The 72,089-nt window shown below is 43.2% G+C and overlaps 1 protein-coding gene across 1 annotated transcript; it reads left to right on the forward strand.

Annotated features, from left to right (window-relative positions):
- The first annotated feature begins 8,231 nt into the window (after positions 1 to 8,231).
- On the forward strand, positions 8,232 to 16,697 carry LOC123120095 (WD repeat-containing protein 48). The gene is made up of 18 exons (XM_044540108.1): positions 8,232 to 8,609; positions 9,427 to 9,559; positions 9,670 to 9,828; positions 10,422 to 10,484; positions 10,673 to 10,762; positions 10,848 to 11,141; positions 11,238 to 11,335; positions 12,053 to 12,088; positions 12,326 to 12,446; positions 12,524 to 12,760; positions 13,591 to 13,686; positions 13,770 to 13,835; positions 14,014 to 14,052; positions 14,132 to 14,266; positions 14,511 to 14,863; positions 15,465 to 15,558; positions 16,028 to 16,204; positions 16,288 to 16,697. Exons 2-18 carry the CDS (start codon positions 9,461 to 9,463, stop codon positions 16,384 to 16,386), a joined length of 2,256 nt encoding a protein of 751 aa, XP_044396043.1. The 5' UTR covers positions 8,232 to 8,609; positions 9,427 to 9,460; the 3' UTR covers positions 16,387 to 16,697.
- The last annotated feature ends 55,392 nt before the right edge of the window (positions 16,698 to 72,089 follow it).

The following is a 72,089-nucleotide window of genomic DNA, read 5'->3' on the forward strand; positions in this document are numbered from 1 at the left end:
AGATATATGTTTGTTTCATGCTGCTATCCTGTCCACTTTACTACTGAACTCATTTACCAAAATGAGTTTCATATACAACATGGTAAACATGTGATGTGTCTGCTTGTTTCTCTTTTAGAATGCGGACAAAATATTGGAGAACAGTACCGCGTTATCCAATGGTAAAGGAAGTAATGCAAATAAGGTTCAAGATAGTGAGACATCCCTGTTGGTCTCCAAGAAAGCTGATAAAAACTATCTTGACGACAGTGAGGGAACCCAAAAGTCCTGTCTTGATGTAGTGTTCGAGTTACTGGCCACTACTGCTGGCACAAGCTCTTTGAACTCGCTGCCTGAATCAGTTCGTCTTCTTGAGTCTCAACTTCAAGTTGAAAGACATCGATCAGATGTGCTGCGACAGGAAGCTAAAGGACTGAGGAAGTCCCTGCAGAATTCAGATGCATATTTTCTGGTGCAACAGCAAGCGCTGGAGGATTTAAGCGCCAAACAAGAGAAAGTTAATAAGCTTGCTAAGCATCTTGCCGGCATTATGGGTACCCAGGATATTGTTTCTTGAGATCTTCTGAAGTGGTTTCAGTTCTGGATTTGTTTTGTTGCGGCGTTTATTTGCGCTGGTCGCCAACTTTGACAACCAGTGTATATGATATGCTGCTTTGTTCCCTATATTTGCACTGGTGGCGAACTTTGATGCCTAGTGGATGTAATATGTGTAACAGCCGTGATAGCCTAGCGTTAGTTGCTTGCTTATTTATTTCCTTGTTGTCTTGTTTATTTGTTTGCTTGTAGTCATTGCAGTTCTTTTTCCGCGGTTAGCTAGTGGCTGATAACCTATTTTTTAAAACTAGGCCACAATAACCATGGGCTAATATTTACTGTAGTGACACTGGGCCTCCTACTGGCCGTAGAAACAGTGGGCCTTCTACGGGTCGTAGAAACAATGGGCCTTCTACGGGCCATAGAAACAATGGGCCTTCTGCGGGCCGTATCATCAATGGGCCTTATACGGGCTGTATGATCGATTGGCCAAACATGGGCCAAACATACCGCATTATGGCCGTAAACGGGCTAGAGTTGGAATCGTCCGTTCATGGGCCGACCATAACAGGCCATCGTTAATAGGCCGTATTTAATGACGCTATGAAAACTGCCCAACGTATTAACAGACCACAAACGGGCCGACTGTAACCACGGGCTGAATTTGGCCCACAAGCAAAAAATGACAGTAACGGGCCGTAAGTAAACGAATGCTGGAAATGAGCCCAAGAATAAATGGGCTCTGAGAAGGCCGAAAGATAACATGGGCTGGAAACGGCCCAACGGAATAACGGGCCATTAATGGGTATAAAGTGATACACTGTTCATTACGGGCCAGTTTCACCACGCGCCGTTAATGGGTGTAAAGTGATACACTGTTCATTACGGGCCAGTTTCACCACGGGCCGTTAATAGGCCAAGAGTTACATAGGGCCTCATATGGGCCGAAAGACGTCATGGGCCATACATGCGCCAGAAGTGAAAACGGGCTGGAATCATATTGGATGGCCCAGATGATGCTACTGGGCCTAATTCGGATAGGGCGTAACGGGCCTTGGGTTAGCGGGCTGTAAATGGGCTATATGCGAACAGGCCGTTAACAGGCTTTCCATGGGCCGGCCCGCCACCTTTTGACCAAGTCAAACGGGCCGGCCTTTTCACAGGAATGGGCCTCTGTTGGGCCGTGCCACGTGTCGACGTATCATAGGTGCCTTCCGTCCAATGAGTGAATGACATCTGTCCCAACGATGAGCCGGCACGTGTTTCCTCCAGCCAATGATGATTTTACACGTGGAAAATCCCAATTGGTCGGGGCTGTTAACGGGTTATCGGATCCAAAACCCGACCCGATAGCTTAACGGCGTTCCGTTACGGTGGATGCCACATGTCGGTCACCCTTGACGAAAGCACTTTTGTGACGCGCGATTTATCGTCATGGAAGTGGACACTTCCGTGATGATAATTTTGGCAATGTCATGGAACACTTCTACGCAGCACAGGTATGACTATCTTGATTCTGTCATAAATTTGTCATGGATGTACATGCATGACAGAAAACGCGACCTACTGTGACAAACACGTATCATCACGGAAGTGTATTTTTTTTGTAGTGTATCGTGTAGAGATTTCAAGATTTTATCACGTTCTGACTTTCCAGAAGAATTCAGACAATGATAGAAAACTTCTTTTTTTAGACAGCAACATGTCGACTTGCAAAATAAGCATGGTAAAGGCTATACTTGACATTTTTATTGAAGTAAAAGATGCAAAAACATTACTCTAAATAGAAGCAAGCAAATACAAATAAAAGAAAATGACTCTCTAAGCAAAACTCATATCATGTGACGAATGAAAATATAGCTCCATGTGAGGTTACCGATAATGTTAGAGACGAAAGAGGGGATGCCTTCCGGAGCATCCCCAAGCTTAGTTGCTTGGATCTTCCTTGAATATTACCTTGGGATGCCTTGGGCATCCCCAAGCTTAGGGTCTTGCCACTCCTTATTCTCCTCATATCGATATCTCACCCAAAACTTGAAAACTTCAATCACACAAAACTTAACGAAACTTCGTGAGATGGGTTAGTATGATAAAGAGCAAACCATTCACTTTTGGTACTGTCAAAGACAAGATTCATAATTTTTATCACACAATGCCTACTAGTACCGTATAATTTCCACAATTTATATTGAGTAATATAAGCCATAGAAACTAGGAAACAAGCAAACTATGTATTGAAAACAGAATCTGTTAAAAACAGAACAGTCTGTAATGATCTCGACAACTACCATACTTATGCTACTCCAAAAATTCTGAAAAATTAGGATAACTTGGGAAAATTGTATGTCAATCATCTGTAAAAAATTCAAGAATTTATCACGTTCCAGCAGAGCAAATCAATTATGTTACTGGGTGCAAAAGTTTCTGTTTTTGCATAGAATCAAACCAACTATCATCCACACTATCCCAAAGGCTTTACTTGGCACTTTATTAAAACAAAAGCTATAAAACATGATGAAAGGATTGATATAGTTGACTAGAGGGGGGTGAATAGGCAACTAACAATTTTTAGCTTTTCTTTACCAATTTAAACTTTGCATCAAAGTAGGTTGTCTAGAAATGCAACTAGGTGAGCAACCTATATGATGCAACAACAACAAGCACACAAGCAAGCAAGGTATATAACACAAATAAGCTTGCACAAGTAAAGGCACGAGATAACCAAGAGTGGAGCCAGTGAAGACGAGGATGTGTTACCGGGGTTCCTTCCTTTTGAGGGGAAGTACGTCTCCGTTGGAGCGGTGTGGAGGCACAATGCTCCCCAAGAAGCCACTAGGGCCACCGTATTCTCCTCACGCCCTCACACAATGCGAGATGCCATGATTCCACTATTGGTGCCCTTGAAGGCGGCAACCGGACCTTTACAAACAAGGTTGGGGCTCTCTCCACAACTGAATTGGAGGCTCCCAACGAAACCACGGAGCTTCACCACAATGGAATGTGGCTCTGAGGTGACCTCGACCGTCTAGGGTGCTCAAACACCCAAGAGTAACAAAATCCACACAAGAAAGTAGGGGGAATCAAATTTCCTTTGGTGGGTGTGTAGATCTAGGTCTCCTCCTTCAATCCCTAGCAAATCAACAAGTTTGAGTGGCTAGAGAGAGATCGGGCAAGAGAGCTTGAGTGGCATTAATGGTGGAGTGAGAGAGGTAAGAGGTAAATGTGGTAGGTGGAAGAACCACCCTTGTATAGCAACCCTAAATATCCAACCGTTACTGCGTTTTCTGTACTGCAGCGGTACAACCGCTCCTTGTCCCGGTACAACCGGGACTCACGGATTACCTGCAGAACCCTACCAGGCGGTACAACCGGGTGACCAGGCGGTACTACCGGTTCATGTGAACAACCGGACCAACCGCCCAGCCATCACTCAACCACCGCATTGAAACAGCAGGGAGTCACCCCTGAGTGCGGTAGTTGAGCGGTACAGGACCGGTGCAACCGCTTGGCCTTGGGCGCTTGGGAGGCTAAGTCCTGAGCGGCAGGGCATCGGTGGTACCGGTAAGCGGGGAACGACCGGACCAACCGGGCCACCACCGCCCGAGTACCGCATCAAAACAGAAGTTTGACCGGTAGTTGGGCGGTACTTGGCCGGAACAACCGCCGCAGTCTTTGTTGAGCATGGTGGCGGTACCACCGCCCGGGAGCAGCGGTACAACCGCTCGATCAAGACTGGGTAAGCGCCAAGAGCCAGCGGTACAACCGCTGGGAAACCACAGCAAGCAGCAAGATAAGAAGGGAAGCACTCTCTCTCAAAACTAAGGAAGGCAAGAGAGGGGTGAGGCAAGTGTACTTGAAAAGATTCCCCAACTCCTTCCAATGTGGATTCCCTCTTGATAGTACGGGTTTCCGACGACCAAAAGGATAAAAGCGTAGAAACCTCGTCTTCAGATCTTTTCCTTCCGAAGAGAAAGACTAACCGTTGTAAACCTAATCACGGAGAACCTGAAGTACTTAGCACATGGTTAGACTAACAAAGGGTTGTCATCATCATCCAAAACACAAAGTAGGGAAATGCCCTTACACATGATTAATACAGTAGCTTAATTATGTGAACACACACAAACATTAGGTAAATGTGTTGGGTTGTCTCCCAACAAGCGCTTTTCTTTAATGCCTTTTTAGCTAGGCATGATGATTTCAATGATGCTCACATAAAAGTAAAGATTTGAAACACAAAGATAGCATCATGAATCGCATGGCAAGCACATTTAAGCCTAACATACTTCCTATGCATAGGGATTTTGTGAGCAACTAATTTATGGGAACAAGAATCAACTAGCACAGGAAAGCAAAACTTTGAGATTTTCAACACATAGAGAGGAAACTTAATATTATTGTGATATGTAAATGCATATGTTCCTCTCTCATAATAATTTTCAGTAGCATCATCAATGAATTCAACAATATAGCTATCACATAAAGCATTCTTTTCATGATCCACATGCATAAAAAAATTGTTACTCTCCACATAAGCAAATTTATTCTCATGAATGGTAGTGGGAGCAAACTCAACAAAATAACTATCATGTGAGGCATAATCCAATTGAAAATCAAAAACATTATGACAAGTTTCATTTTTATCATTACTCTTTATAGCATACATGTCATCACCTTATTCATCATAGATATCATCTTTTTATCATAGCCAATTGAAACCTCTTTCGGAATAATGGAATCATTACTAAATAAAGTCATGACCTCTCCAAATACACTTTTAACATTATAATATGATTCAACACCCTCCAAAATAGTTGGATCATTAGTACCTAGAGTTGACACTCTTCCAAACCCACTTTCATCAATCTAATCATCATAAAATAGGAGGCATGCTATCATCATAATAAATATTCTCATCAAAACTTGGGGGACTAAAAATACCATCTTCATCAAACATAGCATCCCCAAGCTTATGGCTTTGCATATCACTAGCATCATGAATATTCAAAGAATTCATACTAACAACATTGCAATCATGCTCATCATTCAAAGATTCTATGCCAAACATTTTATTGAATTCTTCTTTTATCAATTGAGCACAATTTTCCGATCCATCATTTTCACGAAAGACATTATAAAGATGAATAATATGATGCAACCTCAATTCCATTTTTTTTGTAGTTTTCTTTTTATAAACCAAAATAGTGATAAAACAAGAAACTAAAATATTCAATTGCAAGTAAAGATATACCTTCAAGCACTCACCTACCCGGCAACGGCGCCAAAAAAGAGCTTGATGTCTACTACACAACTTGTTCTTCTAGACTCGTGTTGGGCCTCCAAGCGCAGAGTTTTGTAGGACAATAACAATTTTCCCTCAAGTGGATGACCTAAGGTTTATCAATCCGTGGGAGGCATAGGATGAAGATGGTCTCTCTCAAATAACCCTGCAACCAAATAATAAAAAGTCTCTTGTGTTCCCAACACACCAAATACAATGGTAAATTGTATAGGTGCACTAGTTCGGCGAAGAGATTTGATGATACAAGTGTAGTAATGATAGTAGATATTGTTTTTTGTAACAGTAATAATAAAAAACAGCAAGGTAGCAAGTAACAAAATTGAGCACAAACGGTATTGCAATGCTTGGAAATGAGCCCTAGGGTCCGTACTTTCTCTAGTGCAATCTCTCAACAATGCTAATATAATTGGATCATGTAACCATCCCTCAACGTGCAATGAAGAATCACTCAAAAGTTCCTATCTAGCGGAGAACATAAGGCGAAATTGTTGGTAGGGTATGAAACCACCTCGAAGCTATTCTTTTCGATCGATCTATCCAAGAGTTCGTACTAAAATAACACCAAGTTATCCTTTCCGATCGATCTATCAAGAGTTCGTACTAAAATAACACCAAGTTATCCTTTCCGATCGATCTATCAAGAGTTCGTACTAAGATAACACCAAATAATTTCAGATTCTTAATACTCAATGCAACACAAAGAACCTCAAAGAGTGCCCCAAGATTTCTACCGGGGAAACAAAGACAATTACGTGTATCAACCCCTATGCATATATTACCCCAATGTCACCTCGGGAATCCGCGACTTGAGTGCCAAAACATATATCATGTGAATCAATATGATACCCCATTATCACCACGGGTATTCATAGCAAGACATACATAAAGTGTTATCAAACCCATAAAAGTGTTCAATCCGATAAGAGCAAAATCTCAAAGGAAAACCTCAATTCACAACAAGATAGAGAGGGGAAAACACCATATGATCCAAGTATATTAACAAAGCCCGCGATACATCAAGATCATGACATCTCAAGAACACGAGAGAGAGAGAGAGATTAAACACATAGCTACTGGTAAAAACCCTCAACCCCGAGGGTGGACTATTCCCTCCTCATCATGGTGGCCGTCGGGATGATGAAGATGGCCTCCGGTGATGATTTCCCCCTTCGGCAGGGTGCCGGAACAGGGTCCAGATTGGTTTTCCGTGGCTACAGAGGCTTGCGGCGGCGGAACTTCTGATGTAGGGTTATTTATGGGGGTTTCTGTATTTATAGGATTTTTTGGCATCGATTTCACGCGAAGATGGGCCTCGAGGTGAGCACGATACACCAGGGCGCGCTTGGGGGGCCTGGCGCGCCCTGATGGGTTGTGTCCACCTCGTGGCTCTTCTGGCCCTCCCATGAAGCTTCTAGTGCCTCTTTTGTTCCAAAGAAAAACCGTCAAAAAGTTTCAGCTCATTGGGAGAACTTTGATTTATGCACAAAGCTCCATGTTGAAACCCAGAGCCGACGCGAGCTCCTCCTCCGACTGCTCCGCCTCGTCCTACTCCGGATCTGCCACCTTCATCAGAGCCGACTGCTGCTCCTATTCCTCCTGCTCCTCCGTCTCCCGCGAGTCCGGAGGCAGGGCGTCAGCGATGCGGGCGGCGCGCCTTCCCCGGATTTCATGCTCAATCTGGAACCTGCGCTCCGGCGTGAGCATAGCATAGTCGGTCAGTCTTCTTTTGCCGAACCATTGCGATGCCGGAGGGCGTGGGAAGAACGGCGGAGCGAGAGAGTGGTGGATGGGCTCGGGTTGGTGGCGCAGGGAGGAGGTAGATGTGGCTAGGGTTGGGGGACGCCGGTTAGTTTAAATAGCCAGATTTGGCCTCGGGCGGCGAGCCGGAGCAGCGCCACGCGGCGTTCACACCCCGTATCGGAGGAGACGTCCGTCTGACCGCTGGTTTTCCGAGCGATTTAATGTGGGACCCCATCCCAAGTCTGACGTCGCGAACGGGCACGCGCACACCATATATGCTCCAGATTTGGGCTGGATATGAAGGGTGGCGATCAGCTTGGATGTTTGAGGCCCGTTTGAGAAGCCCGTCTTGGTCACCCGGCCGAACCGTCCACCTGGACGTTTGAGATGCGTTTGGGGCGCCGAGCCGTCTTATCACGCGCAGTGAACATTCCCGTCCGTTTCCGGCCTGCTAAATCTATCCAGAACTATTCAACCTACAGACTAGGGGCTGTTTGGTTTGCTTCACGAGAAAGCTGCCTGACACATGCAGGATTTCTCAAGCATGAGGCTGAGATTGCTGCCTGTATGGCCTCCAACGAAACAGGCCCTGGGACCGCCCTGCCCAGCCCGGATCGGCCCGGCCTTTTGCAAGCGGAAGCACACGACACCTCTATTGACCCACCTGCCTCCTCGTCCTCGCCCTCCTCCTCCTCCTCGCTCCGCCCCCCCGTCGCGCCCTCACCTCGCCGCGACAACCGCTACCGCCGCCGCGCAAAACCCCGTCCCACTCCCCAGCGCCCCAACCCCTATCCACCCCAACCAGATCGATCGGCGGCACCTTCTGCTCCCAATCCCGCGGCATCGCCCCTGAGTCTCCCACCGCTGAAGCCCACACCGAGTTCCTCCTCCTCCTCCTCGTCTGCCGCTGCCGTCGCCTCCCGCCGAAGGACGCATGCTACGAGGCTCGGTTCTCGCGTACTTTCTCCGCTGATCCCGTCTGCTGCTCCTGGACTGGCGCGGTCATCCGGAAGGGACGCGATCCCTTTTGCTGGTAAGGAAGCCCTAGCTTGCTCAGATTATCGCGTGTTTTGCTCTTCGCGCAGCGAGCAATTGAATCCAGCCAGATCCCTTTCTTCAAGATCGGTCTCAGTTGACCCTATTCTCATCGCTAGGACTGTCAAGGCCCCATCGCCCATGTATTTCGGCCCCTGAACTAATACTACTTTGAGATCCTGAACAACACCACTAGCACCAGTTTATTCTCCCCATGCCCCTGTGCCGGGGTGGGTGTGGGTTGGGGGATCGTTTATCAGTGTTCGAAGAGGCGGATGCCTAGGCGTGGGCAACACCCTCCTGCCTAGGTACCTAGTGCTGGTGTGTCTTCTGACTAGCGCCATGGTGAACCATGGTACTTTGCCAGCTTGTTTTGCTACATGTGGGATCATTAATACTTCAGTTCAAAACTTAATAGGAACTATTTACTTTTGATGGGGAAAAGTAGGGGTCAGAGTGACTCACCATTGTTTGGTCAAGTGAGTTTTCGGTAATATGTGAAATGGTGCTTCCTGTTTTGGCGTTTTTCCTTTGAACCAGTAATCAGAAGGAACTCTATATGTCTGTGATTTTTATAGCAGTACATTCAGCGAATTGATTTGTGTAACTTCGAGATTTTGCATCTCAATTCTAACTGTTGCTAGATGCTGCACTTTCTTTTGCTCCAAAATTTCCCAATGTTATGTCAACCCGCCCTGTCAGGAAGCTTTATTAGCATACTGGAGATTATGCAATCTCAAATTCTTTATAAAATATCCAGCATCGATTCATCCACGGTTAAATTGAAACAATTTATCGCTGGTTTTGTATGTTAGGCTACTGCAGTTTTTGATACATATCCACCTTTCAATGCATCGTGTCGGGAGTGCCGGAAACACGGCCGGTTCAAGTCGACCGAGAAAGGAGAAGCGCTTCACATATGTGCTCAATGATGCTGATAATAAAAAGGTCAGCCCTGCTTCAGTATTAACTAGTTGTTCTTAGGTATTGCAGTTAGCTTGAAACAGTTCTTGCTACACCCAAAAGTCCTCATGCATTTCCTTCTGCTTGTTTTTCAGCATTGTGCTGGAATCAACTGCTTGTCGTACCTGAATGCTTCTGCTTCTGGTACAAGTGAGTATCTTTTTACTGGGAGTCGCGATGGTACCTTGAAGAGATGGGAATACCAAAATGGGGATGCAAACTTTTCAGCAACCTTTGAGTCACATGTTGATTGGGTATGTTTTTCTATGTACTCCTCCAGCTGATTTTACATTTTGAAACTGCGGTATTGTTTCTATTTGAATTGCCATTGGATCATTTTCTTTTGTAATTTATTAGCTCAAGAGTATCAAACTAGTTTTCAACATCAAATAGTGGGTGTTGTCATTACATTTTGTTAACATATTTATAGTTCGGTACAATCAATTCATTTCGGTTGTTCTTCCATCTTTGCCTTTTTTGCATATATTTTTTATTGTGCTGTTCGAGTCTGAAATTCTGTGTATCCTTTGTAAATGGGTGGGAGGCCATCCGGAGTTCTGGACAATACTTGGGAGCAGGGCCAGTCCCTGTAACCTTTGCCATATTTGCTAAATTATTTGTTACTTGTATCCAAGTGAAACAAGATGGGCTGGATGGAAGATTCTCCTAGTCCTACATAGTTTTATTGTCCAATTATGAAAGTTAGGCAGTAGATTCTGTTAGTGGATGGAGAAATAAATCTGTCAGGACTTGAACTGATACTTGCTTCCTGCTTACATGTGTTGACTCTCTTGTATCACTGCTGAAGTATTGCCTTGTTTTACAAGCTGCTATCTTTATTGTGCAGGTTAACGATGCCATTATTGTTGGCCAAAATCTTGTTTCCTGTTCCTCAGACACCACATTAAAGGTTTGTTGTTTCAGTGTCCCCTGTTTCTAGATATTTTTTGTTGTGCCTGCATGCTTTTTTGTTTCCTTTTTTTTTGGTTGCCTAACCAATATATGTTTGTGTGGCTATTTTTTCACAGCGTTATAAAATAAGTTCGGCAGGCATGTTTCAGAAACCCCAAACTAAGCCCCAATACTTATTTTTTACAGGTGTGGAATTGCTTAGCAGATGGTGCTTGTACCAAGACTCTCCGCCAGCATTCTGATTATGTGATATGTCTTGCTGCGGCTGAAAAGAATGTATACATTGCCAGACCTATGACTATGTGGAAGTATTAGTTCTATATCTACTATATTTTATATGCTTTTTGTGCCTTTACTGTAGAGCAATATTGTAGCCTCTGGTGGCCTTGGTGGTGAGGTCTTCATATGGGATCTTGATGCTGCTATTGCACCTATAGCCAAATCTGTAGATGCAAAAGAGGATGAGGTTCCTAACGGAAACTCCGGACCTGCTTTGTCAACCTTGTGCAATGTAAATTCTAGTGGCAACATTGTTTCTACCAACGGAAAATCACATGGGTACAGTCCAATTGCTGCCAAAGGTCATAAGGATTCAGTTTATGCATTGGATATGAATGATACAGGGACATTGCTTGTCTCTGGTGGTACTGAAAAGGTATTGCACTATTCATTTTCAAGAGCAAGCATGTGATCCTTTAACTGCCATTTTATTTGGACCTTTTCTTATAGACTTCCTACTGGTTTGATATAGGTTGTTCGTGTTTGGGATCCCAGGACAGGTTCTAAGAACATGAAATTGAGAGGGCACACTGACAATATCAGGGCTTTGCTTATTGATTCCACTGGAAGGTTTGTGTTTAGGCATCATCAAAGTTCTCTCATAGATTCATCTAAGATAATGCATTGTCTGGAAATGATTCGTTATGATGACATTAGATGTTTCAAAAGTGAATCATAGAACAGCTCAGACAATATTGTACCCATTTATGTGTTCCATATATACAACTTTGTAGACCATAAATTATCATCTATACATGTTCCTGGCCTAGCATTTTTAGTTTCCTATAGTTGCAGTCAACAACAAGCCCTTTATATTTTGGAGAAAGGTTACTGCTGAATCATTATCTTTTGCAAATAATTATCCACTATCTTTTAGGTTGCATTAGTCACGTGATCAGTAGTTCAAAAGCCATAACTTCACCACTGAAATCGATTGACTGCCCAAGGGGACATTAATTGGCATGGTCATTATGCTGGTTACCATCCTAGTCAGGCAATGGTCAATGTCAGCCACTTCTATGTGTTATTAGTTGATGAGATGGAAATAACTCACATGGCAAAAAAACTGACTAGGATGCAGATGTTTGTTTGTGGGAGCTGATGTGTCATATTTGAAAGGAACATGTGGTTTTTGATGATTAAATTCCCGATTTTGGCTGCAAGGTTTAAAAAATGGTGTTGACCAACACTAGATAATGTTGACAGGCTTTGTGGAACTTTGTTGAATCCCATCTATTTTCATTAGAAGTTTGTAACTAGTTAACACTGTATAACATATTTTTCCAGGTATTGTCTATCAGGCTCGTCTGACTCGATGATAAGGTAAATACAAAGTTCATATTTTCTGTATTTGGTCATGATGCCAAGTAGGGATGCAGGTGGATGCGTCCGTGAACGTCCACATGAATATTATTAACACAGCACGATTATTAAAGTAACAGTGCATTAACTAATTTCCGGCATCGCGGACAATCACTGCGTCGCGGGCATGTTAGCTTGCATGCATAGATTCTGCAAACAATTTTTTGCATCTTGTCTAAATATGTTCATACTTTGCAGACTATGGGATCTAGGACAGCAACGCTGTGTGCATTCTTATGCCGTTCACACTGATTCGGTTTGGGCGCTCGCAAGCACCCCTTCATTTGGTCATGTTTATAGTGGTGGAAGAGATCAGTCCGTGAGTAAAATATCTCATTTTGTTGAATAATGTCTACAGTTCTAAGTCCTGAACTTCTCTGTTTTCCGTTGGTACAGGTGTACCTGACAGACCTCTCCACACGAGAGAGTGTCTTACTATGCACAAATGAACACCCAATCCTACAGTTGTCCTTGCAAGATGATACAATATGGGTTGCAACAACTGATTCTTCTGTTTATGGATGGCCAGCTGAAGGGCAAACCCCACAGAAGGTTTTTCAAAAGGGTGGCTCATTCTTAGCTGGGAATTTGTCATTCTCAAGAGCAAGAGCTTCTTTAGAAGGATCAGCACCTGTAAGCATGACAGTTGCCATCTTTTCATCTGTTACGTTATTTTATCAGACACGATATGTTCTGGCTTCCGAGCAGTGACGACACATTTCTGAATGTGCCATAATAATAAGTTCATAACTCATTATTTCCGAGACATGCAATCTGTGATGATAGTTTCATCTCCTATAGCTGACTAGTAATCGTGTACATGCAATGCACGTTGCTTTTATTTTGGATATTGGTTGCATGTTGATACTAGGTAGGATATTAACTGCGCGTTAATTACGTGGTTAGCACTCACCTAGATATTATGTATGATATTAATTGATGTTTGAGTGCTCAACGTTGGAGTAATCTAGGTTGTTTGATTGGCATGGTTTGATGGTCGAGATTAGTTGGATCTGCCCCTTTGAGTCCTTTTATATTTGTATAGATGGAGGACTTGTTTAAATAGAAACTATTTACATGTCTGTTAACTTTGGGGCAAATTATTGTAGATCTATGGGATCATGCAATGCAAGCCATGTAATATTAACTTTGAGGTCTTGTTTTTCCCATGTTAACCAGCTATCTGTTTTTTCTCAGAGATGATGGCAAATAAACACTGGTTTTTTTTGCTACGTAATTTCTATGTTTATATTCTACTTTGGGCACTATTCAAAATTAATGCCAGATACACATCAGTTTTTTTTAGCCTTTTGTCTTATATTATGTGCTTATGATATCCATGTTTGATTGATCTACTCAACCCTATACCTGTTTTTGCTTGACTGACCAGCAACAGTTACTTTTACTCGGTCATCTTTCACAGGTGTACATGTTAATAACTTCTATTTTCTAAACCACTCTAGGTGCCTGTATACAAAGAGCCATCTTTCACTATTCCTGGAGTTCCAGCTATAGTTCAACATGAGATCATGAATAATAGAAGGCATGTCCTGACAAAGGTGATTATAAGATATTTTCAAATTTGTCTTTGTTGTCATCAAACGCAACAAGTGGCATCATCCACCTTCATCCTATTTTACAGGATACTGTTGGTTCTGTCAAATTATGGGAGATTACTCGAGGAGCTGTTATCGAAGATTTTGGCAAGGTTCCTATTCCCTCTCGATGTCTTGAGTGCACTTTTCCTCATGGATAATATACAAATGTTAAGAGCTAGTAGCATTGCTAGGTCGTATCCAAATTTGGGAAGCTCACATTTCATATGGATCTCTTTGAATAAATTGGAAGGTTTGCTAGAATGTTAAGCCACTTCATTTTGCTTGCAGGTTTCGTTTGATGATAAGAAAAAGGAGTTATTTGAGATGGTATGCCTGCCATTTTTTTTGTTTATGTTTTTTTAAAGATGCTCTGCATATTGCTATGTCACATGCTTCTCTATTTTAGGTTAGTATACCTGCATGGTTCACCATGGATGCTCGATTGGGGTGCCTGTCTGTTCACCTGGATACTCCACAATGCTTTTCTGCAGAAATATATGCGGTTGATTTGAATGTTACTGGAGCACAGGAAGATCTTAAGGTTTGCACGAAAACATATCATAATGCGGACTATGGTTATTTTTTGTTTTAAGCTTACTGTTCAGAAATTAGTTGGATCAGTAGTTCATCTATGTTCTTGAGTTGCAACGGAAATATCTTGTTATTAATATTTGTCATTTCATTTTTATGTAAACCTTTCATTACACCTATTAAAGAAATTCACTTTGCCATAGTATGGGCCACTAGCAAGTCTTCTTCTGAACAGTTGTCCAAAAATTGTGCAGATTAATTTGGCTCATGAGACTCTTCGTGGTTTGTTAGTTCATTGGAGTAAACGAAGGCCGAAACTAGGCCAACACAGCTTGTCCAATGGTGATTCTTCAATAGGGAAAGATGTATCATTGAAAAACTTACCGCATCCAAGATCCGACGTCGACGATGGAAGCGAAAACCATGCAAATAATGTGCTTCCCTCGTTTGAGTTCTCCACGGTTTCGCCTCCATCAATTATCACGGAAAGTTCTAGTGGAGGGCCTTGGAGAAAGAGAATTACCGATTTGGATGGAACCGAGGATGATTTGCCATGGTGGTGTGTGGACTGTGCTGAGAACGGCCGATTTCCAAAAGAGAACACAAAGTAATTTATCATCTCAACATGTTTTTATCCCGAGATGACATTTTTATTTTATATCTTTGAAACATGTTTCCCGTCCTTGGATATAGCTACCTTAGTAATTGGAGTAGCAAAGCATTTTAGAAGGCGAAACACTTTATCGCAGTAGTTTGCAAGCCCGTGTTATTGTGATAATGCTTAACTTTTAAATTGTTGCAAGTTTTTTGTTCTGGCCATTTTCTTATGACCTTCCAAGTCTTGAACCCAGTCAGTCATGGTATGTTTCCATACATATATTTTTCATGTAGCGGTGACAATGAATATCGGAACTAAAAAGATGATATATGATTTTGGTGTGGAGTGATTGTCCATCCTTGAGCTCAAATATGCTAGTATGATTTTACTGTTTATTTATCCTTGAACTTTCGTGAAGCTGTATTACCTTCCCCAGACCCCACCTGGTGTGGGAGCTTCTAGCACTGGGTCTGTCTTTTTTTATTTCCTTCAGTTAATGATGTGATTATTTGTTCTGCAATATACCCTAATTGGGAGAACCACTTGCAGACTGAAAATTCGAGCTCTCAGTAAATATGTTCCTGACACTGCTTCTCCTTTTGAAATGTAGGTGTGGCTTTTATTTGCATCCGGCCGAAGGCTCACCTGCACCAAACATAACGCAAGGGAAACTCAGCGCTCCACGGATATTGCGAGTTCTCAAAGTAAGAGGTTACTGAAATCAGTTATCTAGAACAAAGTTAAAGATTTAAGTTGCAAAGGGTGAATTTCTCTTGACAAAAAAAGTGGCATAAGATGAAGGATGGAAGCAGCTTTGGCGATCCATGGAAGTACTATATGTCAATTGGTTACATACTCTCTCCGTCCCGAAATAAGTGTCTCACTCTGTACTTAGTACAAAGTTGTACTAAGGCTGAGACACTTATTTTGGGACGGCGGGAGTACATGGGAAGAAACGTGGAGATAGCTAACTAACTAGTTTTTTCTTATCTGCCTTTGTTTTTTGAGCAGCTAACTACCTCGACAATAGGTGTCTAACGCTATTTTTCAGTACCTTAGCCGAATCATACAAATATTGATAATACGATACAGTCACATATTATGAACAAGTTATTGCTGTTGTTATGTATCATCTTATTTTATGTCATCTATTAAATTTGTTTGTGTGTACAGGTTGCTAACTATGTTGTTGAGAAGCTTGTTCTTGAGAAACCATTGGATGGAAGTCCGGACAGCACATTTGCCATGGGTTTGACCTCTGGCACATCAGCCCTAGATAGTTCTTCACGGCCTGGATTAAAGCCATGGCAAAAACTGAAACCTTCTGTTGAGATATTGTGCAACAACCAGGCAAGTGTTCATAAGGCATAATGGAAGCCCGCATTACATTTTGTGGTTTGAGAGCAAACTTATCATTGTGCTTTTTGCAGCAGGTTCTGTCACCTGAGATGAGTTTGGCGACTGTGAGGACATATATTTGGAAGAAGCCGGAGGATTTGATTCTTAATTACAGAGTGGTCCAATCAAGATGATTGCAACCTAAAATACATCCGTTCATTTGGTTCACCATAGGTGCTGAGCATATCTGCATTGGAGACGGCATCGTTGAAGATAACCATATGACCTATAGGATGCAAGTGTTCCACTCTTGTGCTGCTCTTTGGTGCCGTTCCCAGAACTACAGCAACTTAATTCCTCTGTAAAGTTTTTCTGTGAATCTTGTATCTCCAGGCTTCTAGTGAGGTTGTATCATAGCACAGGTGTAATGATCTGCTGGCTACCAGGCTTGTATATCTAGAGATTTGGATTTCTCAATAAAGCTTCTAATGGGTAAAAGAAATTATTTCTCCCCCCTCCACGTACAAAATGATTTGATTGTAAGAAAACATTTTTTTTTGCTCCTAGACTTAACCCTGTTTCCATCGTCTTGGGATGAGGTGTAAGAGAAAAAATTATTTCTGTTTTGCATTGTTCACGTGAAAGTCTGCATTGCTGTGTGCCGGGCCCAAATATTCAGGGCATTGGTCAGGTTGGTCAATTGTTGAAAAAGAGAATCTGAGTGTGTTTGGCATTGCAACAGATTGTCATGATAATTGAATATAGTCGAAGCATTCTAGGCCCTCTTTCCTTCCAATAAATTACATAGGAATCTTGGAGGAATCGAACTTATATGGCTTGTTTCATTGTATGTTTGTATTACCTCTGTCCAAATTACTCTTAGATTTGTCTAGATATGAAGGGAGTACTATTTGGACACACATTCTTTCTATCGTTTACTTTGCATGTAATCCCCACTAACTCAATTCTCTTGGCATGCAACCATGTACCCCACCAAATTTAATTCTCTTAACATTCAACTACACCAATTCACTGTGCCACTTTACATGGGAAAATACCCACCTTAACATGCATCATGCATGATAGTTATATTAACAAATTTTTTAGAACTATATAAAAATCAAATAAATTTAATTATATGTTCTTGAGTTTCATTTCTCATATTGCTAATAGAACACTAAAGTTTCATACCGTCAAATCTCATGGAATTATTGCATCCAATCTTTGCTGCAACACGGGTATCATCCGCACCGCTTCTATTTATGTCAGCCTGCACACATCCAACCTCTCCACACATGCCCCCCTCATCAAGGGCTTACTCAACATGCATGGGAAAAGATTCTCCATTCTATTATTTTACTTATATTCAATAGATATTTTTCAACTGTACACTAATCAAATAAAATATATAATATGTATTTTAGGTTCAGTCCATATATTATTAATCCAAATATTCACGCCCAGTACAACCAAATCATTAAAATATATTGCAAACTACTTCTACTATGTTTATAGAAAAAAGTGATAAATTCACGGTACCAAATCAATTTCATTTACATATATCGCAGCAATTTCCGTAGCAATGCGCGGCATATCATCTAGCATTTATGGACTATGGTAATTATGACATGTATCTAATCCTTTTGAAAGGTTACTTAGTTGTGAGGTCGCCTAAAATGCATTGTCCGAATTAGGTTAAGTACCTAAAGGAATGTATAGCCAGGTGTATCACCCTCCTTTAGAAGCACTATATTATCTTATTTAAGGGACACTATCTTCGGTTTAGTAAAACTACCCAAGCTATTGGATCTTGCTCTTGTTCAGTTAGAACTCAGAAAAGATCCTTTGAAAATGTGCTTTGAGACAGAGACACTGGTTTTTAGACCAGAACGAGGAGATTGGCTTCTGTTGTTAGGAATGATAACTTGTCAATCTTCAATCTCGTAGAGCTTCAATTGTGATATGACCAATTTTGAAGTTGGTGCTACTAAGAAAGGCCTCCATGTCGAGGAGTTAGGGAACCTTGCCGTTTAGGGTTGGCCTAGGTATTTGGCTTCTCTCCGCTCCTATTAACGGTTGGCTAAGTCCTATGTTTTCACTCTTGGTTCCATTTGCTTTGGTTGTTTTGGTATTCTGTTCTAGACTTGTGCGTTGTTGAGCGAAACTATTGTCGGGGTTGCTTCTGCCGCATCCGGTTATCCCTATGTTGTTCCAGGGATCCAAATCTTGGATGCTTTGAGTCGACATTACCGAGAAATTATTATGTAAGGCTCTATACAATAGACCATTGATGTAATGCAAGTGCACATGATTAGTTGAAGCGCGGTTCATAGGTAGTATTGCAACCCAGTTTATGTGTCAAACTAGGGGAGCCAAAGGAAGCCAACTATTAGCCCGACAACTACGTTGCCACGTACGCAATTAACCTCGCACTCAAACCTTAGCTTTGAATAGTCTATTCTATCGGTTCATAGGAGTATGGTAAATAAGAGAATTAACTAAGTATGAATTAGAATGTAAATTAAATACTAAGACTAAATGAGGAAGTAACTAAAGAGGTTTAATGCAGATGAAGGAAGCTGTAATATGGCTAAAGGCATTCACTTGGAGTCCGAATTCACCACCGTTAATCATAATCTACCATTTGGGTAGATACATAATCTTTGGAATATGTGTTATGTGAGAAAAGATCCAACAATAAGATACATACTAATGCCTTAGTCCCGCATCATGCACAAACCACCATTAACCCTTCATGACTGCTGCCAAAATACGATAATGATTAAGAGTCTCCTCATGGATGTGACATAAAGCATATGGGTCTCCGATATCTCTTACCAATGGTCTGCTAAGGAGAAAGGTAACTTCTATCACCGTTGTACCTCTAACCCGCTTTGTAATGATAATAATGTCCTTCATGTCCATGAAGGGCAAAATATTATGAAGTCAACTTTTGCACAATAACATGAAGAGCATTGCCACAAACCATATAACACAGACCAAATATCTTATTTGCATTCACCTTATATAAATACTTGGGCTACTACACATCCCCGGGAAGTAGGAAAACTACTTAGACATATAAGTAATGAACATAAAGGTTAGAGTCAATTTACAACCCAACAACATGTTGGCGAAGGAGAGAGTCATGGTGGTGATGGTGATGGAGGCAGTGGTGCCGAGGTGGAGATGGCGGCGCTAGTGGAGGAGAGGGCACATGCCCTCCGCCCAGTGCGGGGCTTTGGTCGAGACTCCCTCTTCCTTCTTCCTTGTCTTGGTCTTTCCTTTATGATGAAGATGGATCTTGGTGTTGCAATGCAGGTGTGGTGCCCCGTGATGGATTCTTTGGCGACTGATGGCTGCAAGGGGTCCTTGATGTGGAGCATCCCACGGTCATCCCCATGGACCTACCTTCGTCTCCCCAAGTTCCAAGAGGATCGATGACACAAGCACGTGCAAGAGCTATCGAGACCGAGGTGACATCTCTCCTTAATGAGCTTCCGTATGAACCACATGAGACATGGCTACTACCTCAGTCGGAAATGCTATGTGTGCCTAGGTATGAAGAAGGCCACCTCGGAGACGCTTTGAATGAAGACCAAGTCCCCATGGAGGCGCATGGAGGAGCACGACGAAAGGAATCGCTGAAATGCTACATCGGCCAGACATTCGACGCTTGAAGGCTCGAGCAATAGCAGCAAGGCAGGCACTACAAAGCTCCAGGAGCCGCACATCCGGCCCGACAACTCCGGACATCCGTCCGAGCCCCGGAAATCTGGCTCCCGGACACCAGTTCTGCGACCAGCCCCCAGGCCGGACATCCAGCCCCGATCCTGGACATCCGACGACCCGCGAAGCCCCGGACATCCTACGACCCACGAAGCCCCGGACATTCGGCACCTGCACGTGCCTAATCGGTCCAAAGACCCATGTATCCCCTCTCCTCCTCTTCTATCTCGTGGAACACTATATATAGACCCCCACCTCCTCCTAGTTTGGTTTAGCAAAGTATATTGAGATATTATAGAGAGTTTTGCTCGTCTACCCCTCCTCTTGGAGATCAAGACTATTAGGAGAAGGCCCCAAAGTGGATATCAAGACCTCCTCTTGGAGAAGACTATCATCAAGACCTTGTCTCCTTTGGCTTTGGGAAGAACCTTACCTTTGTGCTATTTTCTCTTGTTTGTTCATGTTATGCTTGTGGATTTCATGTATGCTATTCTAGTGGATGTGTGATTTGGGTTTGTTTGAGTGATTCCTCTTACTGTTCTTGTTGATTTACCCTTTTCCCCCTCCAAGTGTGGAAAGATCATCAAATTAGGTTTCCACCCTACATCTTGGTATTAGAGCCAGCTTGCTCTTGATCGTCTTGGATCAAAGCAAAGTTGATTCACATCTAGGAGTCCCTACCCCCACTTTCTAGCCTAATTTCGTTTTTTTGCCCAATTCCAAATATCCCCACAAAAAGAACCATACCTATTTTTTTGTAATTTGTTGGTTTGATGATGTATTGTTGATTTTGATCTGTGGATTCGAAGAGTTTCAGGTGGATCTAGCTTCTACACACATCCCCCACCATTTCCATCCATGAAATTCGCTCAATTTTGCCAAAAAAAATTGTCCCCAATTTCATCACCAAAGTTCATCCACGGATCTCACCAGCCGGACATCCGGCGCTGCGCAACCAACATCTCCACCCCTCCAAAATTTTCCCACAATTTGACCAGTTTTCCATCATTTCTTCCGCAACCACCTCCGACTTGCGCAACCACCCGCAATTTTGCCAAGTTTGTCATTTATAATTTGAGTTTGCGGTTTCCGTTTCCTAACGTGTTTCGCCTACTTAGGGATGGTTCGTCATCGACATTACCGCCACTCAACTTCGTGGCGGACTCGATATCGACAACGACCACTTCACCATTTTGACACCCCACCATAAGCAAGGACAGTAACCTCGACAACATCATTCTAAATTCTCCTTGCCTTTGCATTGTTAACGCCGAGCCATTTTGCGTCACGTTCCTACCGAGACTAGTCACTGAGTATTGTCGGGCAACGTTACTTGTGCACTTTAGTGATATGCGTTCCACATACCTTTCATTGCATGCATATATCATCATATCGTCTCTTGTGTCATCAAGTTGTTCCCGCATATACATAATTGCTATCTTGGTTTGAGCATTCCTCATAGTGGCCATACCCAAAAAAAGAGAGAAAAGCTTTTAAGCAAAGAGGAAACAAAGACCTTGTAAGCAATAGCCATAACATCACGCTACAGTGCATCAAATATTCGATCATCTTGGATCATCGTGTGCAAGTTCACCGCGAACCATATACACATAACATACTTGGGATAGAAAGTCGATACGTTTTGTCTCTCATAGGTTGTGCACAAGTTGCGTATCTCGCCTTTTGAGCACGGTTGCTAGTGTCTATCTAGTGTTGTGCAACACGAGTGTTTTCCGTGGATTCCACATTTTGTGCTCATTCCTTGGTTGCACAACCCCAATTATCTATCCGTGTGTGTTTCCGTGTTCCACTCGTTGCTACTGGTCTACTTGTTTCACTTGTGAATTTTTGAATCTCTCTGCACATTATTGATATCTTGCTAACAATTGCATCAATTTTGTGCCACTTATCCTCACCAAGCTGCTCTATAAGCTTGACTTTTGTAGGTGTGAGAAACAAACCTGGTACCAATTCTCCTATTATAGCATTACATTGAGTGATACTCAATACACCCTCAATCTTTGGAAAAGGTAACTTTGGTTTCGTTCTCTCATTTCCTACTCACCTCTACTTGACTATGATGGGTAGGCCGAGCACTTCTTCCAACCCACTCTATGATGAGAAAGACGCACCAAACGACTACGCCTCAAAGGTTCAACTCTTTGGCGTTCAATGAGCCTTGCATCAATAAAATGATGTTTTGGTCGACCGCATTGAGCAACTCGCAACCGACTTGCACCAATCCGAAACAAGAACAAGAGACTACCTTGACACCAAGCTTACTACCCAAATGGAAGAGTTTCGTGCCATGATGGTCAACCGCACTTCTTCCACATCTTCTTCGTCAATAGGACGCCACTCAAGGCGACATTCTTCAGATACATCATCGGATGCAAGTCTTCCACAAGCTCGTCCTTATCTTCGAGACGACCACCAAGATCATAAAAGCTTCACAAAATCCATTCCATCGCAATGGTTTGCAAGACCGCCTTCATGAGCACGAACAACATCATCGTCAAGAACAAGATGCCATGAACAAGGAGCAAGCTCGACAACGTCAACGCCAAGAAGAGCAAGACGGCGGTGCACTACGACAAGAACAACATCGCCGTGAGGAACAAGTACTTGAAGCACAACGTGCTCTCCAAGAAGCCACTCGCGCTGTCAATGAGTGCAACCGTCGTGTGGGAGAAGAAGAAGAGGCACGCCGTCAAGTACGCCAAGAGGAAGCCGCGCATCTTGAGGAGTGCCAAGAAAGGAGGAACCGGGCAAGAATCCCTCGCCCTCAATGATAAGCTAATCAAGCGGAACAAGAGGAGCAAGAGGTTGAAGACCCTCCTCCAAGACAAGAGCGACGACAATATCAACATGGTGACACGCAACGCTACGACAAGCTCAAGTTCAATATGCCTAAATTCTCCGGAGGCACCGACACTAAAGACTACCTCTCATGGGCCTTAAAAGTGGACAAGATATTCCGTCTTCATAACTACGACGAGGAAGAGAAGGTAGCCATGGCATCACTTGAATTCCAAGATTATGTTCTCATTTGGTCGGAGCAAGTCATCGAGCGGCGCCGAGAGAAACGCGAACCACCAATCACAACTTGGACCCAAATGAAGGATGTCATGACAACTCGTTTTGTGCCTACACACTATAGTCGTGATATCTTCAAGAAGCTACAACTTCTCAAGCAAGGCACAAAGTCGGTTGAAGATTACTATGAAGAAATGGAGATTGCCATGATTCGAGCCAATGTCAAGGAAGATAATGAGCAAACTGTGGTGTGTTCCTTGAATGGACTCAACCATCCAATCAAGAAAATTGCGGATTTCCAACCGTATTCCAACCTCCTCGAGCTAGCCCACCAAGCGACCACGACGGAGCGACAAGTGCAAGATGACTTCAAGTACTCCAAGTACTCTTCCAAGACCTATGACTCATATACTCAAGCTTCCACAACTATACCACCTCCAACCACTACTTGAACTACACCCACAAGTGGCGACAAGTCAAGTTCCAAGCAACCTATGACTTCTTCGAGTTGTCCTACTACAAACTACTACAAGCCGAGAGCTTCATCATCAACTACTCCAACGGATGCTACCGCCAAGACAAGTTCCATCCAATGTTTCACTTGCCAAGGCCATGGCCACAAGACATACCAATGCCCCAAAAGGCGCACAATGATTGCCAATGATGACAGTACCTATGACTCCATGAGAGATGAAGAAATGGAAGCACTTGAGCGTGTGGCCATGCATCGCCAAGTGAATGAAGATGAAGACGCTCAAGTGTTTTGTCACAATGATTCGAGTCCCGCTCTAGTTGTCTCCAAGATCTTGACACTTCAACACCAACAAGATAAAGACCAACGATGCCCTATCTTTCATACCAAAGCGGGCATCCAAGAACGTTCCGTCAGGGTCATCATCGACGGTGAAAGTTGCCACAATTTGGCAAGCGAAGAGTTATGCTCAAAGCTACAATTGGTCAAGATGAAGCATCCTCACCCCTACAAGGTTCAATGGCTAAGTGACTCTGGAACCATTCAAGTGGAGCACACTTTCAAGTCTCCTTCAAAATCGGAGCATACGAAGACACCTTGGAGTGTGATGTGGTTCCTATGTCCGTGTGCCATCTCCTCCTAAGAAGATCTTGGCAATTCGATTGTGGCATCATCCACAATGGAGGAACCAATCATTATAGCTTGAAGATGAAGGGAAAGGAGTACATGCTTCGACCAATGTCACCAAGTCAAGTCATCATCGACAAGAAAGCATCGAGCCATCGTGGAAAGACTAGTGAGAGAGGGAACCACCACAAAGAGAGTGAGCGCCAGAAGCCAAAATTGAGTGACTCCATGATGAGTGACAAGAAAAACCTAGTGCTTTTAGCCACCAAAAGAGACATGAGGGATGTGAGTGAAAACCCATCGAGTGTACTTCACTTTGTACTTGTGTGCAAAGATGAAGCGGTGAGGACAAATACTCCACAACATCTACATTTGGTGTTGTCTCAATTATTGCCAAAATTCATGGATATCTTCCCCGACGAGCTACCTCTGGGACTTCGTCCACTTCGCGGCATCGAGCACCGCATCGACCTCGTTCCCGGCGCACCCCTAACGAACAAGGCACCATATCGCGTCAACCCCGATGAGACAAAATAAAGTCAAAGGCAAGTGCAACACCATCTCAAGAACGGGCATGTACGCGAGAGCATAAGTCCATGTTCTATTCCGGTTATTCTTGTGCCTAAGAAAGATGGTAGTTTCCACATGTGCTCCGATTGCCATCCGATTAATGCTATCATCGTTCGGTTCGACACCCCATTCCATGCCTTGATGGCATGCTAGATGAACTTAGTGGTTCCACCATTTCCTCAAAAATTGACCTCAAAAGTGGCTACTATCAAATTTGCATGCAAGAGGGTGATGAATGGAAGACAACTTTTAGAACCAAGTTTGGTCTATATGAATGGTTAGTCATGCCTATGGACTTATCTCAGGCGCCTAGCACATTTATGCGTGTCATGCATTATGTCCTTCACAAATTTATTGGCATTTGTGTTGTGGTATACTTTGATGATATCCTTGTGTTTAGTCAATCTCTTGATGATCATATCAAACATCTTAGAGATGTCTTGCAAGTTCTTAGAAACGAGCGACTTTCTGCTAACATGGAAAAGTGCACCTTTGGTGTTAATAAACTTGTTTTCTTGGGCTTTGTTGCTTATAATTAGAACTTGCATGACATCTTTTGTCCTATCCTCCCGTGGCAGCGGAGTCCATAAGGAAATCTAAGGAACATTAAGGCCTCCTTTTATTAGAGAACCGAAACAAAGCATTAACACATGGTGAATACATGAACTCCTCGAAAATTATAGTCATCCCCGGAGAGTATCCCAATTATTGTCATCTTGGGGTATACGGATCAGAACAATAACAAGTGCACACAACAAGCAGATAGGATCAAGAACTCAAATATATTGATGATAACATAGAGGGTTCAAATCTGAAATCATGGCACTCGGGCCCTAGTGACAAGCATTAAGCATAGCAAAGTCATAGCAACATCAATCTCAGAACATAGTAGATATTAGGGATCAAGCCGTAACAAATTGACTCGATTACATGATAAATCTCATCCAACTCCATCACCGTCCAGCAAGCTGATAACCACATGTATAGGGGATCGCGACAGTCTTTGAGGGTAGTATTTCACCCAAATTTATTGATTCGATATAAGGGGAGCCAAAGAATATTTATGAGCCTTAGCAGTTGAGTTGTCAATTCAACCACACCTGGAAAATAATATTTCTGCAACAAAGAGTTTAGTAGCATAGTAGTTTGATAGTAGCTGTAACAATGGTAACAGTAACTGGAACAATAGCAGTTTTGTAGTCATTGTAATAGCAGCAGTAGCAGTAGTAACTTAGCAAAGACAATATGAGAAAAACGTAGGCATTGGAACAACGATGAATAGTTGTGTTGGATGACGTTCATCATGTAAAAGTTACAACCTAGAGTGATAGAAAATAGCTCCAATTCATCAATTCAATGTAGGCATGTATCCCGTATATAATCATACGTGCTTATAATAAGAACTTGCATAACATCTTTTGTCCTACCCTCCCGTGGCAGCGGGGTCCATAAGGAAATCTAAGGCATATTAAGGCCTCCTTTTAATAGAGAACCGGAACAAAGCATTAACACATAGTGAATACATGAACTCCTTGAATTAGAGTCATCCCCGGAGAGTATCTGATGCGGAGCATCCTACGGACATCACCATGTCAAGAGACCATATGGCAAGTTATACGTGCGACATCTACTTCACATACACAAAACTGAATCATCTCCTTTATACGTGTTCACTTGACCCCTTAAGGATGGCATACTACTCGACACTCCTCTTGTGTGCATGTATAGGTATTACTGGAGCTCCACCATCGACGAGGAGGAGTGCGAGAGCACGTGTATGTCTACACCATCCGCGAGGGAAGTGTGGAAGAGAAGACGGAAGAAGTGAGAAGAAGAAGAAGCGGTGGCTAGAGCCAGTCCGGACATCCGGATCATCCGGGCATCAGCCGGACATTCGGGCCCTCTTCTGGATCATCCGACTACAGCATCCGAAGACAACAGTAGGCCTCATGCGAAGCCGGATCATCCGGGTCCCCACCCGGATCATCCGGAAGATGCCCGGATCATCTGGGACCCCTCCCGGATCATCCGGCCCTGCCTGTGTGCATGACGGGTCTTAGGCCTTGTATCTATCTCCCACTTACCCCTTCGTGGCTTGGACTATAAGTAGACCTCCTCCACCTCCTTCCTAGGGTTAGCAAATATGATAGCTCATCTTAGTTGATCTTTGCTCCTTACTTTCTCTTCTTGAGAGAGAGAGAGAGACCACTCCCATGGAGTTCAAGACCTCCATGTGAGCATGTGAGAAGATCTCGAGGGATTAAAGACCCCATTGTGGGAAGGATCTATCTAGATCATCAAGACCCATTTCCTTGGATTTGGGATGAACTCTACCTTGTATCTTTCCCTTTGATTTTTCATGTACCTTGTGGATCTTGTGTGGATTTGATCTAGTGGATGTGTGATTGGACTTGTTCTTGAGTGTTCCTCTTGTGATTTCTCCCCGTTATTCCCCATGTTCTTCATGTTCTTCGAGGAATCCCCCTCCAATTCGTGAAAGATTGGCCATTAGGATTCCACCCTACATCATCTTGGTATCACGAGCCATATTGATCATGAATTTGGAGTCCCCCCTTCGTTTGCTAGCCTAATTTTGTTTGATTTCATCCCAATTTGAAAATCCCCACCAAAAATAGCCCCAAAAATTTCTTGCATTTTGTTGGTTCTTGTGAGATTTTGTTGTGTTTGATCTATGATTTTGTTGTTGGGCAAGTGGACCTTGGCTTTCCCCACCTCCCCACCATGAAATACCTTCAAAAAAAATCTTTTCCCATCAATTTTGACCCCCCTGAAATCAAAATTTTCCACCCAAATCACGTCCCAGAGAGGAAATCCCGAGCAGGTTGACCTGCCCGGATCATCCGGACCAAGTCTCGGATCATCCGGACATCACCCAGATCAGCTGGACCCTCTCCCGGACATCCGGCTAACCCACGCACCCAGAAAACAGTACCCGAGTTGACGAACCCGGATCATGCGAGCCTACTCCCGGATGTCCGAGCAACCCTGAAACTGACACGGCTAAAATCTTGTTTCAGTCATAACTAATTCATCCGAAGTCCGATTTTGACGTTCTTTAGCTCGTTTTGTAGCTATTGACACCCCCATCACAATAAATAGTACCACCATCATTTGAATCCATAAAAAATATTTGGAATTTTGGCATCTTTGCCTAGGCCCTCCACCATATCATCCACAAAACCACCATAGCCTTCGGCAACCTAACCCATTTTGATTGCCATTGCATTTGTGGTTGTTTGAGTTGTGATTTGAGTCTCCTAAGGTGTTTCGGCTACTTAGGGACGATTACTTCTTCATCAACCACCACCTCCACTTTCGCATTGCCAACTCTAAAACCACCACCACTTTCCGCTACCACCATTTGACATTTGACATTTGAGATTTTGAGTTGTTGATGTAGGGCGGAACCCTAGGTGGCCGATCTTTCACGAAAGGAGCGGATCCCTACGAAGAACGTGATGAACACGAGGGAAACATGAGAGGAACACGAGAGAAATCACTCAACCAACAAGAATAGATCACACATGCGCTAGATCGATGAACACAAAGGTAAGATACAAGATCCAAATCCAACAAAGGACGATACAAGAGGTAACCAGTTCTTCTCCGAAAGGAGGTCTTGATGGGGGCAACCCAAGAGGGGGTCTTGAATCCAAGGTGAGCTTCTCAGAAGAGGGGCCGCAGTCTCTCTCGAGGAGGAGATCCGTAATGTATGAGCAAAGCTCTATCTCACATATGAGCTAATCCTTTGCTAACCCTAACTAGGAGGAGGTGGGGGAGTATATATAGTCTAAGGGACGAAGGGGTACATGGGCCTCAGCCCAGATGCGCTGCACGCAGGCAGAGGGGGGCCGGATGTCCGGGCGACAGGCCGGATGTCCGGGCCTTCCCAAGACGCCGGATGTCCGGGCCTTCCCAAGACGCCGGATGTCCGGGCGCTGGGGCCGGATGTCCGGGCTGGCAGGGTCCAGCTTCTGTGATGGGGCATCGGATTTCCGGGAGCTGGGCCGGATGTCCGGCGGCTCGCGACGGGCCGGATGTCCTGGCCTGGGGGCCGGATGTCCGGGCTGACTTGGTTCAGCTTCGGGTGTCTTCTGTGATGGGCGCCGGATTTCCGGGGGTTGGGCCGGATGTCCGGGCTGGGGCCGGATGTCCGGGGCCTGTAGCAGCTGTCTCTTCTTCCTTCTCCTTCATTCGCTTCCACGCACGCTTGGCCTTGGTCCTTGGGTTCTCCATGGTCTCCTCGGGTGTACCTAAGTATGAACAAGGTCCGCACTTGAAGTAGCATCCATGTCTTGCATGCGGAAAGGGAAGATTCAGAAAGGAGCGAGTTCACCTTAGGTCCAATGGCGTAGGCTCGAGTGTACATGGGGATGATCGTCGGATGCTCCGCATCATCTCCCCTCCCTTGGGAAAGATCCGACCTCGGATCGAAAACCTCATCACCATGGAAACGGTTGTCGTGGACGGACTTGTAGTTGGACGAAGTGGAAAACATGGCGCAATCCAAGTACTCCAAGGTGTGTCCAGAGTGGTACACATGCAAAAAGAGTAAACACAAACAACACTTGGAAATACAATGGTTAGCGCACACAAAGTGTCCATCATGTAAGAATGAGTCCGTGAGGCAAGATTTTTCATGACAAAGCACATGAAGCTTAGCAAGATGATATGGAATGAGATATAAAGCATTCATGGGAGCAAAAGCATTCATTGTGCACACAAATGTGTTGTGAATGTGATCAATGCAACCACGGTGCAAAATGATGTCATAGTGAGACGGTTTATCAATAGCATGAATATGGTAATGGATGCTCAATATGAATAAGTTATCATGCAATTGATGGTAGGCAATATGATCATGATGTATGAATATGCCATCAAGAAAGATCACAACAAATTTGCTAAGGAAGTGTACAAGCCCATATATCATGGATGACATCGAAATACAAGATGCAACAAGGCAATCGTAATGTGAGTCAATCCATGCATAAGATGCAAATTTGTTATGGGTGGTGTTGTACCATAGCTTGATGTCGTGGTAGAAGTGTTGGTCCGGTGGTGCATCCGCTAAGTCCGAGCACTTCTCAACTTGAAGGTCCATAGGGTCCATCTCCAATGTTGCTCCTCCATTCACGAGATGTGTCATGTAGACAACAAGAAGGAAACAACAATGAAAGAATGACCCATCCAATATGCATATTTGAGAATGGCTCAAAGGGAAGGAGTTCACCTTTAGGAGATTCTTGCAAATGTTGGTGTTGCACATCATGTACGCCTTCACATAACCAAAATGTATCTTTATGGTACCGCCTTGTGAATCCTTCAAAATGAAAGAACATGACAAACACTCATAAAAACAAATGAGGTTAGTGCAAATGCAAGACCTATCATTCGAGTGGTAAGATACCCAACAAGTGTTCTCATCCTTCGTATCATAAGAAAGGACAAGGTGTGACATGGTATGTAAGCATATGATGCAACTACAACCAAAGACAATAGGCTCAATCAACCAAGCATGCATCACAAGTGAAGTATCCAAGTCTCCAAGATCATTAAGCATAGAGGCAACTATCGGAGGCAAGCGACAATAAACAAGATATATCATGTGAGAGGCATGAGCATATATGTCATCAACCCAAGAAAGCGAGTAATGGAACATGGGTGATGTAACCAAGCAAGTAATCATAGTGGCCTCACGTGCCGTGTCAACTACCTCACTAAGTGTTGTGGCTCACTCACTCCCGGTAAGATGCTCTCACTCATATGGTTGGTGGAGTCACTCAAATGGCTCTCAACATCACATAGGATGTGTGGCATGCTCTCATGTGTGGGGCTAGTGGTGGTCACACTCATCCTCTCATGGTAAATGCACTCAATGTCACATATGGTGGAGTCACTCATGTCACTCATGGTGGGGTGGCTCTCCTCACATGGCAATTGGGGCATCTCTTCATATGTGGGTGTCAGAGAGACGTTGGTGCAAATGTCTCCATGCTCAACTCCTATCACCGCCTTGGTTGAAGGGATAGTCCCATGCTCAACCTTCTTGTCGCCGTCTTGTTGTTGGAGGCCCATATGATGTGGCACCTCGTAGCTCGTCTCCATGACCGAAGGGAATTTCCCATGCTCGGCCATCTTCCTTGAGGGGCTTCCGAAGATGGAAGTGTCGCCCTCGCTCGTAGGTGGTCGCCTTGGACTTGATGAAGTCGTTGTAGGCGTACTTGTGGGAAGGCGAAGATGCCGTACGTCCAAAGGCGAAGATGCCTTGATAGTACTTGGCAAAGATGCCGAAGTGGTTGGTGCAGCCGTAGCTCCGTCTTGGTGGTGCTTGTCTCGCGGTCTTCTCTTATGCTCATGAAGCTTGGAATTGGCGGGAAGTAGTGCTTGTGGAGCATCTTCATGTTGATGTTGTCGTTGTCGCACTTGAGCTCATAGTAGATGTCGTTCGTCGTCGTCGTGCACATGATGCTTGGAGGTGTCTTGCCCTTCATGACGATGTTGGCGATGGTCGCTATGGAGATGTGGACGTGGACGACTTGCGCTTGCATCGTATTTGTGCTCCGAAGATGATCGACTTGCTCGCCGCCGCCTTGAGGATGATGAAGTGGAAGAAGACTTGTAGTCGGCCACCATGTCGCGTAGTTGATCCTTTAGCTCGCCCAACTTGGTGTCGACGTAGTCCCTTTTCCTTGCTTCGGAGTGGTGTATGTCGATGGCGAGATTGTCGAGGCGCTCTCGCAAGGTAGATTGTGCACCTTGCATTTCGTGTTGTAGTCCGAAGATGGACATTTTGGTGATGTAGTTGTTCGCGCCGTCGTTGTTGTCGAAGACCGGAGATGAAATGCCTTGCCTATCCATCACAAGACTCGAGCAAATATGAGTGGGAGAAAGAGAAGAACGATACCAAATGTACCTTGACCGATGTTGAAGATGGATCAATGATCACTCAATAGTGTAACAAGGAAATAGCACAATTGGTACCAATTCTTGTCGGTTTCTCACACCTACACAAGTAAGGCTTATGGTGGAGCTCGGTGAGGATAGTGGCACAAAAAATTTGATGCAAAATGTTAGCAAGAGTCAATAATGTTGAAAGAGATTCACAAATTCGCAAGTGAAACAAGTAGACCAATAGCAATGAATGGCACACGGAAACACACACACGGATAGATAAATGGGGTCGTGCAACCAAGGAGTGAGCACAAAATGTGGAATCCATGGAAAACGCTCGTGTTGCACAACTCAAGAGAGACGCTAGCACAATTGCTCAATAGGCGGATACGACACTTGTGCACAACCTATGATATGCAAAATGGATAAACTTCTATCCCAAGTATGCTATGTATGTATGGTTCCCGGTGTTTCTCTCAAGATGATCCAAGATGATCGGATATGACAATCTTATATGCAATGTGGTATGATGCTATGGCACTTGCTTACAAGCTTCTTTGCTCTTTCTCTTTTGCTTAAAAACTTTATTCTTTTTTTGTATGATATGGCCACTTTTGCACAATGCACAAACCAAGATAGCAATAGTGTATATGCGGGAACAAACTTGTGACACAAGAGATGATATAATACCAATATGGTATGGTATGTATGCAATGGAAGGTGTAGACCACTAATGTGCACAAGTAAAGTTGCCGGCAATACTCAAATGGCTAGTCTCGATAGGCAAGTGACGCAAAATGGGCTAGGGGTTAACAATGCAATGTGCAAGGGAATATACAATGGAGGGATACCACGATACCAAGATGATATGGAGGTTACCGTCCGAGGCGATGATGAGTGGCGGTGTTCTTGATGTAGATACCAAGATGACGGATACTCGTCCCTAAGTAGTCGAAACACCTTAGGAAACGGAAAAACCGTGAACTCAAAATCTCAAATGTCAAATGTCAAATGGTGGTAGCGGGAATGTGGTGGTGTTTTGCGTAAGCGTAAAAGGATTGCGGAAATGCAATGATGGGTTTTGAGATGCAATGCGGAAGTCGAGGGTAAGGTGGATGGACTATACACGGTGTAGGAGTTCGGAGCACGTTCCCTAAGTAGCCGAAACACCTTAGGAGACACAACTCACAACACAAACAAAATTGGGTTAGGTTGGGGCATGGCGGAAGTGTATTGTGGGTAAGCCTATGCGGAATTTATGGTGGTGGTTGATGAAGAAGCAACCGTCCCTAAGTAGCCGAAACAACTTAGGAGACTCGAATCACAACTCAAACAACCACAAATACTATGGGGAACAAAATTGGTTAGGTTGCGGAAGTCGGTGGTGGCAATGCGGAAGTTATGGTGGAAGCCCTAGGCAAAGATGCCAAAATGCCAAAAATTTGATGGAGTCAAATGGTGATGTAACCTATCTAGCGGGATAGAGGATGTCAATAGCTACTCAACGAGCTAAAGATCGTCAAAAACGGACTCCGGATGTGGAAGTTATGCACAAAACGGTGAAACGGTGAAAGCTGAAATCCCAGGGGCCGGATGTCCGGGGTTGAGCCCGGATTTCCGAGGCTGTCTGTCCAGAACCGCACGCGAAAAAGTGCTCCAGGAGCCGGATGTCCAGGGTTGCCGGATGTCCGGGGGTCGGGCCGGATGTCCGGGCTCCAAATCCGAGGATGAACTCGAGGAACTCGATTTTGGGGGCGGAAATTGATGATTTCGGGGGTAAAATTGCGGAGATTTCGTGGATGGAAAGGGGGAAAAAGATGTGGGAAAGATAGATCCACTTGAAACAAAGCAAATCCACGGATCAAAATCAACAAAACATCATCAAACTAACAAATCACAAAAAATTTGGGGGCTAATTTTGGTGGGGAATTTTCGAATTTAGGATGAAATCAACAAAACTAGGCTAGAAAACACAACGGGGAGGCTCCGAAATCGTGATCAACGTGGCTCATGATACCAAGATATCATGAGACAAGCTGGCTCTGATCCAAGATGATGTAGGGCGGAACCCTAGGTGGCCGATCTTTCATGAAAGGAGCGGATCCCTACGAAGAACGTGATGAACACGAGGGGAAAACACGAGGGAAACACGAGAGAAATCACTCAACCAACAAGAATAGATCACACATGCGCTAGATCGATGAACACAAAGGTAAGATACAAGATCCAAATCCAACAAAGGACGATACAAGAGGTAACCGGTTCTTCTCCGAAAGGAGGTCTTGATGGGGGCCACCCAAGAGGGGGTCTTGAATCCAAGGTGATCTTCTCCGAAGAGGGGCCGCAGTCTCTCTCGAGGAGGAGATCCGTAATGGATGAGCAAAGCTCTATCTCACATATGAGCTAATCCTTTGCTAACACTAACTAGGAGGAGGTGGGGGAGTATATATAGTCTAAGGGACGAAGGGGTACATGGGCCTCGGCCCAGATGCGCTACACGCAGGCAGAGGGGGGCCGGATGTCCGGGCCTTCCCGAGACGCCGGATGTCCGGGCGCTGGGGCCGGATGTTCGGGCTGGCAGGGTCCAGCTTCTGTGATGGGGCGCCGGATTTCCGGGAGCTGGGCCGGATGTCCGGCGGCTCGCGACGGGTCGGATGTCCGGGCGTGGGGGCCGGATGTCCGGGCTGACTTGGTTCAGCTTCGGGTGTCTTCTATGATGGGCGCCGGATTTCCGGGGGTAGGGCCGGATGTCCGGGGCCTGTAGCAGCTATCTCTTCTTCCTTCTCCTTCCTTCGCTTCCGCGCACGCTTGGCCTTGGTCCTTGGGTTCTCCATGGTCTCCTCGGGTGTACCTGAGTATGAACAAGGTCCGCGCTTGAAGTATCATCCATGTCTTGCATGCGGAAAGGGAAGATTCGGAAAGGAGCGAGTTCACCTTAGGTCCAATGGCGTAGGCTCGAGTGTACATGGGGATGATCGTCGGATGCTCCGCATCAGTTGTGGTCTTCCCGTTTCCTTTGGCTAATTAGGAATAGTTCGACATTGACACTCATCATCACCACAGACTCGACATCGACATTGTCCACTTCATCATCATCCGTCCTTGCTTACAAACGAGAAACCACCAACGGTAACCTCGACAACACCATTGTACATTTCCTTGTCATTGCATTGATAGCCCGAGCCTATTGCGTACCTTTCCTATCGAGACTAGCGAGTTGAGAATTGCCAGGACACGCTTGCACCTTAGTGATACGCTTACCCCACATAGCTAATTTGAATGTGCAATCATATTACTATCATCATTGTGCCATTAAGTCTCTCCTGTGCATATCTTAAATACTTGTCTCATATATTGGCTCGAGCATCAAGCATAGTGGCAAAGCGTACTTACCCAAGCATACAAAAAAAAAGAGAAAAATAGCAAAAAGCTTTTAAGCAAAAGAGGAGATTCAAAAGAGCTTGCAAGCAATAGAAATAGCATTGAGCCATTTTGCATAGTACGTCATATTGGATCATCCATACATAGCATACTTGGGACTAAAGACTGCACGATTTCTCGCATAGGTTGGTGCACAAGCGTATCTAGCCCATTTGAGCAATCGAGCTATTGTCTCTCTAAAATCTGTGCAACAGAGCTTTTTGCGCGGTAACACATTTTGTGCTCATTCCTTGGTTGCGCGGATCCCACTTATCTATCCGTGTGTGTGTTCCTTGTGCCACTATATAGCTATTGATCTATTTGTTTTACATTACGATTTTGTGAATCTTTCTCAACATTATCGATATCATTGACTAGCATTTGCTTGAATTTTGTGTCACTTGTCCTAACCAAGCCACTCGATAAGCTTTACTTTGTAGGTGCGAGTGAACAAGTCCGGTACCAATTCCACTATTCACTTCACATTGAGTGACACGAGATACATCCTAAAATTTGGGAAAGGGTATCTTGGTATTGTTTATCTCATTTCCTACTCACCTTTGCTCAAGTCTTGTGATGGATAGGCAAAGCACATCTACTTTGGTCTACAACAAAAACGACGAGTTTGATGCCATGAAAAACTTCATCGACGCCAAGATGGAAGCTCAAATGGAGGAGCTAAAAGTCCTCATCAACACCGGATAGAGGTCTCCCTCATCTTCGAGAAGATGCTCGAGTACACAAGCTTCTGAGCTACCATCTTCGGCAAGGTCACATCGGCATCGGCACCATCACCAACGAGAACGTGAAGGTCAAGAGCTCAACACCAACCACCGCTCTACGACTTCACCATCTACCTTGGCATCTTTGCTAAGCAACTTCAAGGCATCTTTGCCTTTGGACATATGGCATCTTCGCCAACAAGCACCTCAAGATTACGCTCAAGAGAAGCTCCCCAAGCTCAAGTCCACGACTTCCATGAGCTACTACAACCTCAATACCAACCACGAGATTCCTTTCTATGGGACTCAAGACCCCAAGGAGTATCTCGAGTGGGAGCGCAAGATGGACAACTACCTCGAGCTACATCAAGTCCCCTCCGAAGAACAAGTGAAGTGCGCCACAAGTAACTTCCATGACTACGCGTCGACATGGTGGCTTCACACACTTTTGAAGAGCTTCAACATGAGTTGGCCCAAGATGAAGAAAGCGATGCGGCAAGAGTTTGTGCCTTACACCTACATGGAACATCTTCTACGCCAATTGGAGAACACCATCCAAGGATCCAAGTCCATCAACGAGTACTTCAAGGAGATGAAGGAAGCCTTGTGATGAGCCAGTGTGGACGACCCTATTTGGATGAAGTTCCACTTCATGATGGGATTGAACAACGACATCTCCAAGACTATCTTCCTCGAGAACTTCAAGTCCCTCGAAGACAAGTACATTGGTGCTCTCAAGGTGGAAAAAGACCTCAAGAAGGCCAAGGCTACTCGACTCCGAGCACACTTCTCGATGATCAAGCTCCAAGACGGCAAGCATGAGGATAGTACCACCAAGATTTCCAAGCCCGATGAGCTCCAAGATGATGCTCCCAAGTTCGACTTCACCGCCACTCCTCTTTGTGGCATTGATGATGCAGAGTCTACCACGACTCTTTTTGAAGACAACATGGTGACGACTACGACTACGGAGCCTCTCAAGGAACATGCTTTGGACGCGAGCGACACAGTGGTGAGCAAGGATGATGCTAACATCTTTGGAGGCGAGAGTGAGATGATAGAGCATGGGATTTTCCCTTCGGTCATGGAGGCGAGTGATGATATGCCATCTTCGACCTTCATCCACGGCGATGGTGACGAGATGGTTGAGCACGGGATTTTCCCTTCGACCATGACGACGTATGATAATAAGTTGAGAGATTTGTGCCACCATATTGAGAATGAGAGTGACTTCACCACTAGCCCCATATATGATGAGATGCCCCAATTCCCATGTGAGGAGAGCCACAACACCCACGACTTGAGTGAGATGAGTGACTCCACCATATGTGATTTTGAGTGCACCTACTTTGAGGGAGTGAGTGAGCCACCACATAGAGAGAGTGAGATAGTTGATAGGTCTTGTGAGGCCATTTTCATTTCTAACAACTTGAACTCTACCTCTATTGTGTCTTCTCATTTGGTGCTAGGTCCCATATACGATGATGCCCCGATCCTCGACGACTTCGTCCCTCCTTTGGACAAGATGATGGCCATGGTGGAATATGATGCACCCCCACATGGTTCCATCAAGATGAACATGATGACCACGATTTGGTCTTTGCCACCTCACCTACACCATTAGAGTGGAATGACAAAGGTAACATAGGTGAAGGTGATGCTCTTGTCCCACTACTGGACTATCTTGACATTGACTGCTTGCATGTTGTTAATCTACCTATTGCCATGCTTCATGCTAGTTAGACTTCCCCATGCGATGATTTACCCATTTATGATGAGTTTGATGATTGCCATGTGGAGTCTATTAGTTGTGATGCCATGTTGCATAGGATTTCTTGTGACAATTCTCTCGGTCACATCATGTTTGACAATCCACCTGACTTGTCATATGCTATGCATGAGATTTACCATGTCGCATCTTTGCAATCTCATCGTAGTAACTATGCATATGCCATTAAAATGAACCCAATTCGCACATATGTCATAGATGACAAGCCCATGGTTATTGGCATTTGTTTTTCTTGTGATGCTATTGATATGCTCCCTTTACATCTTTGCCATCATATGCCATGCCATGACCACCTAGCTTTGGATATGCATTGTTTTGGATGTTGTTCATATTCTCCATATGATGTTTTCGATATTTCTCATGAGGAGACCCCAAGTTTCCTCATACATGTTAGGATATTTTGATCCATCCCATCCATTGCATGATCCCAATAATTGTGTGCAACATATGCTCCTCATGAATAAAAATGCTATTGATGTGCCATATAATTGCATGCTCAGTTTGTGTCCCCATCGTGTTACATAACAACTATTCTTTCATGATGGATGACATGTTCTTATACCATGCTTCAAATTTCTTTGAGCGATGCTTATCTTGTGCTAACTCTCATATGCACATACACATCATGATGGATCATGTGTACATTTAACACGCACACACTTTCTTTGGTTTATGTCTCTTTTGTGTAGGTCATCACACATATTCGTCAACCTCGCAATCCCATGAGTTGAAAAAATGAGCTCTTGAGAGCAACAATGACTTGGGATCCCGTGGATTGTTTTTCACACCGTTCCCATTGCGCAAGGACTTCGCACATTTCTTCTACATGTCCCTCACATGGTTATGGGTTATTATCCACTACATATTATATGCCCATCTTGCCATATTCATTTTGCATGATATGCTCATTCATATGCCTTTGACATGCATTTGTGACCCAGGCTTGCATTACACATGATGATTGATTCTCGTACTTGTATGTGTATTTGCAAGTTTGGTGGAGACATTGCTTGTTATTGCCATGTTCCATTTGTGACCCATGCCTATGATGATACTTTGATCTTGCTTTGTGTACGAGAGCCCACAGCCACATGCCTCCTCCTGGATCGGCTAATCTGTAAAAAGAAATATGAGATGGTGGAACAAAGTTTGGAATTAATTTTGGCCATATTGCATAAAAAAGCTAGAAAAGAAGAATCGCTCGCAATGATGAATTTGTGCAACGTGCCCCAAAAAAGTACGGTTGCATATAGGGGTTATGCATATTGTTATCTCAATCCACTGGATTGAGCCAAATATTAATATACGGAGAGTCAACATTGGGCCAAATATATTGAGCCAAATATATTTAAAAATTATTGAATTGAATACAGTGTGTGTGTCCATTTGAAGTCTCACTATTTATTGAATTAATCTTAATATTTTTACATGAAGATGACTCAATCCAATAGTGTACTCATGATCTAGCCAAACTAGCTAGGGGTTCATGCATGCCAAATCACAAATTAATTTGATGTGAACCCTATATGTTAATAATTCAACACAAATATCAAGGGTTCCCAAATATCGAAGCAACTCTCATAATTCAACACAATCGTAAATAATCCATTATATCTGATAAATGAAGAAACACTAATAGTTCAATACATAAATGATCTTTGCCCAGTAAGATGAAGCAAATAATACAAAGATTCCACTCATCATAGGTATATTTATCTTTTTGATCTTTGCTGTGAACCCTTCTTTCTGTTTCAGCACATCTTCAATCGTGTACTCCAGCCTCTTCTATCTTCCCTGAACTGATCCCTTTCCTTCTCTGCTTTCACTAATAAAAACTTGTGCATGCTGGTAGTTGATGCATAAAGCCTCTTATTCTCCTCCAATTCAACTCTTGCATCAGCCAGAGCTTCTTCGGCTTTGGCCTTGAGGGCTAGTGTCACCTTCTTTTCCTCAATCATTTGCTTAAGCTCATCTTGGGCATTCCTCAGGTCATGGTGAAGCTTCTCAATCTCATCTGTGAACTTAAACCTTGTTTCAACATTGTTTAAGGCATCACGAACTCTACCATCTCTGACTTCAGTGTACATTTCCCATAGCTTCGACATGGATTTAATTAGTGGTCTCGGCCACACATGATCAACCTACTGCACAAAGTCACATTTTTCTCCAAACTACAATATATATGACAGAGCAGAATCTATTAGGAAATTACACAACAAAAACTTCATTTGAATGACTGTAAATAAGTTCATATTTTTCAAACCTCCTGCCAGTCCAACATCCTTCAAAAGCAACAAATTCGGAGGGCACGGAATTGCATTTGCAATGGATAAGCTTATCTCTATCATCGGCTGATCCGCTATAATCAGAGCCATACATTGTATTTGGACCCTAACAATACAAATATCCATAGTAAATAACGGAAATCGATACTAAAATCCAAAATCCCCAAATCGATATGAACCCTAACCCTAGATTGACGAGAATGCAACACTTACATCAGTGTCAAATGAGTTCGGGTCGGTGGAAGATTCCTCGCCATCGCCCCACAAAACCATGCCGTCCTTGAGCGGCTACGGCAGATCTACGACGCTGTGGCAACGGGAGGCGACGAGCAAAATGGTAGGGGAGAGGATGGAGACAGGAGCTGGAGCAGAGGAGGGGGAGGACCCTGTCTGAAACGCTCCCTTCAGATGCAGACCTAACGGCCCACTTGTCAGCGGGTAATCACGAGCAATCAGTGACCCACATGTCATTGTGATCGTCGGCCCCATACACGGCCCACTCGTCAGCCTCTCGCGGATTGCCTAGTCATACATAGCCAATCACGTCGCAAAGACGAGCCTCTCACGGATCGCCTCGCCAGTCCTTCTAGAAAACCATATCTGACGGCTCTAGTTCGACGCTGGGGTATGATCGAATGGCTGCAGTTCGTTGCTAGGGTTTGGAGGGGTTTGGAGATGGTCAACGGGGTTTTGTAGGGTTTGACCAACATTCAAATGAGCATAACTAATTCAAAAAATTGAAAAAATACAAAACCGGTGCACATAGTCGTTTTAAGTGATATACTTTCCATAAAAAAAATATAAACTTCGTCTATGTTTAGTTTTATGAAAAAACCTTCACAAAACTGAGCTACCTCGAACGATCTTGCACATAGTTGAAGGCTGGGAGGAGTTTAGGATTTTGAATTAAAAAAATCAAAAAAATCACAAATGCTTCATTATGGAGTGACTAAGAAGGATCTAAACTCTTTTTTTCTTCATTTTCATATTTTAAACGTGTTTTCTATTAAAGCGCAACTAATTCAAAAAAGAAAGAAAAAATGGACATTAATTCAGTAAATAGTGAGACTTCTAATGGACATTATATAGATTGAATAGGCGCTAATAAAAATAGTTGGCACATTTAGACAAGGTCAGAAAAACTTGATTACAAATGGGGCTGTTTACCCTAGCTTCGTAGCTCATTTGGAGCATTTGGAGCTTCAGATCTCACTTTGGAACAAATGTATAATAGTTCAGAAAATATTGCAACATCACACACAGAGCAATGGACTTCAAATGTTGGCTCAAATTAAAATTTTGCCTCAAATTTGAATTCTACCACAAATTTGACAAGTACAAATAACATTTAGCATTATAAAACCTTACAAGTTTTCACAGTAGTTCAAATTGACAACAGAAACCTTAATACAAATTCATTAAAGTTCAAAGTTTTCTACTTGTATTCAAAGTTTAAATTCAAATATTTGACTTGCCTTGTGTTCGTAGATGGCTTAACTGTCTTGCTCCTGGTTTCCCTAGTTGGGATATATATTCTATGGTTTGTCTTGTTCCTTTTGGTCTTCACTTGGGGTTGTGGCGGTGGAGGTGCTGATGGAGTACTTCCACTGACAGAGCACTTGAAGACCAGTTGACAGTCATCAGTGGGTTCGATAATCCTTAAAGGAACGACATGAACCATGTCTTGCTCCTCTCTTATAGCTTCAAAACTATCATAAGCCATAGCTTCAAATTCTGCATCAGATGATGGTTCAACCGAAGTTTCTTCCTCTCTAGGCCTTTTATTTCCTTTGTCTCTACCTATCCTAGAGCTGGGTGATAACCCACAAGTATAGGGGATCGTTTGTAGCATTCTTCGATAAATAAGAGTGTCGAACCCAACGAGGAGCTAAAGGTAGAACAAATATTCCCTCAAGTTCTATCGACCACCGACACAACACTACACACACTTGACGTTTGCCTTACCTAAAAAAAGTATGAAACTATTTTGCAAGAATAAAACTATGAGTACTTTGCGAGAATAAAACTACAAATAAATTGCAAGGTAATGAAAGTAGATAGCTTTTGTCAACGAGAAAGTCATTTGTCCCTAGGCAATCGATAACAAGTACCGGTAATCATTCTTGAAATTTTATATGAGGGAGAGGCATGAGCTAACATACTTTCTCTACTTGGATCATATGCGCTTATGATTGGACCCCTAGCAAGCATCTGCAACTACTAAAAGATCATTAAGGTCGTGAAACCCAACCATAGCATTAAGTATCAAGTCCTCTTTATCCCATACACAATGACCCACTTACTCGGGTTTAAGCTTCTGTCACTCTCGCAACCCACCATAAGCGAACCATGAACATATTGCAACACCCTAAGTAGGTGCCCCTCACGTTTGCGCGAGACGGAGGGCACCGTAGGACAGTACCATAAATAAAATATACAATCATACCAACTAAGATCACGATTAACCCACAGGACAAAACGGATCTACTCAAACATCATAGGATAGCCAAATATCATTGGGAAATAATATATGGAGTTGAGCGCCATGTTTAAGTAGAGATTACAGCGGGGAGAAGGGGTGTTACACCGCTGCATAGAGGGGGAGAGAGTTGGTGTTGACGGTAGCAAGATTGTTGATGTAGATTGCCGTCACGATCCTTGCCTCGGCGGCACTCCAGCGGCACCAGGAGAGAGGGGCAGAGAGCCCCCTCCTTCTTCCTTGCCCCCCTAGATGGGAGGAGAGTTCCCCCTCTGGTCCATGGCCTCCATGACGGCGGAGGGGCGGGAGCCCCTCCTAGATTGGATCTCCCTCTCTGTTCTCTTCTGTTTCGTGTTCCCCAGATCTGGCCCTTCACCATTTCTTAAATTCCCGGAGATCAGTAACTCCGATTGCGCTGAAATTTTTACACAATTTTTCCGTAAATTCTCTTTCTTGCGCCAGAAGAAGGGGCCCAACCGACTTTCGAGGAGGGCATAAGACACATGGGTGCGCCAGGGGGTGCCCGGCGCGCCCTGGTGGGTTGTGGACACTGTGGCCCCCCGTTTGCGTTGATTCCAAGTCCTAAAAATCACATATATTCCAAAATAATTCTCCGTAAATTTTTATCGCGTTTGGACTTTGTTTGATATGGATCTTCTGTGAAACAAAAAACATGCAACAAACAGGAACTGACACTGAGCACTGGATCAATATGTTAGTCCAAATAAATCATATAAAATGTTGCCAAAAGTGTATAAAAGTTGTACAATATTAGCATGAAACAATCAAAAGTATAGATACGATGGAGACGTATCAGCATCCCCAAGCTTAATTCCTGCTCGTCCTCGAGTAGGTAAATGATAAAAAAAGATAATTTTTGATGTGGAATGCTACCTAGCATAAACTTGATCATATGTCTAATCATGGCATGAATATTAAGACATGAGTGATTCAAAGCAATAGTCTATAATTTGACATAAAGACATCAATACTCAGGCATCCCAACAAACAATCATGTCTTTCAAAATATCAATGCTAAAGAAAGCTATCCCTACAAAATCATATAGTCTTGTCATGCTCTGTCTTCTTAACACAAAGTATTTATCATGCACAACCCCGATGACAAGCCGATCAATTGGTTCACACTTTTTAACGTGCTTCAGCTTTTTCAACCCTCACGCAATACATGAGCGCGAGCCATGGATATAACACTACGGGTGGAATAGAGCATGATGATAGGGGTAAATATAGAGAAGACAAAAAAGTAAGAAAGTCTCACATCGACGTGGCTAACCAACGGGCTATGGAGATGCCCATCAATTGATATCAACGTGAGGAGTAGGGATTGCCATGCAACGGATGCACTAAGAGCTATAAGTGTATGAAAGCTCAATATGAAAACTAAGTGGGTGTGCATCTAATCCTATAATGAAAAATTCCCACTAGTATATGAAAGTGACAACATAGGAGACTCTCCATATGAAAAACATGGTGCTACTTTGAAGCACAAGTGTGGAACTAGCATGCCCCTTCTCTCTTTGTTTTTTTCTTTTTATCGTTTCTTTCTTTTTCTTTTTCTTTTCTCTCATTGTCGGGAGTCTCATCCTGACTTGTGGGGGAATCATAGTCTCCACCATCCTTTCCTCACTGGGGAATGCTCTAAAAATTAATAATGATGATCCTCACACTTCTATTTACTTATAACTCAAAAGAAATAAAAATTACAACTCGATACCTATAACAAAGTATAACTCTATATGAATGCCTCTGGCAGTGTACCAGGATGTGCAATGATCTAGCATAACAACGATATCAAAAAACGGACAAGCCATGTAAATATCATGCTAGCTATCTTATGATCATGCAAAGCAATATGACAATGAATGCTCAAGTCATCAAAACTGAAGCGGTGGAAGTTGCATGGCACTATATCTCGGAGTGGCTATGGAAGGGCCATAATAGGTAGGTATGGTGGCTGTTTTGAGGAAGATATAATAAGGCTTATGTGTGATAGAGTGTATCATATCACGAGGTTTGGATGCACCTGCGAAGTTTGCACCACATCTCGAGGTGAGAAAGGGCAATGCACGGTACCGTAGAGGCTAGCAAATTGCGGAAAGGTAAGAGTGCGTATAATCCATGGACCCACATTAGTCATAAAGAACTCATATACTTATTGCAAAAGTTTATTAGCCCTCGAAGCAAAGTACTACTACGCATGCCCCTAAGGGGATAGATTGGTAGGAAAAGACCATCGCTCGTCCCCGACCGCCACTCATAAGGAAGACAATCAATAATAAATCATGCTCCAACTTCATAGCATAACGAGAGACTATACGTGCATGCTTCGGGAATCACAAACCTTAACACCAATATTATTACTAACCACAACCGTTTACTAGTACCTCCCACATATTACCATATCGCAAAACTATTGCAAGGAGTCAAACATATCATATTCAGTGATCCATAAGTTGTATGTAGGATTTCATGACTAACCATGCAATTGACCAATTCCTGTTGACTCTCTAAATAGATATAAGTGAAGCAAGAGAGTTTAATTCTTTCTACAAAAGATCATGCTCTAATAAATATAAGTGAAGCAAAAGATCATTCTACAAATAACGGTTTTCTATGTGAAGAGAAACAGGCAATCCAAACTTCAAATGATATAAGTGAAGCACATGAAGCATTCTATAAAGCCACACTCAAAAGATATAAGTGAAGTGCAATGAGAATTCTATAAATCAACCATGGACTATCTCATACCAGCATGGTGCATAAAATAAAAGTGAAAACTAAGCACAAAAGACGCTCCAAGATTTACACATATCACATGAACGAAACAAAGACGAAAACATACCGATACTTGTTGAAGAAAGATGGGATGCCTTCCGGGGCATCCCCAAGCTTAGACGCTTGAGTCTCCTTGAATATTTACTTGGGGTGCCTTGGGCATCCCCAAGCTTGAGCTCTTGCCTCTCCTCCTTCTCCTCATATCGAGACCTCCTCGATCTTTGATCACTTCATCCACACAAAACTCAACAGAAACCTTGTGAGATCCGTTAGTATAATAAAGCAAATCACTACTTTAAGTAGTGATGTAAACAAATTCACATTTTGTTTTTTCATTGTAGCTACTGTATTATAACTTTTCCATGGCTTATACCACTGATAGAAATGGTAGTTTCATCAAAACAAGCAAAACAATGCATCAAAAACATAATTTGTCTTAAATAGGAAAGTCTGTAGTAATCTGAACTAGAACCATACTTCTGATACTCCAAAAATTCTGAAACATTAGGACAAAATAAAAAATTTGTATAGAAATAATGTGCAAAAAGTTTCAGAAGCTTTTGACATTGCAGTAAAAAATGTAAAATCGCGCACTTCAGCCAAAGTTTCTGTTTTTGCGCCGCACATACCAACAAGCAATCTACTCATCCTAAAGGCAAATCTTGGCACAATAATTTTACAATACAAAGGATTTGTACAAGGGGATAATTATTTTTGTTGAAAAGTTTCTTTAATTAAGATTCACAAAGTTTCCATGGGCATGAGCGAAGTTCAAGACTAACTCCCACTTTCACAATGCTCGTCCCTCTCACTTTCACTTTTCTTTTTATGAAGTTTTAAGTTCCCCTCTATATTTTTTTGTTTTTAAACTTTATAAAAGCACTCAACAGAATAAAATGACTCTCTAAAACTTCCAGGTTGTCTCCCTAGAAGCGCTTTCTTTAAAGCCATTAAGCTAGGCATAAAGTGCTCAAGTAATGGATCCACCTGGATCCCAATGTATATCAAAGCCAATTTTAATTATCAATGATTTGGCATTTAGTAGTGAGCACAAAGCAACATATATCATGCAATTATGAAGGCTAACTCTCTTCATATGCATCGGCATGTCATACAAGAACAATTCATGCACATCAAGTAAAGGCCAATACATAGTATAAGCAGTTTCTTGCAATTTTATAGTGTTGGAAATATAGAGAGGCGGAGATGTAGTTTCTCTCTCATAATAATTGCAAGTAGGAGCAGCAAGCACATGCATATTATATTCATCAAAATCATCATGTGCAAGGGTAAAACGCAACCCATCAATGTAATCCTTAATAAAAGCAATCTTCTTCGATATAGTGTAGTTTGGAGAATTCAAAAAGATAATAGGACTATCATGTGTGGGTGCAATAGCAACAATTTCATTCTTAACATAAGGAACTATAGCAAGTTCATCTCCATAAGCATAATTCATATTGGCATCTTGGCCACAAGCATAGCAAGCATCAAGTTCATCAAAAAGGGATATTTCAAAAGAATCAACGTGATCATAACAACTATCATAGCATTCATCCTTCAATAAGCACGAAGGGAAATTAAACAATGTATGAGTTGAAGAGTTAATCTCATTAGAAGGTGGGAACGGGTAGCTAACTCTTCCTCCTTTTGTTCTTCGCTCTCCTCATCATCTTTTTCATCCAATGAGCTCACAGTTTCATCAATTTCTTCTTCCATAGACTCCTGCAAAATATTAGTCTCTTCTTGGACAGCGGAGACATTCTCAATAAATACATCAATATTTTAATTGCATTTATAATTATCATAGCAATATTTAAGGATAGCAAAAAAATTTAGGTCTATAAATTGAATCATCAAAATCTTCAAACTTTTCAAACAAAGATTCAATTTCATAAGCACCCTTAAAAGCAACAAATTCTTCTATTCGTTCCACATCATAGTAATCATATCTACCATTAGCATAAGAAGCTAAGGTTTCATTATCGCTAAATTTGCATGAAAAGGGAAGGTGTGGAGCCTTCATCCTGGAGCAACAAGTATAGCCATATCTCAATCATAGCTCACAAGCATACCAATGCAACATATGAATTTGATCCCATAACAGTTTCCCTTTTTGAGTCAAGCGATAATCCCTAAAGTCACGTTGATCCAATGTTACTCCCACTATCAAGTTGAATGGGGTTTTCTCAGGATTATCAAAGTAGTGCATAATATTTTTCACATAAGGAGCATCGATGGTTTTAGGAGGTTCCCCATCTCCATGAGTAGCAAGTACAACTAATTTTTTTGGTGTTTCGTGTTCCATATCTGATGCGGAGCATCCCATGGTCATCCCCATGGACACTTCCTCGACTATCTAAGCTCCAACTGGATCCATGACAAGAGCAAGAGCTCGTGCTATTCAATCCGAGGTGACATCACTCCTACTTGAGTTTCCCTCTCCTTCGAGTGAGACATGGCTACTACTTAAGTCAGAGACGCTATGTGTGATCAGGTACAACGCACAGGCCACGGAGCCGAGAGCTGAGGAAGAAGAGACAAACATTAACTCTCTGTCCAACCCGGAACTTCTGGCCCCCGGAACCTTCGGCAGACCCGGAGCTTCCGGCCTCCGATGACCCAGACCAGCCCGGGCGTGCCAACTCTCTGGTTAGCCCGGAACCAGCCCAGAACCTGGCCCGGACCTTCCGGCCCCCGGAGCCTCCTGCCCGCCCGGACCTTCTGGCCCCCGGACGCCAGCCCAGCTTCCCCCGTGCCAACTCTCTGGCTAGGCCGGATCCTCCCCGAAACCTAGCCCGGAACCTCCGGCACCCGGACCTTCCGACCTTGCCCGGAACTTCTGGCCCTGCCTGCGCGCAGTGACTTGGGCCGAGGCCCGTGTACACTTTCGCCCCCGAGACTATATATACTCTTCTCCTACCTACGTTTTAGGGTTAGCAAAGTAGTAGCTCATTGAGAAGCTTTGCTCTCCACTTGATCCCCTTCTCCTTGGGAGTTCACGGTCTCTACGAAGAAGATCCCCCAAGTGGATTGAAGACCCCTAACGGGAAGACCCCTCAAGACCTCCTCACGGAGAAGATCGTGCCACTTGTATCATCCCTTGTTGATCGTGGATCTTGTATCTCTTTTGTGTTTCGAGGATCTAGCATACATGTGACCGAATCTTGTTGGTTTGAGTGATTTCTCCCGTGTTTCTCCCGTGTTTTCCCTTTGTGTTCTTTGTGTTCCTCGCGGGATCCGCTCCTTTTGTGAAAGATCGGGCATCTAGGGTTCTACCCTACATCATCTTGGTATCAGAGCCACATTGATCACGATTTCGGAGCCTCCCTCTTTGTTTTCTAGCCTAATTTTGTTGTGATTCGTTCTAATTTTGAAAATCCCCACAAAAATAGCCCTCCCAATTTTTTTTGATTTGTTGGTGTGATGAACTTTTGTTGGTTTGATCCGTGGATTTCGTGTGTGGCTCGTAGATCTAGCTTCCGCACCCTTCCATCCACCTAAAAATTTTCTTTTCCCCCTCGGATTTGGGTTTTCCCTGAAGTTTTTCCGCCCAATTCCATGATCCCCAATTTCCTGTTCTTGCAGAATCGCAACCCCCGGAGCTTCCGGCCCTGCCTGGACCTTCCGGCTCCACCCGGAACTTCCGGACCCTAGACCTTCCGTCTTGCCCGGAACTTCCGGCCTAGACGGAAAGTCTGCGCATCTTCGACGACTTCCGCTACTTCGACATCTCCAACTATGGTACAGTGGCATCTTCGCCAACGTACTGAAGACCGTGCACTATGACATCGACAACAATCACATCATTTTGACACTCTCAACCGTAAGCAAGAACGGTAACCTCGATGACACTTTGTGTACTTCTTGCCATTGCATTGATAACCCCTTAGCCTTCCTTTTGCATCGCTTACCCATCGAGACTAGCCTTTGAGTATTGCCGACAACGTCACTTGTGCACATTAGTGACCATCATCTCGTTGCATGTATAATATCATCATTGGTATCCATATCTTGATATCATCTCTTGTGTCACAAGGTTGTCATAGCATATACACAATTGCTATCTTGGTTCATAAATTTTGCATCAAAAAGAGCTCAAAAGAGAAAGAGCCAAACAAGCTTTTAAGCAAAAGAGAAAAGATAAGAAAAGAGCTTTTAAGCAAGAACCATAGCATCATACTACATTAAGATTCTCATACTCGATCATCTTGGATCATATCATAGAAATACCATACATATAGCATACTTGGGATAGAAGTCGTTGCATGTTTGCTTTATAGGTTTGTGCACAAGTTTCGTATCCGCCCATTGTGCAATCGTGCTAGCGTCTCTCTAGTGTTGTGCAACAAGAGCATTTTCGTGGATTTCACATTTTGGCTCGTTCCTTGGTTGCACGACCCCATTTATCTATCCGTGTGTGTGTTCCCGTGTACCATATCTTGCTATCGGTCTACTTGTTGCATTGCAAATTTGCGAATCTTTTCCAACATTATTGAGTCTCACTAACAATTGCATCAATTTTGTGCCACCATCCTAACCGACCTCCACTATAAGCTTTACTTGTGTAGGTGTGAGAACCGATAAGAATTGGTACCAATTGTGATATTTCCTTGTTACATCATTGAGTGATCTTTGATCCACCCTCAACTTCGGTCAAGGTACATTTGGTATTAGTTCTTCTCCTTCTCCCACTCACATATTTGCTTGCAATGATGGATAGGCCAAGTTCTTCTACCAACCCACTCTTCATTGAGCAAGATGACGACATGTCTTCCTATGTCACAAAGAGCCACCTCTTTGGTGCACAACGAGCTTTGCATCAAGAACAACAAGCAATGAGCGACCACATCGACCATCTCGCCACCGACTTATGCCTCTCCGAGCAACGTACAAGAGACTACTTCGACAACAAGCTCGATGAACAAAAACAAGAGAGCAATGCAAGAATGGACGAGATTTGTGCCTTGTTGGTCAACCGTTCTTCTACCTCTTCGTCCTACTCAAGACGGAGCCGCTCGAGTAGACATTCTGACGACACCATCTCCGGCTCAAGTACTCCAACATCGAACACTCTTCGACGAGCTGCACGTCAAGATCGTCAAGCAAACCGCAATCCTCTACACGACACCGATCATCAAGAGCAACTCCGAGCGCAAGAACATCGACATCGTCAAAATCAAGCTACTCTTGCGCAAGCACAAGAACAACAATGTCTACGCCAGCAAGAGGAGGAACGAGTGTGACAACACCAAGATGAGCAAGATGCCGAGGCACAACGTTTTCAACAACAAAGGTGTGAAGCTCAAGCACTTGAGGCACAACGTGCCCTACAAGACACAAGTCGCAATGTAGCCGTGCGCAATCGACAAACTCGTGAGCAAGAAGAAGGTCTTGATAAAGCAAACAAGCACACACGAGAATATTCACCCCACACTATTGCTCCCCGGCAACGGCGCCAGAAAAAGGTCTTGATAACCCACAAGTATAGGGGATCATTTGTAGCTTTCTTCGATAAATAAGAGTGTCGAACCCAACGAGGAGCTAAAGGTAGAACAAATATGCCCTCAAGTTCTATCGACCACCGATACAACTCTATGCACACTTGACGTTTGCCTTACCTAAAACAAGTATGAAACTATTTTGCAAGAATTAAACTACGAGTACTTTGCAAGAATAAAACTACGAATAAATTGCAAGGTAATGAAAGTAGATAGCTTTTGTCAACGAGAAAGTCATTTGTCCCCAGGCAATCGATAACAAGTACCGGTAATCATTCTTGCAATTTTATATGAGGGAGATGCATGAGCTAACATACTTTCTCTACTTGGATCATATGCACTTATGATTGGACCCCTAGCAAGCATCCACAACTACTAAAGATCATTAAGGTCGTGAAACCCAACCATAGCATTAAGTATCAAGCCCTCTTTATCCCATACACAATGACCCACTTAGTCGGGTTTAAGCTTCTGTCACTCTCGCAACCCACCATAAGAAAACCATGAACATATTGCAACACCCTACATCGGGGCCCCCTCACGTTTGCGCGAGATGGAGGGCACCGTAGGACAGCACCATAAATAAAATATACAATCATACCAACCAAGATCACGATTAACCCACAGGACAAAACGGATCTACTCAAACATCATAGGATACCCAAATATCATTGGGAAATAATATATGGAGTTGAGCACCATGTTTAAGTAGAGATTACAGCGGGGAGAAGGGGTGTTACACCGCTGCATAGAGGGGAGAGAGTTGGTGTTGACGGTAGTGATAACCCATAAGTATAGGGGATCACAACAGTTTTTGAGGGTAGAGTATTCAACCCAAATTTATTGATTCGACACAAGGGGGCCAAAGAATATTCTCAAGTATTAGCAGCTGAGTTGTTTTAACACCCTGGATTTTGGCTTTTTCTTTTTCTTTTGATTTCATTTGAGTTATTGTTTTGATTTGCTTTTCTGTGGCTCTGTGATTCAACATGGCACGGACCGAGATCGCGTGCGGGTAATGGTCGCCCAAACCCTTACCCGTCATAATATTTTTTTCCCAAACCCATACCCGTACCCGCACCTCGGGTTTGAAATTGTTCCCATACCCATACCCGGCCGGGTGCGGTCGGGTAATACCCGCGGCTAAGAATATCCATCTTGTTACCTTACCCAATTCACACTTCACCATGTAGTTTTTAGCATTTTTGCATGTATACAAAACATTTCAGCATGTATACTTCAAAATTGTAACAGATATATACTACATTTTATTATTTCTACTCATATATAGATTTGCTGTGCGATGGAATAAAAAAGGTATTAGTTTTCAAAATTGGATAGCAATAAGCATGAACTAGATGACACCAAACAATGTCCAACTACATTCATGAATGAGTAGCCTGTAAGTGAACTTCTTAGAGAAACGTTCACATATATGTTCTTTCTTCTCTTTTCCAATTACAAGACAAACAAGAGGGACATAATTTTTCCTAATTTTATTTTATGAAAGTTACTTCTGCAGCCCCTACTTCGAAATGATCAAATAAAGGAGACTATACAATAAGATCAACAAATAAGAGACAAAATCATGAGTTCACAAAAGAAGATCAACACATTTAAATAAGATCATGCACATGGGTAACCGAAGGGGATTTGGGGTCAGAAGCTAGCGGTTGTGTTCGCGTACGCGGGTATGCGGGTACACGGGTTTGGGTATTGCATTCCCTTACCTGTACCCGGTTTACCCGATGGGTACAACATTTTCCCATTTATAAATCCATGGGTATTTATTTTTTCACAAACCCTTACCCTAATAGGGTTTTTACCCGTCGGGTTCGCGGGTTGCGGGTACCCATAGCCATGTCTTCCTAGGTTTAAGGAATAATTCTTTTTACCCTAGGTTGTGAAGCAACCTATATTTCTGTCACTCCCAAAATTTCCAAATAATTCTCATAAATTGTTTGGGTCATATATTCCTCAAATATGTCAAAACCCTTCCTTGGCATCATTAAAGATAATTCACAAATATTCCTTTTCTCATTCTGCCCTTAGTGGATTTTTGAGAAGGAAGTGTCATTTATCTTTGCTTGATTGACCCCAAACTTTTTGGACACCTTTTCCTGTCTATATCATTACCTCATGCCAAATTTCAACTCAATTTACCTAGTAAATATTCCTGAGCAATTTTTCAAAGTTCCTGTCTGAGGGAATTCTTTGTGAAGGAAGTACTAGCTAGGTTAAGCCAAATGAGTTGAAATTTGGCAAGGTCCTTCATATGATCAAATCATCACCCTCCTCAAGATTTGGGCTCATGTAATCACTCTATGTGAGCTCAGCATGAAATCTTGGTTTCTGGTCAGATTTTCAGGTTGTGAAGCAACTATATTTTATATTGCGTCATTATTGCTGAAAATTTACCAGGACATTCTCATGTTCATATAACCTCTCTCCACAAATTTTTGGCTCATTTTATCTGGCCAATTTCCTCAGCTATGTTTCTTAAATTCTATCCAGGGAGCTACATTGTGAAGCAAGTACCATTTTGGTATTTCCAAATGGCATGAAACATTTACAGCAGCTTCATATCATCAAGTAACTCATCTATACCAAAATTCAGCTCAATCTAACTTGCTATGTGAGTGCTACTTCAAACATTGTATTTCTGTACAATATGGTGCATTCTACAGCAGGTGCTATTTTTATTCATCCAAATGAGCTGATTTCTGGCCAACATAGTGTTCATAGCATGTGATCCCTCCACGGCAAAAAACAGAGTCTAGATCCTCTTTGATCTTCCTCACCAGGTAACAAACACCTTGCTGTTGATCTGCTTTGGAGCTAGGTGCTAATCTCTTCTTTGCCCCTGAGCTCATTTCTTTCTTCGTTGATACTGAGGGTAGCAAGGTCCATCTACTGGACATGGTCGGCCAGGCGAAAACACGCCGCTTGCACCGGTTCACACGGTGACCATGCTTGCGTCATGCAAACAGCGTGCTCCGGCACGGTCCGGCCGTTGTTCTTGTCTGCTCCCTCCGTGTCTCGACGTCTCTCCTTGTCCAGGAGCTCCCCCGTGCTTGTCTGCATCGTCCTGTGCCCAGGCCCTGCCTTATCTCGTCGCCGTTCGGGCGCAATCGCCATGCCCGTGCCGCGTCCAGCCCCTGTCCTCCATTAGAGCCACGTTGGAGCTCGCCCGTGATGCTCTAGAGGCTTCCCCGCGGCTATATAAGCGTGCCCGAGGCTCTCCCGCACCTCACCATCCCCTCCCACGCCTCTCTAGTCCACCGGAGCGGCCTCACCTCGCCTCTGTTCGCCGCCGTCCACCATGGCCGCCTCGGCCTTGGCTTAAATTCGAGCCACCCGAGCTCCTCCTCCACCTCTAGCCACCACCAGCATCTTCCCCACTCTCCGGCACTCCTCCTCCAACCCTCGCCCCCTCGCCGGAGTGCCCGAGGCCGTCGCCCCAAGACCGGTCGCCGCCCTGCCCGAGCTCTCTGTTGCTTGGTGCCGCAGCCACCCTGCTCCTCCCCGGCGCCCGTTTCCCTTCTGAATGTGTGTGGCGTGGCCTCCAGATCCCACCGGTGGCTTCTCCCTCGCCTGAGACAGCTGGAGCGGCCCACGCCCCTCGCCAGCGCCCGCCTCTGCTCGCCCCGTTCCCCCGTCCTCCTCCGCCACCCCTGATGGGCCTCCTCGACGCGGTGATACGTCTCCAACGTATCTATAATTTTTGATTGCTCCATGCTATATTATCTTCTGTTTTGCACGTTATTGGGCTTTATTATTCACTTTTTTATTATTTTTGGGACTAACCTATTAACCGGAGGCCCAGCCCAGAATTGCTGTTTTTTTGCCTATTTTAGAGTTTCGCAGAAAAAGAATATCAAAGGGAGTCCAAACGGAATGAAACCTTCGGGAACGTGATTTTTGGAACGAACATGATCCAGGAGACTTGGACCCTACGTCACGAAACAAAAGAGGAAGCCACGAGGTAGGGGGGCGCGCCTACCCCCCTAGGGCGCGTCCTCCACCCTCGTGGGCCCCACGTTGCTCCACCGACGTACTTCTTCCTCCTATATATACCTACGTACCCCCAAACGATCAGATACGGAGCCAAAAACCTAATTCCACCACTGCAACCTTCTGTACCCACGAGATCCCATCTTGGGGCCTGTTCTGGAGCTCCGCCGGAGGGGGCATCCATCACGGAGGGCTTCTACATCAACATCATAGCCTCTCCGATGAAGTGTGAGTAGTTTACCTCAGACCTTCGGGTCCATAGTTATTAGCTAGATGGCTTCTTCTCTCTTTTTGGATCTCAATACAATGTTTCCCCCTCTCTCGTGGAGATCTATTCGATGTAATCTTCTTTTGCGGTGTGTTTGTTGAGACCGATGAATTGTGGGTTTATGATCAAGTTTATCTATGAACAATATTTGAATCTTCTCTGAATTATTTTATGTATGATTGGTTATCTTTGCAAGTCTCTTCGAATTATCAGTTTGGTTTGGCCTACTAGATTGATCTTTCTTGCAATGGGAGAAGTGCTTAGCTTTGGGTTCAATCTTGCGGTGTCCTTTCCCAGTGACAGTAGGGGCAGCAAGGCACGTATTGTATTGTTTCCATCGAGGATAACAAGATGGGGTTTTATCATATTGCATGAATTTATCCTTCTACATCATGTCATCTTGCTTAAGGCGTTACTCTGTGCTTATGAACTTAATACTCTAGATGCATGCTGGATAGCGGTCGATGTGTGGAGTAATAGTAGTAGATGCAGGCAGGAGTCGGTCTACTTGGCTCGGATGTGATGCCTATATACATGATCATACCTAGATATTCTCATAACTATGCTCAATTCTGTCAATTGCTCAACAGTAATTTGTTCACCCACCGTAAAATACTTATGCTCTTGAGAGAAGCCACTAGTGAAACCTATGGCCCCCGGGTCTATCTTCATCATATTAATCTTCCAACACTTAGTTATTCCCGTTGCCTTTTACTTTGCTTTTATTTTACTTTACATCTTTATCATAAAAGTACCAAAAATATTATCCTATCATATCTATCAGATCTCACTCTCGTAAGTGACCGTGTAGGGATTGACAACCCCTTATCGCGTTGGTTGCGAGGATTTATTTGTTTTGTGTAGGTGCGAGGGACTCACGCGTAGCCTCCTACTAGATTGATACCTTGGTTCTCAAAAACTGAGGGAAATACTTACGCTACTGTGCTGCATCACCCTTTCCTCTTCAAGGGAAAACCAGCGCAGTGCTCAGGAGGTAGCAAGAAGGATTTCTGGTGCCGTTGCCGGGGAGTCTACGCAAAAGTCAACATACCAAGTACCCATCACAAACCCTTATCTCCCGCATTACATTATTTGCCATTTGCCTCTCGTTTTCCTCTCCCCCACTTCACCCTTGCCGTTTTATTCGCCCTCTCTTTTCCGTTTGCCTCTTTTCGCTTGTCTTTCTTTCGCCATGTCTGAATCTGGGGAGGTTATCGCTAATGAAGGCAATAATAATAACTTGGGAACCTCTGATGCTTTCGATGATCCTCTTGAGGAACCTACTATCTTGCACACCAAAAAGTTTCGAGTCGGTAGTGGCAATATTATTGGGAAAGGAGTTATTCAAGATTTCTTTACTTGTGTCGGAGCTTTGCCCGTTATGGGTATCTCTATTCTTCATAAAACTTGTAGCCTTGCGGATGCAATATCTTTGCTTGTAGTTGAACTTGAAAGGCAATTTCTTCATATGCATCCTTGCATACAAAGAATTCTCCTAGAATTTTCTAATATTGAGCATTCTTCTGTAAAGCGTGCCGCCACTATCTTTTTGGCTCATGAGTTTAGATTCATAATGAAAGAGGCTAGAGAAATATTTGCGCATTATAGGGTAGATGCTAGTCATCTTCCCATAGAAGCTATCCTTTTTAATCAAGAACACATGATGCGTTTACAATCCTTGGATCACGTTGCTTATAATGAAAATCTTAGGAAAAAGGTTCCATCTGATGTTCTAGTTGATAAAATTTCCGAGCTTAATGATGATTTTGCTATTCACAATAATGGGTTAGGTTTTTCTCTTGAACGAAGGCTTGTGACTTTTTGCCAAAAGAATGCTTGTAATGATGAATTGGTTGTGCAATACAAAGGGCCAAGGGAGGAACCCATACCTCCCGAGATTGATCTTGGGGACTTTTGTCCCATTAAATTTAGCCCTTTTGATTATTTTTGCTTGCCTTAAAGAAAACTTGCTGCTGAACGTAGAGAATATGAGAAAAGTTTTCATGACTTTCCGTACCATTATTATGGAAATACCTAGATCTATCCTTGCTTTTATACCTAGCTAGGGGCGTTAAACGATAGCGCTTGTTGGGAGGCAACCCAATTTTATCTTTAGTTTTTTGCTTTTTGCTTCTGTTTAGGAATAAATATTTGTTCTAGCCTCTGGTTAGATGTGTTTTTATATTTTAATTAGTGTTTGTGCCAAGTTAAACCTATAGGATCTTCTTGGATGATAGTTATTTGATCTTGCTGTAATTTCCAGAAACTTTCTGTTCACGAAAACAATTGTTAAAAATCACCAGAACGTGATAAAATATTGATTCCAATTGCTGCTGATCAATAAACAAATTTCCTATGTCGTCCTATTTTGGCTGACTTTTTGGAGTTCCAGAAGTTTGCGTTAGTTACAGATTACTACAGACTGTTCTGTTTTTGACAGATTCTGTTTTTCCTGTGTTGTTTGCTTATTTTGATGAATCTATGGCTAGTAAAAGAGTTTATAAACCATAGAGAAGTTGGAATACAGTAGGTTTAACACCAATATAAATAAATAGTTCATTACAGTACCTTGAAGTGGTATTTTGTTTTCTTTCGCTAACGGAGCTCACGAGATTTTCTGCTAAGTTTTGTGTTGTGAAGTTTTCAAGTTTTGGGTGAAAGATTTGATGGATTATGGAACAAGGAGTGGCAAGAGCCTAAGGTTGGGGATGCCCATGGCACCCCCAAGATAATCTAAGGACACCAAAAAGCCAAAGCTTGGGGATGCCCCGGAAGGCATCCCCTCTTTCGTCTACTTCCATCGGTAACTTTACTTGGAGCTATATTTTTATTCACCACATGATATGTGTTTTGCTTGGAGCGTCTTGTATGACCTGAGTCTTTGATTTTTAGTTTACAACAATCATCCTTGCTGTACACACCTTTTGAGAGAGACACACATGATTCGGAAATTATTAGAATACTCTATGTGCTTCACTTATATCTTTTGAGTTATATAGTTTTTGCTCTAGTGCTTCACTTATATCTTTTAGAGCACGGTGGTGGATTTGTTTTATAGAAACTATTGATCTCTCATGCTTCACTTAGATTATTTTGAGAGTCTTAAATAGCATGGTAATTTGCTTAAATAATCCTAATATGCTAGGTATTCAAGAATAGTAAAAATTCTTATGAGTGTGTTGAATACTATGAGAAGTTTGATGCTTGATAATTGTTTTGAGATATGAAGATCGTGATATTAGAGTCATGCTAGTTGAGTACTTGTGAATTTGAGAAATACTTGTGTTAAAGTTTGTGATTCCCGTAGCATGCACGTATGGTGAACCGTTATGTGATTAAGTCGGAGCATGATTTATTTATTGATTGTCTTCCTTATGAGTGGCGGTCGGGGACGAGCGATGGTCTTTTCCTACCAATGTATCCCCCTAGGAGCATGCGCGTAATACTTTGCTTTGATAACTTGTAGATTTTTGCAATAAGTATATGAGTTCTTTATGACTAATGTTGAGTCCATGGATTATACGCACTTTTCCTCCTTCACCATTGCTAGCCTCTCTAATACCGCGCACTTTTCGCCGGTATCATACACCCATCATATACCTTCCTCAAAACAGCCACCATACCTACCTATCATGGCATTTCCACAGCCATTCCGAGATATATTGCCATGCAACTTACCACCATTCCATTTATTATGACACGCTCCATCATTGTCATATTGCTTTGCATGATCATGTAGTTGACATTGTATTTGTGGCAAAGCCACCGTTCATAATTCTTTCATACATGTCACTCTTGATCCATTGCATATCCCGGTACACCGCCGGAGGCATTCATATAGAGTCATATTTTGTTCTAAGTATCGAGTTGTAATTGTTGAGTTGTAAGAAAATAAAAGTGTGATGATCATCATTTTTAGAGCATTGTCCCAAGTGAGGAAAGGATGATGGAGACTATGATTCCCCCACAAGTCGGGATGAGACTCCGGACGAAAAAAAGAGGCCATAAAAAAGAGAGGAAGAAAAGGCCCAAATAAAAAAATGAGAGAAAAAGAGAGAAGGGACAATGTTACTATCCTTTTACCACACTTGTGCTTCAAAGTAGCACCATGATCTTCATGATAGAGAGTCTCCTATGATATCACTTTTATATACTAGTGGGAATTTTTCGTTATAGAACTTGGCTTGTATATTCCAATGATGGGCTTCCTCAAAATGCCCTAGGTCTTCGTGAGCAAGCGAGTTGGATGCACACCCACTTAGCTTCTTTTGTTGAGCTTTCATATACTTATAACTCTAGTGCATCCGTTGCATGGCAATCCCTACTCACTCACATTGATATCTATTGATGGGCATCTCCATAGCCCGTTGATACGCCTAGTTGATGTGAGATTATCTTCTCCCTTTTTGTCTTCTTCACAACCACCATTCTATTCCACATATAGTGCTATGTCCATGGCTCACGCTCATGTATTGCGTGAAGATTGAAAAAGTTTGAGAACGTCAAAAGTATGAAACAATTGCTTGGCTTGTCATCGGGGTTGTGCATGATTTAAATATTTTGTGTGGTGAAGATAGAGCATAGCCAGACTATATGATTTTGTAGGGATAGCTTTCTTTGGCCATGTTATTTTGAGAAGACATAATTGCTTAGTTAGTATGCTTGAAGTATTATTATTTTTATGTCAATATGAACTTTTGTCTTGAATCTTTCGGATCTGAATATTCATACCACAATTAAGAAGAATTACATTGAAATTACGCCAAGTAGCACTCCGCATCAAAAATTCTGTTTTTATCATTTACCTACTCTAGGACGAGCAGGAATTAAGCTTGGGGATGCTTGATACGTCTCCAACGTATCTATAATTTTTGATTGCTCCATGCTATATTATCTTCTATTTTGGACGTTATTGGGCTTTATTATTCACTTTTATATTATTTTTGGGACTAACCTATTAACCGGAGGCCCAACCCAGAATTGCTGTTTTTTTGCCTATTTTAGAGTTTCGCAGAAAAAGAATATCAAACGGAGTCCAAACGGAATGAAACCTTCGGGAACGTGATTTTTGGAACGAACATGATCCAGGAGACTTGGACCCTACGTAAAGAAACAAAAGAGGAAGCCACGAGGTAGGGGGGCGCGTCTACCCCCCTAAGGCGCTCCCTCCACCCTCGTGGACCCCACGTTGCTCCACCGACATACTTCTTCCTCCTATATATACCTACGTACCCCCAAACAATCAGATACGGAGCCAAAAACCTAATTCCACCGCCGCAAGCTTCTGTACCCACGAGATCCCATCTTGGGGCCTGTTCTGGAGCTCCGCCGGAGGGGGCATCCATCACGGAGGGCTTCTACATCAACACCATACCTCTCTGATAAAGTGTGAGTAGTTTACCTCAGACCTTCGGGTCCATAGTTATTAGCTAGATGGCTTCTTCTCTCTTTTTGGATCTCAATAGAATGTTCTCCCCCTCTCTCGTGGAGATCTATTCGATGTAATCTTCTTTTGCAGTGTGTTTGTTGAGACCGATGAATTGTGGGTTTATGATCAAGTTTATCTATGAACAATATTTGAGTCTTCTCTGAATTCTTTTATGTATGATTGGTTATCTTTGCAAGTCTCTTTGAATTATCAGTTTGGTTTGGCCTACTAGATTGATCTTTCTTGCAATGGGAGAAGTGCTTAGCTTTGGGTTCAATCTTGCGGTGTCCTTTCCCAGTGACAGTAGGGGCAGCAAGGCACGTATTGTATCATTGCCATCGAGGATAACAAGATGGGTTTTTTATCACATTGCATGAATTTATCCCTCTACATCATGTCATCTTGCTTAAGGCATTACTCTGTTCTTATAAACTTAATACTCTAGATGCATGCTGGATAGCGGTCGATGTGTGGAGTAATAGTAGTAGATGCAGGCAGGAGTCGGTCTACTTGTCTCGGACGTGATGCCTATATACATGATCATACCTAGATATTCTCATAACTATGCTCAATTCTGTCAATTGCTCAACAGTAATTTGTTCACCCACCGTAAAATACTTATGCTCTTGAGAGAAGCCACTAGTGAAACCTATGGCCCCCGGGTCTATCTTCATCATATTAATCTTCCAACACTTAGTTATTCCCGTTGCCTTTTACTTTGCTTTTATTTTACTTTGCATCTTTATCATAAAAATACCAAAAATATTATCCTATCATATCTATTAGATCTCACTCTCGTATGTGACCGTGTAGGGATTGACAACCCCTTATCACGTTGGTTGCGAGGATTTATTTGTTTTGTGTAGGTGCGAGGGAGTCGCGCGTAGCCTCCCACTAGATTGATACCTTGGTTCTCAAAAACTGAGGGAAATACTTATGCTACTGTGCTGCATCACCCTTTCCTCTTCAAGGGAAAACCAACGCAGTGCTCAAGAGGTAGCACGCGGCACTCCACGACGCACCCACCGGATCCCGGCGCCCTCGTCGGGTGTGGCCGGAGTTGGCCGGGCCCGCGCTGCCCGCCCCGCTGACTCTTCCCTCCTCTGTTCTGTCGGGCATGAGGAAGAAGGAGATAGGGAGGGGAGAGAGAAGGGGCGTGGGGCCCGCATGTCAGCCTCTGGGCGTTGACCCTACCCCGGGCCCGCATGGATTAGTGGACACATTTTCCTTAGAGTGCGTTTTCGCGTTCTGTAAGCGTACTCCACGGTTTACGTTTTCTGTTAAAGAAAGTGTGTTCTGCTCTTCTTCAGCCCAAAGTTTGCTTTCTCTGATAGAAAGCATATTTCTCAGAAAGACACGATCGGTTAAACCGCCAGGGGCCTGTCTGTGAATAATCTTTTTACAGATTAGTCCCTGAGTTTGAATTGTCCGTATCTTTTCAACCGAGACTCCGATTGAGGTGAGTCCAAAGCCTACTTCTTCTTCTTGTGGAGCTCTATCTGTTGGTATCATTTTCACTAGGTGGTCCCACTGTGAAAATGACCACCTTGCCCTTGCCCTATTCTAGCCCCCTTCGAGAGAGAAGTACTTCTGGCGAATCGTCCCGTGACTTCACCGCACTTCTCCCCGGAGTATCCGGCAACCCCAGGCAAGCCACGACAGCCACATGCATGATGGATTTGCAGTAGCCATGGTTTCACTTGAATATTTAATAAATGACTGCTCGTTTAATACTGCTAGTACCGTTTCGGTTATGCTTTTGCATACATGCTTATCTCCATGCTATGTTCTTATGCACCTTGTTAGTATGTACTACTTGCTAGTATTATTCTCATATGTCATGCTTGGTAGCGGCACATGTTGCTGATAGTGATGTTCATCTGATGCATGATTACCGTATGTTATGAAGCAGTTGTGTTATGTACGATCATCACTATGCCATGTTCATCTGCATCAAGTAGACTAAATGCTTTGTTATTATTGATGCTAATGATTCATGTTGCTCTACCCATGCTCATGTTGATATCAAGCCCATATGCACTTTCATTTCATCATGTTATATTGTATGACTCAACATCATTTGCATTCAAGTTTAACCGGATTTCGTGGGAAACCACGGCAACCTATGGGACCAGAGGGCCCCTTGCTGGTTCGGCAGGGGGACGTCGTGTTGCACAAAGAGCGGACGAGCATGGGGCAACACGGCAGAGATCACACATGCAATTTTACCCAGGTTCGGGCCGCCGTGAGGCGTAAAACCCTACTCCTGTTTTGGTGGATTGATGGTGGAAGAGTGGTGGTAGAGCGTAGTACACTTGCCCGGCAGGGGCGGCAGTGGCGGGTATGAGTTGTCCAACCTTCTAACCCTTTCTACGGTTGCCATGGACCTCCTTTTATAGAGTAAGGGGTTACCACAATGGCAAAGTAGTCATTATGCACTGATAAGATAGCAAACAGTGCTATCATACCTAACTCTGCAGGCTGATAGGGTGCACTAAATGCACTGTTTAATAGCACGTCATTGGTTGCCCGGCAAGCCTTGTCGGGCTATCTTGCCAGCTTCATACCTGCTCGCTTGACACGTCGCAGGACGAGTGTCGTCTGTAGGCATCTTTCGTAGAGGAAAGCCGCCATGTGGCGAATGGCTGCCACTAAGTCACCCTGCGGCTTGACATCGCACTGATTGATGACGCGGGTCGTGGTGGAATGGTTGGGTGAGGTTGTTCTGCCCTCGTGTGTCCCGGCAAGCCCTGCCAGGACATCTTGGGTGCCTTCTTCTAGGGGTAGCCTCGCCCCTGCCGGGCTCGCCTGCCCGACAAGGGAGGCTCTTCTTCTGATGGTATCTCATTTCCCTGGCTTGACTCTGGTCCCCTTGATATGCATGTTGATCCTTGGAAGCTCTTGGTCTCTTGTACTTTGACTTGGGTTGGTTCCTCGATCTTGTTCCCGTGCCTGTGCATAGTCTGGGCAACAGACCCAGGGTTTGTTGCACCGACAAAAGCCCCCGGGCCTTCCCCGAACACGCTGCCGAGCGTCGTCGGGGTAGGGCCTAATAAGTGCACATGCGGGGATGCTGAAGAGGCTGGTCTCTTGAGGTCTTCTTTGCTTCTTTGTTAATCTTGGGTCCGGGCTGGTTTCTGATTTCCCCACACATCGTGTAACGCCAATAGTGGTGGGGCCGCCCTTGTAATGGCCCGTGAATGACTTTAACACACATGGTAGAAACCGCCAATTCACTCTTCCCACCACGCCCTTATCCTTGGCCACGTATGCTACATGCATCGCGCGGGGTAGGTAACGGAGGCGCGTGGCGTGGGAGAGCATCAAGGCGAGGGCCCGGCCTTCATGAGTTGGTGGAGGCGGATGGTGGTCGCCCATTGAGGGAGCGGCTCCCCTCGCTAGCCTGCCTATAAAAGGAGGGGCGAAGGGAGGTCGGGGTCATCCATCCTTGCACTCTCCCTCCTCTCTCTTCTACTCTTTGCTGGTTATGTTGAGGAAAGAGCCTAGGGCCAGGCCCCGATGTCGGTGTCAAAACCGGCCGATCTCAAGTAGCGGGTCCCGAACTACGCGTCTGAGGATCGAGGGTAACAAGGGACAAGTGGGACACAATGTTTACCCAGGTTCGGGCCCTCTTAATGGAGGTAAAACCCTATGTCCTTCTTGATTGTATTTGATGAGTATAGGGGTTACAAGAGTTGATCTACCTCGAGATCATAATGGCTAAACCCTAGTTGTCTAGCCTATGAGAATTCTGATAGCCTCTATGGACTAAACCCTCCGGTTTATATATACACCGGAGGGGCCTAGGGTTGTACAGAGTCGGTTTGTGGGGAAAGGAAATGACATATCCGGACACCAATCTTGCCATCCACACATACGGAAGTCCTACCCGGACACGGGGGAAAAGTCTTCTGCTTGTATCTTCACAGCCCATCAGTCTGGCCCATATCAAATAGCCCGGACACCCGAGGACCCACTAATCCAGGACTCCCTCAGTAGCCCTTGAACCAGTCTTTGATGACGATGTGTTCGGCATGCGGATTGTCTTCGGCATTGCAAGGCAGGTTCCTTCTCCTAGACACTTTAAAACAATTCCCTGAACAAAGGAACTATATCCGGCTCTGTATAATTGACACAACCCTTAACCATGAAGGCAAGATATCCAAATAAAACAATGTCTTTTTACTGATAACTTTTTGGCGAAACATCACATCTGGCCCTTTAACATTTCGAACCGTTTTCACGCCTCCTGCTTCGCGTTTCGAGGCACAGCCTCCATTGGCACGTCTTGTCAAAACAAAGATCGTGCCTGCCCATCGCGGGACCCTCATCAATACGGTTTTGGGTAATCCAACCGTGCCATTCGCACGATCCCTTTGGGAACAGGCGAGTTTTAAGGCTTGAGAGGGGGGGGGGGCGTTTGGTATTCACCGCCTATATAAGAGGGTAAAGATTCCTCCTTTTTCCCACGCCTTCTTCCTTCTCTAGGCTTCCCTTCTTCTGAGCTCCGATGCCCAAAATCTCAATCTTTCCCACCGCCACTAGCCTCTCCAGCCATGTCTGGATCCGGTTCTAAGGGCAAGTGGGAGGCCTCCTCCGTCCCCGAGAAGGACGTCAAGGAGCTTTGGGGGGATATCTGTCCACGGATATCGTGCACAGGCTCCCTGCCAAGGATCAGGTCATCCCCACTCCGAAGCCCAGCGAAAGGGTCGTATTCATTCCTCACTTCCTCCGGGGACTAGGGTCGTATAATTTTTGATTGTTCCATGCTATTATATTATCTATTTTGGATGTTTAATGGGCTTTAATATGCTATTTTATATTATTTTTTGCACTAACCTATTAACCGGAGGCCCAGTGCCAGTTTCTGTTTTTTTGCCTATTTTAGAGTTTTGCAGAAAAGGAATGCCAAACGGAGTCCAAACGGAATGAAACCTTCACGATGATCTTTCTTGGATCGTAATCAATCCAGAAGACTTGGAGTCGAAGTTTGGAACTCCACGAGGCGGCCACGAGGCAGGAGGGCACGCCCATGGGGGGTAGGCGCGCCCCCACTCTCGTGGGCCCCTCGTAGCTCCACCGACGTACTTCTTTCGCCTATATATACTCTTATACCCTAGAAACATTGCAGAGAGCCACGAAACCACTTTTCCACCGCCGCAACCTTCTGTACCCGTGAGATCCCATCTTGGGGCCTTTTCCGGCGATCTGCCGGAGGGGGAATCGATCACGGAGAGCTTCTACATCAACACCATTGCCTCTTCGATGAAGCGTGAGTAGTTTACCACATACCTTCGTGTCCATAGTTATTAGCTAGATGGCTTCTTCTCTCGCTCTTTGATTCTCAATACAAAGTTCTCCTCGATGTTCTTGGAGATCTATTCAATGTAATACTCTTTTGCGGTGTGTTTGCCAAGATCCTATGAATTGTGGATTTATGAACAAGATTATCTATGAATATTATTTGGTTATTCTCTAAATTCTTATATGCATGATTTGATATCTTTGCAAGTCTCCTTGAATTATCGGTTTAGTTTGGCCAACTAGATTGATCTTTCTTGCAATGGGAGAAGTGCTTAGCTTTGGGTTCAATCTTGCGGTGTCCTTTCCCAGTGACAGTAGGGGCAGCAAGGCATGTATTGTATTGTTGCCATCGAGGATAAAAAGATGGGGTTTATATCATATTGCTTGAGTTTATCCCTCTACATCATGTCATCTTGCTTAATGCATTACCCTGTTCTTATGAACTTAATACTCTAGATGCATGCCGGATAGCGGTCGATGTGTGGAGTAATAGTAGTAGATGCAGAGTTGTTTCGGTCTACTTGACACGGACGTGATGCCTATATTCATGATCATTGCCTTAGATATCTTCATAACTATGCATTTTTCTATCAATTGCTCGGCAGTAATTTGTTCACCCACCGTAATACATGCTATCTTGAGAGAAGCCACTAGTGAAACTTATGGCCCCCGGGTCTCTTTCTTATTATATTGCATCTCTTTTATTTACATCGCATCTCGTTTACTATTTTGCAATCTTTACTTTCCAATCTATACAACAAAATTACCAAAAATATTTACTTTACTATCTTTATTAGATCTCACTTTTGCGAGTGACCGTGAAGGGATTGACAACCCCTTTATTGCGTTGGTTGCAAGGTTCTTGATTGTTTGTGCAGGTACTAGGTGACTTGTGCGTTGTCTCCCACTGGATTGATACCTTGGTTCTGAAAACCGAGGGAAATACTTGCACTACTTTCCTGCATCACCCTTTCCTCTTCAAGGGAAAACCAACGCATGCTCAAGAGGTAGCAAGAAGGATTTCTGGCGCCGTTGTCGGGGAGATCTACGCCAAGTCAAGACATACCAAGTACCCATCATAAACTCTTCTCCCTCGCATTACATTATTTGCCATTCGCCTCTTGTTTTCCTCTCCCCCACTTCTAAAATGATTTTCGAAAACCTTTGCCCTTTTCTTCGCCCTCTTCCGTTAGTCCTTCTGTTTGCTCGTGTTACCATGTGCCTTCTATTTTCTTGCATCTTCGCTTGCTAAAAATCTATTGGTATGGGTCCTCGTCCTCTTGCTAATCTTTTTAAAAGATCCAATTTTGATGAACCAATTGCTAGTGAGTTGAGTGCACTAGATTATCTTTATGAGGTTTTGCTTGAAATTCATGAATCTGAAAATTGTGATGAAGTGTTGAAAGAAGAAATTTATGAAGTGATTCACGATAGCTCCTTTAATGACAAGCATGATTGCAATGATGTGATTATAAATTCTATTAATGTCAATTGTGCTAATAATATGCAAAACCCTAAGCTTGGGGATGCTAGTTTTGCTATGTCCACTACTTGTTGCAATGATCATGATTGGGGTGATTCTTCTTACAATCTTGAAAATTTATTTAAGCCCCATGATGAATATGAGATTGATAATAATGTTTGCAATAATACTGAAAGTTGGTTTGGAAGAGTGTCAACTTTAGATCCTACATGACTTTTGATAATAATGTTTGCAATAATATTTAAAGTGGGTTTGGAACCAGGGTCTTTTGCAATAATATGAGAATGTTCAATCTTATGAAGTTTTTGATAAAAGTGGGTTTGGAGAGGTCATGACTTTAGTTAATGTTAATCCCACTACTTTGGAAGAGCGTCAACTTTGCATACATGTGGATCATGATAGCTATATTGTTGAATTTGCTTATGATCCTACATGTAATTATTATGAGAGAGGAAAATATGGTTGTAGAAATTTTCATGTTACTGAATTACCTCTCGTTATGTTGAGATTGCTATTGTTTCTTTCCTCTTCCTTGCATATGCTAGTTTTTGCTTGCCTTGATAATTTGTTTGCCTATAAGATGCCTATGCATAGTAAGTATGTTAGACTTAGATGTGTTTGTCACGTGTTTTATGATGCTCTCTTTGTGCTTCAATTCTTGTCTTTCATGTGAGCATCATTGAAATATCTTCGCCTAGCTAGGGGCGTTAAACGATAGCGCTTGTTGGGAGGCAACCAATTTTATTTTTGTTCTTTACTTTTTGCTCCTGTTTAGTAATAAATAATTCATCTAGCTTATGTTTATATGTTGTTTTATGTTTTAATTAGTGTTTGTGCCAAGTAGAACCAATAGGATCTTCTTGGGTGATAGTTGTTTGATCTTGCTGAAAAAGATAGAAACTTTGTGCTCACGAAAATAATTGTTAAAATTCCCAGAACGTGATAAAATGCTAATTCTTTTTGCAGAAGATCAATATACAAATTATCCAGGTTGTCATAGTTTTTCAGAATTTTTGGAGTTCCAGAAGTATTCGAACAAATCAGATTGCTACAGACTGTTCTGTTTTGACAGATTCTGTTTTTCGTGTGTTGTTTGCTTATTTTGATGAATCTATGAGTAGTATCGGGGGGTATGAACCATAGAGAAGTTGGAATACAATAGGTTTAACACCAATATAAATAAATAATGAGTTCATTACAGTACTTTAAAGTGGTGGTTTATTTTCTTATACTAACGAAGCTCGTTAGATTTTCTGTTGAAGTTTTGTGTTGTGAAGTTTTCAAGTTTTTGGGTAAAGATTTGATGGATTTTGGAATAAGGAGTGGCAAGAGCCTAAGCTTGGGGATTCCCAAGGCACCCCAAGGTAAAATTCGAGGACAACCAAAAGCCTAAGCTTGGGGATGCCCCGGAAGGAATCCCCTCTTTCGTCTTCGTCTATCGGTAACTTTACATGAGGCTATATTTTTATTCACCACATGATATGTGTTTTGCTTGGAGCGTCTTGTATGATTCGAGTCTTTGCTTTTTAGTTTACCAGAATAATCCTTGCTGTACACACCTTTTGGGAGAGACACGCATGAATCGTAATTTATTAGAACACTCTATGTGCTTCACTTATATCTTTTGAGCTAGATAATTTTGCTCTAGTGCTTCACTTATATCTTTTTAGAGCACGGTGGTGGTTTTATTTTATAGAAATTATTGATCTCTCATGCTTCACTTATATTATTTTGAGAGTCTTTTAGAACAGCATGGTAATTTGCTTTGGCTATAAAATTAGTCCTAACATGATGGGCATCCAAGATGGGTATAATAAGAACTTTCATATAAAGTGCATTGAATACTATGAGAAGTTTGATTCCTTATGATTGTTTTGAGATATGAAGATGGTGATATTAGAGTCATGCTAGTTGGTAGTTGTGAATTTGAGAGATACTTGTGTTAAAGTTTGTGATTCCCGTAGCATGCACGTATGGTGAACCGTTATGTGATGAAGTCGGAGCATGATTTATTTTTTTATTGTCTTCCTTATGAGTGGCGGTCGGGGATGAGCAATGGTCTTTTCCTACCAATCTATCCCCCTAGGAGCATGCGCGTAGTACTTCGTTTCGATAACTAATAGATTTTTGCAATAAGTATGTGAGTTCTTTGTGACTAATGTTGAGTCCATGGTTTATACGCACTCTCACCCTTCCACCGTTGCTAGCCTATCTAGTACCGCGCAAATTTTGCCGGTACCATGAACCCACCATTTTATCTTCCTCAAAATAGCCACCATACTTACCTATTATGGCATTCCAATAGCCATTCCGAGATATATTGCCATGCAACTTTCCACTGTTCCATTTATTATGACACGCTTCATCATTGTCATATTGCTTTGCATGATCATGTAGTTGACATCGTATTTGTGGCAAATCCACCTTCATAATTCTTTCATACATGTCACTCTTGATTCATTGCACATCCTGGTACACCGCCGGAGGCATTCACATGGAGTCATATTTTGTTCTAAGTATCGAGTTGTAATTCTTGAGTTGTAAGTAAATAAAAGTGTGATGGTCATCATTATTAGAGCATTGTCCCATGTGAGGAAAGGATGATGGATACTATGATTCCCCCACAAGTCGAGATGAGACTCCGGACGAAAAATAATAAAAAAAGGAGAGAAAAAAAGAGGCCATAAAAAAAGAGAAAGGCCCAAATAAAAAAATGAGAGAAAAAGAGAAAAGGGGCAATGCTACTATCTTTTTCCACACTTGTGCTTCAAAGTAGCACCATGATCTTCATGATAGAGATTCTCCTATGTTGTCACTTTCATATACTAGTGGGAATCTTTAATTATAGAACTTGGATTGTATATTCCAATGATGGGCTTCCTCAAAATGCCCTAGGTCTTCGTGAGCAAGCGAGTTGGATGCACACCCACTTAGTTTCTTTTTGAGCTTTCATACACTTATAGCTCTAGTGCATCCGTTGCATGGCAATCCCTACTCACTCACGTTGATATCTATTGATGGGCATCTCCATAGACATTGATACGCCTAGTTGATGTGAGACTATCTTCTCCTTTTTATCTTCTCCACAACCACCATTCTATTCCACCTATAGTGCTATGTCCATGGGTCACGCTCATGTATTGCGTGAAGATTGAAAAAGTTTGAGAACATCAAAAGTATGAAACAATTGCTTGGCTTGTCATCAGGGTTGTGCATGATTTAAATATTTTGTGTGATGAAGATAGAGCATAGCCAGACTATATGATTTTGTAGGGATAGCTTTCTTTGGCCATGTTATTTTGAGAAGACATGATTGCTTTATTAGTATGCTTGAAGTATTATTATTTTTATGTCAATATTAAACTTTTGTTTTAAATCTTTCGGATCTGAACATTCATGCCACAATAAAGAAAATTACATTGATAATTATGATAGGTAGCATTCCACATCAAAAATTCTGTTTTTATCATTTACCTACTTGAGGACGAGCACGAATTAAGCTTGGGGATGCTTGATACGTCTCCAACGTATCTATAATTTTTGATTGTTCCATGCTATTATATTATCTATTTTGGATGTTTAATGGGCTTTAATATGCTCTTTTATATTATTTTTGGACTAACCTATTAACCGGAGGCCCAGTGCCAGTTTTTGTTTTTTTTGCCTATTTTAGAGTTTCGTAGAAAAGGAATACCAAACGGAGTCCAAACAGAATGAAACCTTCGCGATGATCTTTCTTGGACCGAAAGCAATCCAGAAGACTTGGAGTCGAAGTATGGAACTCCACGAGGTAGCCACAAGGCAGGAGGGCGCGCCCCCCACCCTCGTGGGCCCCTCGTAGCTCCACCGACATACTTCTTTCGCCTATATATACTCTTATACCCTAGAAACATCGCAAAGAGCCACAGAACCACTTTTCCATCGCTGCAACCTTCTGTACCCGTGAGATCCCATCTTGGGGCCTTTTCCGGCGATCTGCCTGAGGGGGAATCGATCACGGAGGGCTTACATCAACACCATTGCCTCTCCGATGAAGCATGAGTAGTTTACCACAGACCTTCGGGTCCATAGTTATTAGCTAGATGGCTTCTTCTCTCTCTTTGATTCTCAATACAAAGTTCTCCTCGATGTTCTTGGAGATCTATTCGATGTAATACTCTTTTGCGGTGTGTTTGCCGAGATCCGATGAATTGTGGATTTATGAACAAGATTATCTATGAATATTATTTGGTTCTTCTCTGAATTCTTATATGCATGATTTGATATCTTTGCAAGTCTCTTCAAATTATCGGTTTAGTTTGGCCTACTAGATTGATCTTTCTTGCAATGGAAGAAGTGCTTAGCTTTGGGTTCAATCTTGCGGTATCCTTTCCCAGTGACAGTAGGGGCAGCAAGGCACGTATTGTATTGTTGCCATTGAGGATAAAAAGATGGGGTTTATATCATATTGCTTGAGTTTATCCCTCTACATCATGTCATCTTGCTTAATGCGTTACTCTGTTCTTATGAACTTAATACTCTAGATGCATGCTGGATAGCGGTCGATGTGTGGAGTAATAGTAGTAGATGTAGAATCATTTCGGTCTACTTGACACGGACGTGATGCCTATATTCATGATCATTGCCTTAGATATCTTCATAACTATGCGTTTTCTATCAATTGCTCGGCAGTAATTTGTTCACCCACCGTAATAAATTCTATCTTGAGAGAAGCCACTAGTGAAACCTATGGCCCCCGGGTCTATTTCTTATTATATTGCATCTCTTTTATTTACATCGCATCTCGTTTACTATTTTGCAATCTTTACTTTCCAATCTATACAACAAAATTACCAAAAATATTTACTTTACTATGTTTATTAGATCTCACTTTTGCGAGTGGCCGTGAAGGGATTGACAACCCCTTTATCACCTTGGTTGCAAGGTTCTTGATTGTTTGTGCAGGTACTAGGTGACTTGTGCGTTGTCTCCTACTGGATTGATACCTTGGTTCTCAAAACTGAGGGAAATACTTACACTACTTTGCTGCATCACCCTTTCCTCTTCAAGGGAAAACCAA

The sequence above is a fragment of the Triticum aestivum genome, chromosome 5D, assembly GCF_018294505.1.
Source record: "Triticum aestivum cultivar Chinese Spring chromosome 5D, IWGSC CS RefSeq v2.1, whole genome shotgun sequence".
NCBI classification, from domain to species: Eukaryota; Viridiplantae; Streptophyta; class Magnoliopsida; order Poales; family Poaceae; genus Triticum; species Triticum aestivum.

Bases quoted from the DNA above. Each gene is read 5' to 3' on its own strand.
- LOC123120095 (XM_044540108.1), top strand. From the start codon at position 9,461: ATGCATCGTGTCGGGAGTGCCGGAAACACGGCCGGTTCAAGTCGACCG. The intron at 10,763-10,847 runs GTATACATTGCC...CCTTTACTGTAG, and splicing joins TTGCTGCGGCTGAAAAGAAT to AGCAATATTGTAGCCTCTGG. The intron at 15,559-16,027 runs GTAAGAGGTTAC...TTGTGTGTACAG, and splicing joins GGATATTGCGAGTTCTCAAA to GTTGCTAACTATGTTGTTGA.